Genomic DNA, 72,089 nt, shown 5'->3' on the forward strand with positions numbered 1-72,089 from the left:
TATGACATCTTCAGCTCCTCTAATGACACCTATAAAATGACAGCACTTGTGGTGTCACCGCCAGACACCACACTTGCTAGGTGGTAGCCTTTAAATCGGCCGCGGTCCATTAGTATACGCCGGACCCGCGTGTCGCCACTGTCAGTAATTGCAGACCGAGCGCCACCACACGGCAGGTCTAGAGAGACGTCCTGGCACTCGCCCCAGTTGTACAGCCGACTTTGCAAGGAAAGGTTCACTGACAAATACGCTCTCATTTGCCGAGACGATAGTTAGCATAGCCTTCAGCTACATTTGCTACGACCTAGCAAGGCGCCGTATTCAATTGATAATTAATATTATGAAGCATGTACCGTATCGAGAGATGTTCTACAATTGTGGATTAAAGTTAAGTATTCCAGAAGCTACGTACTTTTCTTTATAGCATTCATTACGTATCCTGTTGCAGACCTCACGCCAGCCTGCGTGAGTTTAAGCGCGTACCTTTCGGCTTCCTCTCATTGTGTCTAGGCTGTCTAGTCTAGACACAACATTTTTGGCGACGAGTAAAATCACGTTTGTACCAATTGATCTTGCCTTAATTTACTTGTGTCATGGCTTCACCACAATCTCCAGATGTACTGTCCGAATTTTATCGCTTGCAGAATCAGCAGACGCAGGCCTTATTGGATGCCCTTGGACAGCTCGTCCAGGGTCAACGTGCAATGCAAGACGATGCGGCAGCCGCCGCTCCACCGCTACCGCAGCCACAACACTCAGTTGCACCACCTTTTCGTCATCTCGATGCGGCACTGGAAAGCTGGACGGAGTGGTCACGCCAATTTGGATTCCATCTCGCCGCCTACAGATTCAAGGTAACGAGCGGCAGCCTCACTTATTGGCGTGTGTAGGGGTGCACACGTACCGTGTGATAGTGAAATTATTTCCCTGCCGCGACGTAGCAACTCTGTCCTACGAAGAAATTTTGTCTGCATTAGATGCATATTTCAAGGAATCAGTCAATGTAGTTGCAAAAAGGTATACGTTCTTTCGTACAAAACGTACGGCCAGTCAAACTAATCGGGAGTGGGTTGCAACTTTGCACGGCCTTACTAGGGATTGTGCTTTTGAGTGTGAATGTGGACTCCCTTATTCAGATACTATGGTGCGTGATGCAATTGCACAGAACGTTTCTGATGTTCGTATACGGGAGCAAATTTTGAAACTAGTCAGTCCCTCCCTTCAACAAGTGATAGACATATTGGATAGGCAAGACACACTTGACTTTGCTCAGGAATCATTTGAAACTTCGCCAGCTGTGTGTCACGTTACCCGGCCCGCCGGGCGAGCTGCAGGGAACAGTAAACAGCCCTCGCGCTCGTCCGCGCAGCTGCCACCAAGCTCTCAACCACGTGTCCCGCGGCAGCAAGCAAATTCAATGCTAAAATCATGCCCGCAGTGTGCAACCAGACATTCGCGTGAGAATTGCCCATCACGCCAAGCTATTTGCTTCTTCTGTAATAAAAAAGGACATGTTCAAAGTGTTTGCCAGAGAAAGCATAGATCGGACACTCACAACCATTCCAGGCCCTTTGCTTCGCGCCGGAATCGAACCAAGAATACTCAGGCTCGTGAACCTTCGCCCATGGAAATTCATGTAGTTCAATCCACTCTGCCCAGTGCCACTCATTCTAACGGTGACTGTGTTCGTCCCACAAAAAGTGTGCGTCGACATCGCCGGAAATCACGTCAATTAGCAAGTGATTCTGTACCAGTGTCTGTTCAAATTGCACGAGACAGTCGCTCTTGTCGTCAGCAGGACCATAAACTTTTTGTAGACTTGGACATTCATGGCAACGTGACCCCATTCCAGCTCGATACCGGAGCTGCAGTTTCATTGATCAATAAAGACACGTACAAACAACTGGGCACACCTCCGTTGCGTTCCGCAAATGTTACTTTAAATAGTTATTCAGGTCAGAATATCCCTGTGTTAGGACAGTGCAGCCTTCTTGCAACATACAAAGGACAAGCAAAACTTGTGTCATTTTACGTCCTTCGTTCTTCTTCTGCAGTGAACTTGTTTGGTTTAGATTTATTTCAGTTGTTTAACTAGTCTGTAGTAAATCAGGTCCTATCAGTGAACCAGACTGTGCCTTCAGACAGTGTTTCTCGTCTATGTGAAGCGTTTGCAGACATTTTTGCACCGGGCCTTGGTTGCGCTAAGAACTATGAAGCACATTTGGAACTGAAAGTCGGCGCGCAACCAAAATTTTTCAGAGCGCGCAATGTTCCCCACGCATTGCGTGATGAGGTCGCACGAACGTTACACGATTTGGATTGAACGTGTACAGGCTTCTCTCTGGGCATCACCCTTAGTAATTTTGCCAAAACCTTTCGGAAAATTGAGACTTTGTGTGGACTTCAAGGCAACAGTGAATCCACAACTAGTGATTGCAACTTTTCCTTTACCCCGCCCGGAAGATCTTTTTGACAAACTGTGCCCGGGTAAATATTTTTCGAAGTTGGACCTGGCAGATGCGCACTTGCAAATACAGGTAGACGAAGAATCCCAGCGCGTCTTGGTAGTTAACACGCATCTTGGTTTGTATGGATTCAGAAGATGTGCATCCGCCCCTGCATTGTTTCAGCAATGTCTGCAAACTGTTTGTGCGTTGGTCCCTACTGCAGCAAACTATCTGGACGATATTGTGATCTCCAGAAAGACGGAAGAAGAACATTTAGCCAATCTCTGAATATTATTTCAGGTCTTGCGACAAAATGGTCTTCGCTTGCGGAAGGACAAATGTGTGTTTTTTGCTCGTGACTTATCATATTTGGGACATGTAATCAATGCCCAAGGCATACATCCCAGTCCCGAGCACCTCCGTGCCATACAAGACTTGCCTTCGCCACAGAATTTGAAGCAGCTACAGAGTGTGCTGGGTAAAATAAATTACTACCATCGCTATGTGCGCAATGCCTCTTCCATTTCAGCTCCGCTTCAGCGCTTACACCGTAAAGGTGTTCCGTTCGTCTGGACGACGGACTGCGAACGCGCCTTTCGACAGTTGAAATCGGCGTTGCTTTTAAATACTTGCCTTACGCCATTCGATCCCCAGAAACCCCTTTTGTTGATGGTGGATGCATCGGATTTCGGGATCGGTGCTGTGCTTGCGCACAAAGATGGATCGCATGATCGCCCTATTGTCTTTGCGTCCAAATTGCTCTCGTCTGTGCAAAGAAATTATTCACAGATCGAGAAAGAAGCCTTGGCTCTCGTATTTGGTGTTACGAAGTTTCATGATTTCTTGTATGGTCGTCAGTCTACCATCATCACAGACCACAAACCTTTGACATCGCTTTTTCATCCGAACAAGCCTGTACCTCCACGTACAGTGCAGAAATTCATTCGCTGATCTATTTTCCTCTCGCAGTACCGCTACGATATCTTGTATAGGTCCACTGCTAAGCACGGAAACGCCGATGCGTTGTCCCGTTTGCCTGTTGCTGAGGATAGAGCATTCGATTCTTCCGAACTTGCTTGCATGTTCATTGATTCGGAAACCGATGACGTGGTCGAATCGTTTCCGATTGATTTTCGTCGTGTAGCTACAGCCACAGCTGCTGACCCTGTCCTTGCTACAGTTTTGCGTTTTGTTGCTACGCAATGGCCCTTGTCAAAGTCACAGATCGAGGATCCGTTGGTTCGCCGATTTTTTGCTCACAAGGAGAGACTTTTTGTTCGACGTGGTGTTCTGCTGTTGCGTTCTGATAATGATCAGTCCCGGGTCGTGGTCCCACGTTCGTTACAGTCCTCTGTCTTACGGCTTCTCCACCAAGGTCATTGGGGTATAGTGCGAACGAAACAACTTGCTCGTCAGCACTGTACTTGGTTCGGAATCGATGCTGCGATTACGAATATGTGCTCTTCTTGCATGGCGTGTGCCGAACAACAATCCGCACCACCGCGGAAATTCTTTGCATGGCCGAAAGCCACTTCCCCTTAGCAACGCTTACACATCGATTTTGCTGGTCCATTCTGGAATGCTCGATGGTTGGTTGTAGTCGATTCTTTCAGTAATTTTCCTTTTGTTGTCAAGATGTCTTCCACGACGTCATCTGCCACCATCCAAGCGTTTTCTGCTGTCTTTTGTATTGAAGGTCTTCCACAGACTATTGTTTCCGACAATGGCCCACAATTCATGTCCACAGAATTTCAGTCATTCTGCAAGGCCAATGGTATTCAACATTTGACATCCGCGCCGTTTTCGCCTCAGTCAAACGGTGCCGCTGAACGATTGGTCCGGACTTTCAAGTCACAGATGTTGAAGTTGAAAGAGTCGCATTCTCGGGAGGACGCGTTATTGCTCTTCTCGTCCTCGTATCGCTCTCAGCCCCGAGATGGTTGCTCGCCGGCTGAGTTGCTCCACGGTCGTCCCCATCGAACCTTGATGTCTTTGCTGCATCCGCCGCATCGGGTTCCTGTGCAGCGGCAGCCACCTGCTTTTGCTCCAGGCGACGTTGTATACTATCGCAACTATCGCGGTTCGCGGCGTTGGCTCGCAGGGCGCGTTCTTCGCTGCCTCGGCCGCGCTATGTATCTGGTTTTGGGGGCCACTGGTGAGGTGCGTCGGCATCTCAATCAGCTGCGCCTCTGTCGTCTCACGGGTTCTGCCGCTCCCCGTCTGGTTTCAGCGACGGTGCCGTCCGGTCAGCGCCCTGGGACCCATCTACTGGCTCGCCTCATCCCCTGGTGTTACCGACGCTGCCTTCCATTTTGCCCCATGGCGACGCGCCGCCACCGCCACCGCCGCCGCCGCCGCTGCCGCCTCCTGTTCTCCCGCCGGCGACGCCCGCAGTGGACGCTTCGCTGCAGTCGCCATGCGCCTCCCTGGGTCACGCGCCGCCGATCGCTTCCCGTGACCAGCTGTCCTCCGACTTGGAACTCTTGCCGGCTCCGGACCAGATGTCGTCTTCGCCCGTCGGCTGCCCCGACCAGATGGAGGTCGACTCTTCGGCCCCTCCTGTCTCTTTACGGGCGCATACACCGCATGTTGGCGTGCACCCTGGACTAGGTTTTCAGGCGTTCCCTAGCTCCCCTCGGACCGAATGGCCGGGTGCGGGTGGCACAGCCTCGCCTGTTGTTAGGCTCCCCACCTCGTCGCATACGACAACATGGGGTCCTCCCCACGGCGGGCGGAAGCCTTATAACACAACCGTTCGCCGATTTGCGGGGGAGGAATGTGGTGTCACCACCAGACACCACACTTGCTAGGTGGTAGCCTTTAAATCGGCCGCGGTCCATTAGTATACGCCGGACCCGCGTGTCGCCACTGTCAGTAATTGCAGACCGAGCGCCACCACACGGCAGGTCTAGAGAGACGTCCTGGCACTCGCCCCAGTTGTACAGCCGACTTTGCAAGGAAAGGTTCACTGACAAATACGCTCTCATTTGCCGAGACGATAGTTAGCATAGCCTTCAGCTACATTTGCTACGACCTAGCAAGGCGCCGTATTCAATTGATAATTAATATTATGAAGCATGTACCGTATCGAGAGATGTTCTACAATTGTGGATTAAAGTTAAGTATTCCAGAGGCTACGTACTTTTCTTTATAGCATTCATTACGTATCCTGTTGCAGACCTCACGCCAGCCTGCGTGAGTTTAAGCGCGTACCTTTCGGCTTCCTCTCATTGTGTCTAGGCTGTCTTGTCTAGACACAACAGCACTTCCACCTGAAATTTCTCCCTGTACAACCAAGTTATTGACCATAAGAGAGGCTATTTATTATGACTTACAGACTTTTAAGCTCGTCCCGATAATCAGGGATTCCAAAAGCATTATGCAGAAATTACGGCTGGCCGGTGTGGCCGTGCGGTTCTAGGCGCTTCAGTCTGGAACCGCGTGACCGCTACAATCGCAGGTTCGAATCCTGCCTCGGGCATGGATGTGTGTGATGTTCTTAGGTTAGTTAGGTTTAAGTAGTTCTAATTTCTAGGGGACTGATGACCACAGATGTTAAGTCCCATAGTGCTCAGAGCCCTTTGAACCACTTTTTTTTTTTTTTTTGCAGAAATTACAAAATCCAAATTTCGACGGGCAGACTAACAGATATATTTTGGATGTGTTAGAGGCCATAAATGAAGCAAGGAAACATGACACAGAGGTCCACTTGCTATGGATAATATGACATCATGGAATTCTACATAATTAAATAGTCAATGACCTGGCAAAGAGGAACATTAGTGAAGAATAATTCCGTCTAACATCAATTTCCCATCCTGATCTCATGCCTACAATCAATTAAGCTGCTTTCCATGAATGGAACTCTGAGTGGTATGTGTCTCAGCAACATGAGGGCAAACACCTATCGGCCATACAACGGGACATATCTCCTCGACCATTCGACAATGTGAAGCTAAATAGACCCCATGTGACTCCCATCATTCGAATGTGACTGGAACACGGATGTTACTCAGCATATTTACACCGATTAAAAATTCTGTATTCTGGACATAGCGATGAGGCTCTATCTGAGGTGGCTGCTTTGAATCACGTAACACTGGTACGCATTAAATACAAAGATGCACGGGAAGTACTGCACACGAAACTGCTTGAAAGGGATTTTCCCTTACCTACAAGTGTAACCTCCGATTCGATGTGAATAAATAAAATTTGACAGCGAAGTATTTAAAAAAGCTGATACACAAATTTGAACTATAAGCTGATTTGGACAAGTACTCTTATGGAATCAGCCCGTTTAGAAAAATACATTGTCACTTATTAAATTAAGGACTTACACTGGTACGCCAGAACATTATGACCACCGGCCTACTATCGATATAAACCCGTCCAGCCGATGCCAGCGTCACCTGGCGATGAATGACTGCTATTCGGACATACACACGGTGCATGTAGTGTCAGGGAGTGTACTGTCCGTGCGTAGAATGGAGATGGCGCGTGATCTATCTAAGTTTGACCGAGGACAAATTGTGATGAACAATTAGGGACAGTACAGCTCTTCTGTACAAAGATTCCCCGTGAAATTTTTGCGATATATGGACCAAATGCAATGGCTCAAAATGGCTCTGAGAACTATGGGACTTAACTGCTACGGTCATCAGTCCCCTAGAACTTAGAACTACTTAAACCTAACTAAACTAAGGACAGCACACAACACCCAGCCATCACGAGGCAGAGAAAATCCCTGACCCCGCCGGGAATCGAACCCGGGCGTGGGAAGCGAGAATGCTACCGCACGACCACGAGATGCGGGCCCAAATGCAATGTCGCGTCCAGTCGCAGTGGAATGGTGCCAACGATTTCATGAAGGCCTCGCAGACATAAGTGATGGTGATCGGGAAGACTTAGTCTTGTACCACGCGATTCCCATCTTTTCGGCAAACTGAAATAACATTTGGGAGTAAAGAGATTTTCCAGCGATGAGGATGTACACTCAGAGGCTCTCAAATAGCTCCGTGACCAAGGAGTGGATTTCTATCGTCGATGAAGTGAACGATTGTTACATTGTCCCAAGAGAGACTCGGTAACTATGTTGAAAAATAGTGTCGCATATCTGCGTCACTTCGAAGTGTAGTGCAACAGTCAATAAAAGTTACTTGACATATCACAATAACGAGTGAGATATTTTTTGAAAACCCCTCGTATCCAATCATGAATTTTTCACGTTTCACGTTACATGCGTTATAATGAATATGTTGTAAGAGATTTTACATTTAGTATGGAATCCAACTTAGAAATGAGCGAAATAGTAAAAACAGTAAGACGTAAATCAGAGAAAAAGGCAATATATACTTATTCTGAAAAGCAAAATAATAAGGATAATTTGCAGGGAAGTAGAAAATGAGCCGGTCCTAGGAGGAATGGATGGGGAACAAGCGCGAGGGAGGAGACGGACGACTGTGGTAGAACACAAGTAACGAAGAGAGAAGGGAAAATGTGACGTGGCTGACTGAAAAACGAATAGAGATGGACGTCTACCCGAGAGAAGAAATGAGCATTTGCGTCACTGTTTCACATGCAGAAACGACCATACACGTTAACTGCCTTAGTTAATAGTGCTCAGCATATATATATATATATATATATATATATATATATATATATATATATATATATATATATATATATACGGATCAGTCTAGTCTATCTCCTTCGATCCACAAAGACTCCACTGTTCATATTTACAAACATCTTTGCCTGTTCAAAAATGGTTCAAATGGCTCTGAGCACTATGGGACTTAACATCTGTGGTCATCAGTCCCCTAGAACGTAGAACTACTGAAACCTAACTAACCTAAGGACATCACACACATCCATACCCGAGGCAGGATTCGAACCTGCGACCGTAGCAGTCGCGCGGTTCCGGACTGAGCGCCTAGAACCGCGGGACCACCTCGGCCGGCTCTTTGCCTGTACGAGACACTTTTTTTTTCATCAACAACCCGTTTTGTCTTCAAGGACAGACATTCGGCTTTCCATCATTCTGTCTTACACAGGAGTGAAAAAGTGTTGCGATAAATGTGCTACGCGAACATGGATGACTCACGACCTTGAACTATGTTCAAATGGCTCTGAGCACTAAGCGACTTAACATCTATGGTCATCAGTCCCCTAGAACTTAGAACTACTTAAACCTAACTAACCTAAGGACAGCACACAACACCCAGCCATCACTAGGCAGAGAAAATCCCTGACCCCACCGGGAATCGAACCCGGGAACCAGGGCGTGGGAAGCGAGAACGCTACCGCACGACCACGAGATACGGGCCCTTGAACTATGTACCGCTTCACTTGCTTTCTTGGACGACATGCATATACAAAAGTGTTATTGCATACTACAGGTATTGATAACGGGCGATTTTTAATTGTAAAGCTACGTTTGCGTTGTGAAATTATAAAGTGAAAGATAGTGTCGGAATATGAAGTACCTACAACCAAGAGATGTTTAAGATTTGCAAACCTTAAACCCTGTCATTTGCGGACAAGTGTCTATGTATAGGGTCATAGGCTCTGGCCTCATTAAACGCTACAGACATTTTTAGTTTAAACTAGTATCAGATTTCGAAATGATTACGTCCGTCTCGATCGCTGTCATGAGTTCGCGGTCTAGCGAATGGCGATGACTGGGCAAGCGACGAGCCATTACATGCAACTGCTGCACTAGCTTAGTTGCACTTGAAGGTCAGAAATTACTATTTTTAAAATTCACACTAAAAATTTAAATGTAAGATTTTAATGACACATGTGCAGGGCGTGTCGCATATGTCACTCCTGTTATTTCATGAAGGGATCAAGATATTGAAACGACGTTACCGGCATATTATAGTCCACAGATGGACACTTTTTAGTTATGCACGGTGCCCCTATGCACCCTTCAATGTCTTCAAAAACCACGGCTTAGATTTTTACATTGTCTCGCTCGCTACATGCAAGCTATTAGTCCTACAGAAAAATGAGCAGGACTTTTTTGTAGGAAATTAATATATTTAAATTTTGTACTGGAATGCGTTTTCGCTGGAGGCCGCAGTTTTCGAGTTATTCAAGAAAAACGTGTTTGAAGGTGACTTTTGTACGTTTGTCATAAATAATTCGATAAATACGGCCTCTAGCGAAAACGTATCCTAGTGGAAACTATAACTACATTAAACTTCCTACAGAAAAAGGCCTGTTCATTTTTTCTGTAGGACTAGTAGCTGCACGTAACGAGCGCCACAATATGAACATCTCGTACGCGGTTTTTGAAGGCATTGCAGGTTGCATAAAACCTGTAGCTGGGGCAGCCGAATAACCCCGTTTTGTCAATCCTTTTAACTTTTGTTACAACTGAGATACTGAAGAAAGCTCCTTTTTTAATTTTTTTATGGAAAGGTGTACTTTATGATGACATTTTAAAGCTCCTGGAAACACGATATAAAGATTGTCAGTGTTGGCGATCATACTTTTCACAGACGTTCCCAAGGAATGTGCTACAATTGAGAGGCAAGACGACTGAAATCGGCTATTGCGGCGCAGACACCGGCATATGGGGCTCCGCCGTTACACGCAACAAGAAGATACGGGTACGCTACTAAGATATAACGTGTGAAACAATACGACTGTTGTAAATGGAACTTATTTACGCCAATTTTGGACACGTACTCGTGTTTCAATGAACAGCTTTTATGTAAACAGTCGAAAGGCTGGCCGGCCGGAGTGGCCGAGCGGTTCTAGGCGCTACAGTCTGGAACCGCGTGACCGCTACTGTCGCAGGTTCGAATCCTGAATCGGGCATGGATGTGTGTGATGTCCTTAGGTTAGTTAGGTTTAAGTAGTTCTAAGTTCTAGGGGACTGATGACCTCAGTAGTTAAGTCCCATAGTGCTCAGAGCCATTTTTTTTCGAAAGGAGCGTGGAGTGAGAGCCCCTCCTGTGTTCACATCTCATTGGCCATTTACAGTTTCCGTGCCTTCCAGTTTTACTACATTTCCGGTATGCTTCTCCGAGAAGTCTAAGTGTCTTTTTAGGGACCTCGAAAGCCGACAAAAAATACAGGGTGTGTAAGGAGCCCCATTTTCACTTCAAAAAATCTTAACTTGGAAACAATTAAATATAGAGCATCGTGGTTTGTTGTAAAACGTTTAGCTGCTTTCAAAGTTATTCTGTGTTATGTCAAAATTCCAATGTGTGTCCCAATCGTTGGGTGTAGGACATCAAGGCGATATTGGAGTCCTGCCCATGTACTGGTCAGCATTCAAGCATCGATAGTTATCGAGCGAGGTGGCGCAGTGTTTAGCCCACTGGACTCGCATTCGGGAGGACGACGGTTCAAACACGCGTCTGGCCATTCCGATTTAGGTTTTCCGTGAGTTCCGGATCACTCCAGGTAAATGTTGGGAACGCTCGATTTCCTTCCCCGTCCTTATGCTCTGTCTCTAATGACCTCGTTGTAGATGGGATGTTAAGGGGACATGCAAGTGAAAAATTTGAAAAAAAAATCTTCGTCTATAGAACAGTGCATTTCGTGCTGATTTCAAAAATGTATAGTCTATGGACATTATCATTTTCCGTTCGTTCTAAAATTGAGGTTGAACGTTATGTTACACAGGGGTCGCGTTCATCTGTCAGTTTGAAGTGCGTCAGATTACGTGGTGCATTATTTTGTCCTTCCGTTTTTTCCGTTGTTAGTTATGGATCGTTAACACAGGTGTATTCTAGAAGGCACTGACTCCCGAAACCAAAGTACAGGAATGTCTAGAAGACTATGGTTCGAATATAAACAAAGATCTGAAAATAGATGATTTTGGAATTTCATACGCGTGTGGTTTTGTAGTTATTGTGTGTTGTTTTGCTCCTATGTGTGTGTTTCCTGTGCTACAAATTCCGAGAGTAAAATAATTTAGCCCCAAACGAAAATTTTCGCGGCAACCAGTTCCAAACACAACCGAATAATACTCATCAGTTGCTTCAAAAGTCGTCCGTGGAAACTGTGTCTACGGGCAGTGCTTCTAGATGTAAGCTTTCGCTTTCTGAATGTAATAAGAACAAGCTTAGTAGTATTGGGAGCAGCAATAACGACGTAAATCTTATTGTGAACCTAAATATGCTGTCAAGACTTTTGAAGAGTGCTGTGAAATGTAAGTACTGCAGTTGTGAAGATAGTATTAATATTTCTGACGACACTTCAGTAAGGAAGGGTGTCCCAAGTCGGTTAGTGATTACCTGTAACTCGTGTAAGATGCGCAGTCATACTATGACATCGCCAGTAACTGATAGTCGACATTACAGTGCAAATATTTAGCTTGCTTATGCAATGCGATGTATTGGAAGGGGAAGGAGAGCTGCCCAGACTTTTTGTGCAGTGATGGATTTGCCTCCACCTCGACTGAGGTTTGACAGATACAATAAATTAATACATAATGCTTTATGTGGTGTAAGTGAACATTCAATGAAAAGAGCAACAGAAGAAGCAGCAGCCTTGTCTGAGAATACAGACATTGTAGCAGGATTTGATGGATCTTAGCAGAATAGAGGTCATATTTCTCTGAATGAGGTTGTAACTGCCACATTTATTGAAACTGGTAAGATACTAGATTATGAATGTCTAACAAAGCACTGCCAGGGTTGTTCAAGTAAATTTATTGGCACCCACGTTTGTGTAAAGGACTTTCATGGACCAAGTGGAAACATGGAAACGAAAGGAGTTCTAAACATTTTTAGGAGATCAGAGGTCAGTCGTGGTGTGAGGTATATAGGCTACCTCGGGGATGGAGACTGTAAAGGACACACTACTGTTGTTAACGACAGACCATATGGGGACACTCTGATAGAAACGCTTGAATGTGTTGGGCATGTACAAAAAAGAATGGGAGTTCGGCTGAGAAAATTATGTAAAGACTTCAGTGTAAAAAAACTGTCAGACAGAAAACTCATAGGTAGTCCAGGTCGTCTTACCAAAAGTAAAATTGATTATTTGACTCAATGTTATGGACTAGCAATAAGGAGAAATGCAGGAGATTTAGAGAACATGAGATGTCTTGGCAACATGGTTTCACAGAGTGTCAACAGATGAAACCCCACAGCATGGTTTGTGTCCAAAAGGAGAAGATTCGTGGTGCAAGTACTGGTTGAGCAATGCTACAGGCATACAATATACCCACAAGCATTCCTTACCACTTGCTGTAATGGAGGCAATTAGGCCTATATAAAGGGATCTGGCAAATAAAAATCTACTTAGGGAATGTATGCATGGTCTCTCTCAGAATGCAAATGAAAGCTTCTTCAGCTGTATTTGAGAGGGAATATCCAAAATTGTATTTGTTGGGCTGACAGTGCTGAAGATTGGTGTAGTGGATGAAATAATAACATTCAAAGATAATGCAATTTCAATGATCAATGTTATGAAGAAATTGAATATCCAGACGGGAAGGAATGTGGCTTCAGCTCTAACTGCTATTGATGAGGGGAGGGTAACCGAAGCAGAGACAGCTGCAGAAGCTCCTACCAAGGAGTCAATGATAGAAAAAATAATGAAGAGAAAGAGTATGGAGGATAAGGAAACAGGAAGACAACTGGAGTTTGCAGCTGGAATGTTCTAAACGAGCATAGTGGTAAGTTACTAAATCTGTATATCTTCATTTGCGATTTACCGAAAACTTGAATTTTCATCATTAGGGTACACTTTTCTCCTAAATAACTGAAGTTAAACACACAAAAATTGGTACAGATACTTTGAATGACCTCCTCTACCTCACTTACCTACTATTTCCTGAAAAATTTATAACATGATGATGTCAGTAATATTTGAGCTGCATTTTAAATATTTTTGTTCTGGTAAAATAAATTACCTGTCTTTTTCACAGATCAGCATCAGGGAAGGAAACTGGAAGCATAAAACACTTGTGTGAATATTGTCTGTACTCTCTTTTTCCAAGCTGTGCAGTCAGTGGTTCCAAAGAAAATGGCACCGCAGTGAAGTAGTGTTCTGTTTTTTATTCTGTTATAAATACTGTTTTCAGTACCGAAATATTATAACTATCTCAATGATTTTTTGGGAAATGCTATTGACCCTAATTGTGTGTTATAATTTTGAGCTATCTCTCATTTAGTGATCAGTTGCACTATGAGGGTGAAGATAAGGCTAAAACTGCAGCCTGTTTACGGGCGTGGCTCCTTAAACCCAATCTTCCTTCATTTCTTTCTTGCATCAATATTTCTGATTGGTTCTTTGATTACGATATTGCAGTGCCTGTGTTATCCCGACTACGATGCAAAGTTCCTTTGGACATACATGCACTGCGGCGGCTACAGCCGTAATGAAACACATTGCGAAATAATTTAATGTGTTTCATAATGGCCGATACCGGGCAAGCAACTTTCAAGTACAACGTATGGGAATATACATAATGAATGTACGAATACAGGTCGTAGACACATGACGGCAAGTATGGGTCTGGTAGTCAGTCGTGCAGAAATAGCGATAAGCGGTATATCCGGGTTCGAGTCTCGGTCTCGCACACATTTTCACTGTTGTCAATCATTCTACAGCTGATGGTTGTCCTTATTGCGAATTAATTTAATGTGCTTCTTTGAGTAGTGCACGAAGGATAGCTATGTCATTGAGTAGTGTTGTGTGCACGCGATCCTTGTTGTAACATCTCGAAAAGAACTCTAACGGTGTGTCATCCCAAGACTACGAGGGCCATGCGCAAGGACCGTCACGACCCACCCACCTCTCAGGAAATGTACCATACAGCGCACCCCACACGTTCAAACCTCATTGTGAGAGTGCGCCGTCATGCTGGTAGAAGATGGACGGCTACGGCCTTTCGATATGCAGTGGTAGTCACTGTTCGCGCATTTCGAGGTTAACATTTACCATTACGGTTTCCTCTGCGGAGAAAAATGGGCCTGTCACCCTACTGTGCTTTAGGTCACACAAGACATTGAGCTTCTGGCTTTTATGGATGTGTTCTCGTGCGTTGTCTTGGTTTTCGGAGCCCTGAAACCTAATGTGGCGATTCACATGTCCAGAAATGTGGAACGCTGCTTCATCTGAAAACGTGCTTCTTGAGCTACTATCATTGTCAGCATGTATGGAGGCCAGTATGAAATACATGAATGCTTACCGTAGAGGGGGATGATTTGGATTTGTACAAAAAAAGCCCTAACTGCTTATGTAACACTTTACGGACAATTGATCTGCTTTCTGTACTTCACGTGTTGCATAACCAGTTGACTTCTGGATGTTGCTTTGAAATGCAGCTTGCTCTCTGTCAACACGTGCTTGAGACAGTGGAGACTTTGACACGGTGTGCGGACATTTGCACGCCGGACATTTGCCACGCCGGACATTGGCCACGATTTTACCTGCTCCGAAAGGTTGGGTCCCTTTCTCCCCCTCCTCCTCCTCATCGCTGTCGCGCAATAAAGGTACTTACTGAGCCTTTCCGCTGGTTTACGTAACATAGGACCAGAATCTCTTTGGATTTTCCGCTACATTTCTAGAGAGACTTTCGTTGTGCAAACTATTAAATGCATCTTTGTTTCTATCGCGATCAGTAAGCGTGAAAGGAAGCTACCGTACAGACAGTATCTATATTTATACTTGGAAGAACTAATTACATACTGACATAATCGTCGGTATTGCTTTCGTTTCCCAAAAGTTATAAATTGTATGGTATCCGGAGTGGTTCACAATCTCACGACGACTACTGCAGTCCACTTCACCCCTCCGCCGCTCCACACCGAACCCAGGGTTATTGTGCAGTTCGGCCCCCTGTGGACTCCCCAGGGACGTCTCACACCAGACGAGTGTAACTCCTATGTTTGCGTGGTAGAGTAATGGTAGTGTACGCGTACGTGGAGAACTTGTTTGCGCAGCAATCGCCGACATATTGTAACTGAGGCGGAATAAAGGGAACCAGCCCGCATTCGCCGAGGCAGATGGAAAACAGCCTAAAAACCATCCACAGACTGGCTGGTTCGCCGGACCTCGACACTAATCTGCCGGGCGGATTCGTGCCGGGGACCAGGAGCTCCTTCCCGCCCGGAAAACCGTGCGTTAGACCGAACGGCTAACCGGGTGGGCATAAAGTTATAAATATTTCGATTTCGAAAAGAAGCTCTGAATTCGCCAAGATGTCAAAGAATAAGGTCCCTTACGTACTGGTTGTATCGAGTAAGCTGTGGAGACAGCGGTCTGAAAGCGGACAGAAGTAGTACCAGGAAGGGCGTCCCTTACCTGAAGGATCGCTACCTGGCGAAGGGGCAAGTGTGGCAAATGTCCGGCGTGGCAAATATCCAGCGTGGCAAATGTCCGGCATTCCTTTGACACTGTCTGTCTCTTTAAAGTATTTCAACTGCCTCATCGAGCTTGTTTTTGTCAGTGGTGCCATCTCATACTGGCGTACCGTTGTTGCAGATATGGGTTCCATATACCAGATGAAACATTGTGCCTTCTTCTGGTCGATATCAGTTTTGATGCACTCCAAATCAAATCTGCAACAAAGAACAAAGGAAAAAGCTTTGAGAGCCGCTAAACATTTTACAACAAACCATGATTCTCTAATGATTTGCGAGTTATGATAGCAGAATTTTATGAACACTGTGTTCATCATTTCACTTTTTAGAAATAACGCTTGCCTCAATATCTCTGTTGTTATAAGAGTTAAGAGGATGAGACATAAAGGAAAATTTAATGGTCTATCGTTTATCAAAAACCTCGTATAGATTTCTTTAACCATTACTGAAATAAAATGGGTGCTGCGTCTCACACCCTGTGAGGCCTGTATAATTATTTTAAAATAGATGACATTATGTGATGAAATATAAAAGAAGGATACGACATTGTTACCAATTTATTCATGATAATAACGTCATTGATTGCCAGCAAAATGTATAAAACTGTCTAAGTCAATATTTATAGCCGTGGTACTACATGTGTAAACGTTTGATGCGCCCATACTCTTCTTTTTTTAGAGTTTGTTGTGTAATTATGTACACATGGGGTTAATTACAGATTTACTGGAAGATAAACGAGGCTATTCAGCCGCGCACATTACACGGCCAAACGCTCGCAGCTGTTTGCATTCCTGCGAGAATTCTGCTCGCTCCAGAAACACCATCTGTGAATTAACTGCTGCAGTTGTAGCGCCCTCGTGTGCCGGAAATACCGTTAATTATGCAATATTTGGCTAACTTAGCATGCATTCTACATTCTAAGTACGGCGTTTATTCTGAAGAAAAAGTAAGCTTTGCCTATTTCTGTCGTTCAACATTTTTTAAGTGAAACGTATGCTGATGGCCGATAATTGAGGTTTTTTGATACTGTAGTCCGCCGTGAGTTTACGAAGCAGTTCTGCACTTTGCTCATTTCATTTTTTTTAAATTTTTTTTTATTTCAGCTCATATTCCTGGATTGGATATTCGTAAACGACTTACATCTTCCTTAAAGGCCAACTTTACGTTGAATTTCACGCAGGCCAAAAGTCTCAGTGGAAAGTGGATATATATTGTTCACTGTGCTATCAATGGGTTGCTTAATATTTTCACGAAGACACCCGTAATTTTTCACGTAATTCTCAAAAATAAAATATAAGCTCGGTGATCGTTAATACATAACCCGAATATAAAATATGTGATACTAAGCGCCGGCCGGTGTGGCCGTGCGGTTCTAGGCGTTTCAGTCTGGAACCGTGTGACCGCTACGGTCGCAGGTTCGAATCCTGCCTCGGGCATGGATGTGTGTGATGTCCTTAGGTTAGTTAGGTTTAAGTACTTCTACGTTCTAGAGGACTGATGACCTCACATGTTAAGTCCCATAGTGCTCAGAGTCATTTGAACCATTTCTTTTTTTTTTTTTTTTTTTTCTTTTTTTTTTTTTTTTTTTTTGCAATAGGCCACACCAAACGGTAAGCCTATCACGGATGTGTTCACGTATGTTGTAAAGGTTCTCGGAGCCGTAAATCCAAATGTCGCTGTTCACAAGTCCTGATATGTAGAAGGTTACTTCATCTGAAAACAGGCACTTTTTCACGTAGTTATTTTCAGCAAGTATGAAGGCCACTATGCAACACATGAATGTATACTGCAAACGACTATCATTTGACTGCAGTGCTTGGAGCACAAAGTTTCTTCGTAAACGATCCACAGTACGAAAAGCCCAGACCGAGCGAGGTGGCGCAGTGGTTAGACACTGGACTCGCATTCGGGAGGACGACAGTTCAATCCCGCGTCCGGCCATCCTGATTTGGGTTTCCCGTGATTTCCCTAAATCACCACAGGCAAATGCCGAGATGGTTCCTCTGAAATGGCACGGCCGACTTCCTTCCCCATCCTTCCCTAATCCGATGACACCGATGACCTCACTGTCTGGTCTCCTTCCCCAAAAACAACAACAACAGCGAAAAGTCCAGCTGAAGTTGCCCCACAAATTCTCGATTGGGTTTAAATCCGGGGAAATTGGTGGCCAGGGTGGTACGTTAAACTCACCTGATGCTCTTCGCTTGTACACTGCGATCTGTGTGACGGTGCATTGTCCTGCTGGAAGATGCCATTGTGTCAAGGAAGAAGACATACCATGTTAGGAGTGGACGTGGTTCCGGATTCACGCTTTTGTTGATCCATTGTAGCTTCCAGAATAACAAGATCATCCAGGGAATGCCACGAAAACATTCCCCAGATCACAACGCCTTCTCTTGCGGCCTGTGCGCTAACGACGATTTTGCTGGGACTTTGCCACCTGTCCGATGGAGCGTAAAACGTAATTCATCTGAAAATGACGTCTGTCACCACTCACTCAGTGGACGCCCAGTTGCGGTACTGGCACGCGAATTCCAGTCTTGAACAGCAGTGAGCATGGGAATACGAAACAGGTGCTTGCTGCAGAGACCTGTACACAGCAATATATGCTGAACAGCCGTTGACTAGACACTGTTGGTAGGCCCTTGGTTCATTTGGGCAGTGAGTCGCTCAACAGTTGCATAGCGTTCTCGCTTCCCGCGCCCGGGTTCCCGGGTTCGATTCCCGGCGGGGTCAGGGATTTTCTCTTCCTTGTGATGACTGGGTGTTGTGTGATGTCCTTAGGTTAGTTAGGTGTAAGTAGTTCTAAGTTCTAGGGGACTGATGACCATAGATATTAAGTCCCATAGTGCTCAGAGCCATTTGAACCATTTGAACAGTTGCAGGTCTTTACGCCCGTACAGATCCCCGCAGCCTTTGCTCACCCCTGTTATCTATGGTCCGTGGTGCACCACAGTTGGCTCAGTGCCTTTTCCGGATTGCGGCATTTTGCCATACTTGAATCAGGATGTCACATGAGCAGTTTACAAACCTAGCCGTTTCAGAAATGCTTCCACCCTTGGCCCAAAAGCTAATGATCATACCGTTTTGGATGTCAGATAAATCACTCCGTTTCCACGTTATCGCACTGTTTTCCGTCACCGCCCCCCTCCCCCCTCCCTCTTTGTATATCCTCCATTGCTAAAGCTACTACCTGTCGTCTGTGTGTGGTTACTGCATATTTACATCGAACATATGCGGCATCACATTAATGTGACGGGACCGTACAGTTCTCCCTCTTTGACCGAGAAGAAGACTTACATTGGTAAAGGCAATATTTGAGAATGAAGATGTGTAGATTGCCGCGATAACACGCTCGCAATTTCTGATTTGCGGTCACGTGAATATTAATTATTACAGTCGCCCCAATTTTATTCGCATTGGCCGTTGGACATCGAAGTGAAACAATAGCTGCAGACTCTGAAAAAGCTTGCTATCATTAGTAGCGATCTGCATACGATGTAGAAATTAGTTCACATTGTTCATCGGCAAACCGTTATTCCGGAAAGTGTTCTTAGTACTTACAGTAACCGGAAATCCTGGTTGTATGTTGGATGTTAACCAGGGACCTAGAAACGACGGAGAGGCTCCGTCCCCGCCGCAACCGCAGTGGTACACAACCCCACGACCACTACCGCAGTCCACTTCACCCCTCCGCCGCCCCACACCGAACCCATGGATATTGTGCGGTTTGGCCCCCGGTAGACCCCACCCCCACCCTAGGGAATGTCTCATACCAGACGAGTGTAACCCCCATGTTTGCGTGGTAGAGTAATGGTGGTGTACGCGTACGTGGAAAACTTGTTTGCGCAGCAATCGCCGACATACTGTAGTTGAGGCGGGATAAGGGTAACCAGCCCGCATTCACCGAGGCAGATGGAAAACCGCCTAAAAACCATCGACAGACTGGCCGGCTCACCGGACCTCGACCCAAGTCCGCCGGGCGGATTCGTGCCGGGGACCAGGCGCTCCTTCTCGCTCCGGAAAGCCGTGCATTAGATCGTTCGGCTAACCTGTCGGGCACACTCTGGTTTGTCGGCTATCAAAATGGTGATTATTACTTTTAAAATAAACTCATATGGTTTCCAATTCATGCAATTGTTATTAACCAAGAATCACAGATGCTTACATATGCAATGGCCAATTCAGGAGAGAGAGAGAGAGAGCTAGCTGAAGATGAAGAAGAAAGAAAAGAGAGTGTATAAAAACAAGTTGGGCACAACTTTCAAAAATTCATAGTTAACATTTTTTTTATTTTACTGCACACTTTGGTGATATAAAAGGTCATTCTGTTACAGATTCCCAAGAGCATTTATAATACAAAATATACACAGCTTTACGAATCATTTGATGTATTGGTTCAGCCATATAATATGAAATTGTGTTGCAGTGCGTCGTAGTTGGTGGTGGTAAAATACCATACCATTGTGATGTGATGGAAATTCACCTTCATTCATCAAAGCGACCACCACTCAATGCTAATCAGTTCTCCCATCAATATACCCTTAATGGAGCTACCTTAGAATATCCAGCATTTATTTGTGTTTTTGTACGTAATACCGCAGATATATCGTCAGAGAGAGTAGCCTTCCAACCCAATCACTAAAGAAATCGAGGAAACACATGCAGAAAGAGTCCTGCGGTGGCTAAATCGTCGTTCGGCATTCATCAAAGCAACATAAAAATTTTGGAGGGTAAAATAGTTGGAAAGAAAACTAAAAGGACGCCAACATGTAAAACAGTCTTAAATCCAATGTAAATAATCAAGTAGCAAAACTATCGATAACCGAAGACGCTAATACTAAATCAGCAAGAATGGTTACGGTGACAAGGGGCGCAGTTTTCATAAGATGACGCTTCTCCAGTGGCGACGAGGAAGCAGAGAGAGGCTGCCAGTGCTAGGGCTGTTCTGTACACGCAGCTGCCACCCTCAGGCCGCCATTCGTCACTCTCCACTCGAGTGGCTCGCGATGTTGGCTCGGGCTCGGTGGTTTCAGCAGCCGGTGCCACAACGTGCGGCACATTGGGTCAGAATCCCGAAAATGTGGACAAAAATTTTTAAAAACGTTCGGCGTTAAGAAATCTTTTTAATAGGTTCGCTAGAATAATACACTACTGGCCATTAAAATTGCTACACCAAGAAGAAATGCAGATGATAAACGGATAATCATTTGACAAATATATTAACTGACATGTGATTACATTTTCATGCAGTTTGGGTGCATAGATCCTGAGAAATCAGTAACCAGAACAACCACCTCTGTCCGTAATAACGGCCTTGATATGCCTGGGTATTGAGTCAAACAGAGCTTGGATGGCGTGTACAGGTACAGCTGCCCATGCAGCTTCAACACGATACCACAGTTCATCAAGAGTAGTGACTGGCGTATTGTGACGAGCCAGTTGCTCGGCCATCATTGACCAGACGTTTTCAAATGGTGAGAGATCTGGATAATGTGCTGGCCAGGGCAGCAGTCGAACATTTTCTGTATCCAGAAAGGCTCGTACAGAACCCACAACATGTGGTCGTGCATTATCCTGCTGAAATGTAGGGTTTCGCATAGATCGAATGAAGGGTAGAGCCACGGGTCGTAACACATCTGAAATGTAACGACCACTGTTCAAACTGCTGTCAATGCGAACAAGAGGTGTAACCAATGGCACTCCATACCATCACGCCGGGTGATACGCCAGTATGGCGATGACGAATGCACGCTTCCAATATGCGTTCATCGCGATGTCGCCAAACACTGATGCGACCATCATGATACTGTAAACAGAACCTGGATTCATCCGAAAAAATGCCGGGTGATACGCCAGTATGGCGATGACGAATGCACGCTTCCAATATGCGTTCATCGCGATGTCGCCAAACACTGATGCGACCATCATGATACTGTAAACAGAACCTGGATTCATCCGAAAAAATGCCGGTTTGCCATTCGTGCACCGAGGTTCGTCGTTGAATACACCATCGCAGGCGCTCCTGTCTGTGATGTAGCGTCAAGGGTAACCGCAGCCATGGTCTCCGAGCTGATAGTCCATGCTGCTGCAAACGTCGTCGAACTGTTCGTGCAGAAGGTTGTTGTCTTGCAAACGTCCCCATCTGTTAACTTAGGGATCGAGATGTGGCTGCACGATCTGTTACAGCCATGCGAAGAAGATGCCTGTCATCTCGACTGCTAGCGATACGAGGCCGTTGGGATCCAGCACGGCGCTCCGTATTACCCTCCTGAACCCACTGATTCCATATTCTGCTAACAGTCATTGAATCTCGACCAACGCGAGTAGCAATGTCGCGATACGATAAACCGCAATCGCGATAGGCTACAATCCAACCTTTGTCAAAGTCGGAAACGTGATGGACGCATTTCTCCTCCTTACACGAGGCATCACAACAACGTTTCATCAGGCAACGCCGGTCAAGTGCTGTTTGTGTATGAGAAATCGGTTGGAAACTTTCCTCATGTCAGCAAGTTGTAGGTGTCGCCACCGGCGCCAACCTTGTGTAAATGCTCTGAAAAGCGAATCATTTGCATATCACAGCATCTTCTTCCGGTCGGTTAAATTTAAGCGACAGTTGCAAAATGCCGTCATTTGTACTGACAAAATAGAAACTGATGTCGAAAAGTTTCGAAGCTACGCCATTGCAACAGCCAGGCATCACGTCAAAGAGTAATAATGGTACAATATCCCAACACGACGCCGTAGACTGTTGATCCAACGGACTGGACATAATTTCTTCTACACTTTTACCAATAGGTCGGCTGTCGGAAGATGCGCAGGAATCAAGGAACAAGTTGAAACTTTATTGCAGATTAAAACTGTGAGCCGGACCGAGACTCGAACTCGAGGCGCACAGTTTTAATCTGCCAGAAAGCTTTATATCAGCACACACTTCGCCACAGAGCGAAAATTTCATTCTGGAAACATCCCCCAGGCTGTGGCTAAGCCATGTCTCCGCAGTATCCTTTCTTCCAGGAGTGCTAGTTCTGTAAGGCTCACAGGCGAGATTCTGTAAGATTTGGAAGGCAAGAGACTATGTACTGGCGGAAGTAAAGCTGTGAAGAGGCGTTGCGAGCCGTGGTTGAGTATCTCAGTTTGTAAAGCACTTCCCCAAAAAAGTCAACCTCGATTTAGAGTTTCTGAACGACACATAGTTTTAATCTGCCAGGAAGTTTCATATCAGCGCACACCTCCCTGCAGCGTGGAAATTTCATTCAAGGAACAAGTTAATAACGCAATTTCTCCTAAGCTTTGCCCGAACGCCATCTCTCGTGAAAAATATGGAAGATTCGTCCCGGAGACATCTGGTGACAACCAGTCCAGTTATTTCTTCTTTGCGGAATCTGCCTCCGGGGAAAGGAGAACTGTCGTCGGAAGCTGTTGGCCTCTTCCTGCGTGCTACAGAGGGTTACGAGGAGTCAGATGCTGTGAATGATAAAGAGGATACAGATGTTGATGAGGGAGAATATGAAGAAGGGAATGAAGATGAAGAACTAAAGGAAAAAGATTAAGAATTATAAAACATTCACTTTCGGTTACTAATACATATTTTACATATACATATTTTCTTAATACATATTTTCTACTTATAGCCTTGGGAGAGCCAGCCCTGACAGAACTCTACCATCTGGTGAGCAACATGTATGAGACAGGCGAAATGCCCTCAGACTTCAAGAAGAATATAATAATTCCAATCCCAAAGAAAACAGGTGTTGACAGATGTGAAAATTACCGAACTATCAGTTTTATAAGCCTCGGCTGCAAAATACTAACTCGAATTCTTTACAGACGAATGGAAAAGCTGGTAGAAGCCGACCTTGGGAAAGATCAGTTTGGATTCCGTAGATACATTGGAACACAGGAGGTAATACTGACCATTCGACTGATCTTAGAAGATAGACTAAGGAAAGGCAAACCTACGTTTCTAGCATTTGTAGACGTAGAGAAAGCTTTTGACAATGTTGACTGGAATACTCTCTTTCAAATTCTCAAGACGGCAGGGGTAAAATACAGGCAGCGAAAGGTTATTTACAATTTGTACAGAAACCAGATGGCAGTTATAAGAGTCGAGGGGCATGAAAGGGAAGCAGTGGTTGGCAAGAAGTAAAGGAAGCAAAAGAAAAATTCGGAGTAGGAATTAAAATTCATGGAGAAGAAATAAAAACTTTGAGGATCGCCGATGACATTGTAATTCTGTCATAGACAGCAAAGGACCTGGAAAAGCAGCTGAACGGAATGGACAGTGTCTTGAAAGGAGGATATAAGATGAACATCAACAAAAGCAGAACGAGGATAATGGAATGTAGTCGAATTAAATCGGGTGATGCTGAGGGAATTAGATTAGGAAATGAGATGCTTAAAGTAGTAAATGAGTTTTGCTATTTGGGAAGCAAAATAACTGATGATGGTCGAAGTAGAGAGGATACAAAATGTAGACTGTATAGATTTAAATGTCAGGAAGTCGTTTCTGAAAGTATTTGTATGGAGGGTAGCCATGTATGGACGTGAAACATGGACGATAAATAGTTTAGACAAGAAGAGAATAGAAGCTTCCGAAATGTGGTGCTACAGAGGAATGCTGAAGATTAGATGTGTAGATCACATAACTAATGAGGAGGTATAGAACAGAATTGGGAAGAAGAGAAATTTGTGGCACAACTTCACTAGGAGAAGGGAATGTTTGGTAGGACATATTCTGAGGCATCAATGGATCACCAATTTAGTATTGGAGGGCAGCGTGGAGTGTAAATATTGTATAGGGAGACCAAGAGATGAATGCTCTAAACAGATTCAGAAGGATATAGGTTGAAGTAGGTACTGGGAGATGAAGAAACTTGCACAGGATAGAGTAGCATAGAGAGCTGCATCAAACCAGTCTCTGAACTGAAGACCACAACAACAACAACACATATTTTCTGTAAGAAAGACAGTAACAGGGGCATTTTTTATAGTAAAGGTTACAATTTAAATTATAAACTTTCAGAGAAAAAACTTTGGCCACTTCATTAATTTTTTCCACATTATTTTAGGCTTATTGGATCTACCATTTTGAAGTTTTAATTTTTGATATAAAATGGTTATCAGAAGTATCAGAATCCCCATTACATCCATTTTTGCCATTCTGGAGCAGTTTTGAAGTTTTGGCCAGGTTTTCCAGGATTCTGACCCGCTGTGTGCCGCAGACGTGTCCCGTTTACTTGACCTGGCCCATGAAGACCAGTCATTTCATGCTGTTTCTACAATCTCTCAAATAAGATTCCCATTTTGAACTGATTTTCGAACTACAGACATCTGGAGGAAAACATGAATGTGCCACAGGCAAAAACACTAGGAAGTCGCTAATAACTCAGTAAGGATACTCCTATAATCAGTTACAATCCTTAACAGACGATCGTGTTGCTTGTAGTCAGTAGACGCCGTACGGGTTGTTAGCTGTCGCAAGACTCCCCAGCAGTCGCGGCAGCAGTGCGTGTAGCGGTCCAAAGCACATTACGCTTTGACAAGGGACCGCACCTACTAGTCATCTATGATTTCCTCCAAAATTGTTGTTAAGCAGACCTTAGCCAGAAATGAAAGTGATAGAAACAAATATCATTTTTGTCACGCATTGGGCGAAGCATGAGCCATTTATTTATTTATTTATTTATTTATTTATTTATTGTTCCGTGGGACCACATTTAGGAGAAGTCTCCATGGTCATGGAACGAGTCAATACATGAAATTATAACACGATTGTAGAAACAGATAAAATGAAATATAAGAAACATATTCAGGCGACAAGTCGTTAGTTTAAATAAAGAAAATCAAAAATGTACACTGGAATTTGCTTAATTTTGTATCTCTTCCAGGAGCTCCTCGACAGAATAGAAGGAGTGAACCATGAGGAAACTCTTCAGTTTAGACTTAAAAGTGTTTGGGCTACTGCTAAGATTTTTGAGTTCTTGTGGTAGCTTATTGAAAATGGATGCAGCAGAATACTGCACTCCTTTCTGCACAAGAGTCAAGGAAGTGCATTCCACATGCAGATTTGATTTCTGCCGAGTATTAACTGAGTGAAAGCTGCTAACTCTTGGGAATAAGCTAATATTGCTAACAACAAACGACATTAAAGAAAATACATACTGTGAGGGCAATGTCAAAATTCCCAGACTATTGAATAGGGGTCGACAAGAGGTTTTCGAACTTACACCATACATAGCTCGAACAGCCCGTTTTTGAGCCAAAAATACCCTTTTTGAATCAGAAGAATTACCCCAAAAAATAATACCATATGACATAAGCGTATGAAAATATGCGAAGTATACTACTTTTCGTGTTGAAATGTCACTTATTTCAGATACTGTTCTAATGGTAAATAAAGCGGCATTTAGTTTCTGAACAAGATCCTGAACATGGGCTTTCCACAACAGCTTACTATCTATCTGTACGCCTAGGAACTTGAACTGTTCCGTCTCGCTTATAACATGCCCATCCTGTCTGATTAAAATGTCAGTTCTTGTTGAATTGTGGGTTAGAAACTGTAAAAACTGAGTCTTACTGTGATTTAGCATCAAATTATTTTCCACAAGCCACGAACTTATATCATGAACTACATTATTTGATAATGTTTCAATATTACACACAAGATCCTTCACTACCAAGGTGGTGTCATCAGCAAACAGAAATATTTTTGAATCACCTGTAATACTAGAAGGCATATCATTTACATAAATAAGGAACAGCAGTGGCCCCAGCACCGACCCTTGGGGAACGCCCCATTTAACAGTGCCCCATTGGGACTGAACATCATTACCACTCTCAATATTGCGGAGGATTACCTTCTGCTTTCTGTTCTTAAAGTAGGAGGCGAACCAATTGTAAGCTACTCCCCTTACTCCATAATGTTCCAACTTCTGCAGTAATATTTTGTGGTCAACACAGTCAAAAGCCTTCGTTAAATCAAAGAAAACACCTAACGTTCGCAACCTTTTATTTAATCCGTCCAAAACCTCACAGAGAAAAGAGACTATAGCATTTTCAGTTGTTAAACCGTTTCTAAAACCAAACTGTACATTTGACAGCAAATTATGTGAATTTAAATGCTGCAGTAACCTTGTATATACAACCCTCTCAATAACTTTAGCAAACACTGATGGCATAGAAATAGGTCTATAATTGTCAACATTATCCCTGTCTCCCTTTTTATAAAGTGGCTTCACTACCGAGTACTTTAATCGGTCAGGAAACCGACCACTCCTAAAGGAAAAGTTACAGATATGGCTAAGTACTGAGCTAACATACGTGGAACAATACTTCAGTATTCTGCTAGATACCCCGTCATATCCATGAGAGTTCTTGGTCTTTAGTGATTTAATTATTAACTCAATCTCCCTCTTGTCAGTATCATGGAGGAGCATTTCAGGTAACAGTCTCGGAACACTTTTTTCTAAGAGCGCTATATGATTCCCTGTTGGGACTAGGTTTCTATTTAGTTCACCTGCTATATTCAGAAAGTGGTTATTAAGTACTGTACATATATGCGACTTATCAGTAACACGGACATCCCCACTACGCACTGATTCTATATTCTCGACCTGTCTCTGCAGACCAGCCACTTCCTTTACGACTGACCATATGGTTTTAATTTTATCCTGAGACTTAGCTATTCTATCTGCATACCACATACTTTTTGCCTTCCTAATAACTTTTTTAAGCACCTTACAATACTGTTTGTAATGGGCTGCTGCATTTAGATTTTGACTGATTCTAACGTTTTGATATAATTGCCACTTTGTTCTACAAGATATTCTTATCCCTTTAGTCAGCCACCCAGGCTGCCTGTTTGTGCTAGTACCCTGTTTTGAACGTTCTAACGGAAAGCAACTTTCAAAGAGCACGAGAAAAGTCTTGAGGAAAGCATTATATTTATCGTCTACTGTATCAGCACTATAAACATCTTGCCACTCTTGTTCCTTGATAAGGTTTACAAAAGTCTGTACAGCAACTGGATCAGCTTTCCTAAAACGTTGGTAACTATATTTAACATGTGTTGCAGCACAAAAAACTTTTAGACTTAAAATTTGTGCATCATGATCTGAAAGGCCATTCACCTTTTTGCTAACAGAATGCCCTTCTAATAATGACGAATGAACAAAAATATTGTCTATGGTTGTTCTACTGTTCCCTTGCACTCTCGTTGGAAAGAATACGGTTTGCATAAGATTATATGAATTAAGGAGGTCTACCAGCATCCTTTTCCTTGCACAATCACTTATACAATTAATATTGAAGTCACCACATATAACTAACTTTTTGTATTTCCTATAAAGTGAACCAAGAACCTCCTCTAGCTTTAGCAAAAATGTTGTGAAATCGGAGTCTGGGGATCTATAAATAACAACAGTAAGAAGTTTAGCTCCACTAAATTTAACCACACCTGCACAACATTCAAACACCTTTTCAGTGCAGTACTTTGAAACATCAATTGACTCAAATGGGATACCGTTTTTCACATACATGGCTACTCCCCCACACCGCAAAGAGCTCCTAGAAAAGCTGCCAGCCAACCTGTATCCTGGTAAAGGAAGCCTCTGAATTATCTCCTTATTTAAGAAGTGTTCAGATATACCAATAATTTCAGAGTCAACATCTATAAGCAGTTCACTAACTTTATCTCTAATACCTTGTATATTTTGATGAAATATACTAATTCCCTCATTAATCGGATACCCAAGCTTTGTAGAGAGTGGTTTCTTTGTTAGAGAGACTTCCCTTAAGCAGGAATACCTATCAGCTGACTACCTATCGGCTACCTGCTGCCTCGCTCAGCGGCTAAGTCCCACTCAAGGTCACGCGTTCTACTGTGGAGCCGTCTATTGAGCTCCCAGAGAAACACCCAGGGAGCATCCCAGAGTGCCCCAGAGAGCTACAACACCAAGAAGAATCGCTTCTCGGCTTTTGGCAAGATCAATGTGTAGTATTGTGGCCCTTAAAAGGGCCTTTTTTTGGGAACTGCTTCAATGGTTATATAGAGTGCAGTCACCCACAATGCGACAATCTTCCAAAGAGGAAGAACCATGAGCCTTAACCCATAAGTGAATATTAGAATCAGAATTTATCTTCAGACGTCTACGACAAGTCAATGTTAAACTACCATGTGGCATAAGATAAGAACCTTCACCGGAGATAATAATCTCAGATACAGGTATAGTACGGTAAGCCAAAATTTCACGAGTTTCAAATGACTCCAAACCAGGTCTACCTGCATTATTACATGCAACGAAAGCAACAGTAACCCAACCATTACCAAGGCTGGAAGAAGTGGTACTTTTCATTAGAGAAAAATTAAATTTCGCGCCACAAAACAAGGTAGGCCCATTTAAAAGTAAAAATTGAGCAGTTTTACCTACTCCCCTAAGTGTTTACAAAACACTTGTAAATGTGGACGGCACACTTGGTGCTGCTGCATCTACAGCTAAGGGCAAGAATGTTCTTAGGGGAGTAGGTAAAACTGCTCAATTTTTACTTTTAAATGGGCCTACCTTGTTTTGTGGCGCGAAATTTAATTTTTCTCTAATGAAAAGTACCACTTCTTCCAGCCTTGGTAATGGTTGGGTTACTGTTGCTTTCGTTGCATGTAATAATGCAGGTAGACCTGGTTTGGAGTCATTTGAAACTCGTGAAATTTTGGCTTACCGTACTATACCTGTATCTGAGATTATTATCTCCGGTGAAGGTTCTTATCTTATGCCACATGGTAGTTTAACATTGACTTGTCGTATGTTAGTATAGTTTCCAAACAGCGGTAAGTCAAAAAAGAATGACTCAACACGAAGAGATTATCAGAATGAGACGGAAATCGGTAGATGTGATGTACATGTACAGACATATACATCATTAAACTTCAAGAAAACTAGATGATTTATTCTAGAGAAACAGCATCACAACCTGAACAAGTCAATAACGCGTTGGTCCACCCCTGGCCCTAATGAAAGCAGTTATTCGGTTTGGTATTGATTGACAAACTTGTTGGATGTCCTCCTGAGTGATATCGTGCTAAATTCTGCCCAACTGGTGTGTCAGATCGTCAAAATCCAAAGCCGGTTGGAGGGCCGTGCCCATAATTTTCCAAACGTTCTCAATTATGGGAAGACCCGGCGATCTTGCTAGCCAATGTATGGTTTGGCATGCACGAATACAACCTGTAGAAACTTTCGGTGTGTGCGGGCGGTCATTATCTTGCTGAAATGGAAGCCCGGGGTGGGTTGCCATGGATGGCAACAAAACGAGGCAAATAATTTCGTGGACGTTTCGGTGCGCTGTAAGGATGAAGCGGATGACAAATGAAAGCGTCCTGCTACACTAGTCAACAGCCATTTTACACCTTGGATGTGATACATCACCTAGTATGTATATTGGTTTGTAGAATCCGAATATATCTTTCAAAATGTTCTAGCACGTACCATTTTTTAGTTGTTAAAGGTTTTTTTACTTTTCGTTTTCAGTATTTCGCTTTTTGCTGTTTTTCTGATTTCATGTTTAATTGTTCCTTTTTGATTTGCAGAGAGCTAGAAGATCTACAAATCGTCAGTAAACGATTGGTGTGGTAATCCAGTGATGTAAAGAGATCCTCAGTGAGTGTTTCCTGTGAAAGATAGTGCAAAATTTTTGTGTTTAAAAATTACACTAAGGAAAATGCCAACTAGTAAATCTCGTTGCTGTCTAAACCACCCCGACAAGTCTTGTTATGTGTGTGGGAAATTCACTCCAAAAGCCCAAAGAAAACCAATCACTGATTTGGTGAAGAAGGCATATAAATTGCATTTTGATTGTCCTGTTCAAGATAAAAATTTTGCACCTCATATTGCCTGCATAACCTGTACTACAATCTTAACAGAGTGGTTGAAAGGAAAACGCCGAGCCATGCCAAACGTTGTTCCGATGGTGTGGTGAAAGCCTAGTGACCATTATTCAGACTGTTTCTTCTCTCTTACAAATATTTCGGGACATTCAAGCAAGACTAGGCTAAAATAAAGTATCCAAATGTATAATAATTTTTAGCCTGTCAGAAACTCTGATAAATTAATATATCAAAAATCCGCCTCAGCTGCGAAATGTTACTGGTCTTTACCCAGGTTTCAGCTAGAGTAATCTAGCCGTCTTCAGAAGCATAAAATAACCTAATACATGCCAGAATAAGGCATAGTCAAACATAGGAAGCTGAAGTACCGTGGTACCATGTCAAGCTACGTTACTTAGCTGAGGAACAGCCCCGGCCCCACTTCGTGGAAAGCGGTCGGTTAACCGCGGACGCTACGTTGGAACTTATTAGTTTATTGTATGTTTCTGAAGAAGGCTAGATTACTCTAGCTGCAACTTAGGTAAAGACCAGTAACATTTCGCAAGTCGGCGGATTTTTGATATATTTTTCCAAATGTATCTTCAGTGCATTTGACTGTGCCCCATGATGGGAAGTTGCCTGTTCCTGTCCGTAACTTGAAAGCCACGGAACCAGACACCATGTCAAGTGAATCAGAAAGTATTGAACATATAGAAGAGTACTGCCCTCAATATTATGAAACTTCAAAAGGGACTGAACGGTTTGATTCGCGATCTAAAACTTTCTTAACAGCAAGCTGAACTCTTGGGGTCGAGACTACAACAACGGAGCCTTCTAGCTCCAGGGACAAAAATTTCCAGTTTCAAATCAAGAGGTGCTTCCTTCGCTCAATATTCCAATATGCAGAATTCAATGTGTGTATGTAGAGATGTCAATGGTCTGATGATGCAGATAGGTGTACAACATAATCCACAGGAGTGGCGACTATTTATTGACTCCAGTAAAATCAGCTTGAGAGCAGTACTACTACATAATGGCAATGCATTTCCATCGGTACCTTTGGCTTACACAGTAGACACGAAAAAACTTATGAAACCATGGCTTAGCTGCTAGAGGCAATCAAATATAAGTATTATGAATGGCAGCTTTGCTGTGATTTAAAATTTGTTGCACTCCTCACAGGAAATAGTGCTGCTTTTTGTGCCTTTTGGTCAGCCGTGACAGCAAGAACCACTATACAATCAAAAAAATGGCTCTGAGAACTATAGGACTCAACTTCGGAGGTCATCAGTCCCCTTGAACTTAGAACTACTTAAACCTAACTAACCTAAGGACATCAAACACATCCATGCCCTAGGCAGGATTCGAACCTGCGACTCGTAGCGGTCACGCGGTTCCAGACTGTAGCGCCTGGAACCGTTCGACCACCCCGCCTGCTATACAATCAAGGATTGGCCTATGAGGAAGCCATATGTTCCTGGAAATGGAAATGTGAACAATACCCCATTCGTTGAGCCCGATAAAATTATTTTGCCTCCGCTTCAAATCAAATTGGACCTTATCAAGAACTTTGTAAAAGCTCTGGATAAAGAATGTGAGGTCTTCAATCACTTAAAAGAAAAGTTTCCCAAATTAAGTGAGACAAAGCTGAAAGAGGGTATATTTGTTGGACCACAAATAAGAAAATTACTGAAAGATCCAACCTTTGATACTAAACTCACAGATATCCTATTAGCCTTCTTTTAAAGCAATTGTGAAGGGCTTTTTGGGTAACAGAAAAGACAAAAACTATGTTACCGTTGTGAATGATCTGTTGGACAACTATAAGAACATGGGTTGTAGATTGTCGCTTAAAATTCACTTTTTACATTCCCACCTTGATTTCTTCCCAGAAAATTTGGGAGTCGTAAGCGATGAGCATGGTGAACACTTTCACCAAGACATTCTTACCATGGAACACAGTTACCAAGGCCATTGGAACCCTTCGGTGATGGGTGACTACTGCTGGGTTCGTCTTAGGGAGAGCGACGAAACGGCAAACAAAAGAAGAGCTCCGTAGTCGCATTTTTCAAAAACCAAAGACGATTAAAGGTAAAAATATCTTCTTAACTAATTTGGACCTTTTATTGGCGTCATGCCGATATGTGCATACAAAATAGTATTGATTTCAAACATTCTGAATGTGTAGTTTTGTTTGACTTAAATGCGTCAATTTTCGCTGTTACCATTTTTTATTCTGCTGCGTATCTATGAAATGTGACGTCATAGAGAAAAACTGATTTTATCAGTGTATTCAGCACCTCAAAATTAGGTACATCCACCCATTTACAAACCAGATGCAGAAAAAAGTTTAAATTTGTTAACTAGTGCTATTAAAAGAAATGGGACCCAAGACCATCTCTACTGGTTGTCGGGTCGTATGCCGAGTGGAAATCAGGTTGACATGTCACAGTTAGGAGTGATGTTCTGGGGTGTCGTTTCTTTGTATAGGGTGTCATCCACGGTATCCTTACAACACACCGGTGTGTCCATTATATTCTATGCCCCGTTTTCTTACCGTTCATGGTAAGCCATCCCGGACTTACATTTCACGGTGAGAGTTCTACTGCTTGTATGCGTCCTTGCCAAACCTTACCTTGGCTAGCATTGTCGCCTGATCTCTCCCAGCTGAGAACGTCTGAAGCATTATGGGGATCGGCCCCCCAAATAGTTTGGTATCCTGACGATCTAACGCTCCAGTCGGACATAATTTTGCACGATATCCCTCAGGAGGACAGCTAAAACATCTATCAATCAATGTCATGCTGAATAACTGGTCGCATAAGGACTACTGTTGGACTAATGCGTTATTCACCTGCTCAGTTTGTGTAGCTCTTTTTCTTGAACAAAACATCCAGTTTTTCTGAAGCTGTAATCATTTTTTGACTGTGTATGTACATTACATGTACCGATTTCCGTCCCATTCGGATAACTCCTACGTGGTGCGTAGTGACTTTTGTCTTAGAGAGTATTTTCATGAAAGGTATGAAAAGGAAAGGCAAAGAAAAATTTTGAATTTCAAATGATTTTTCGCGAAGAGACTGTAAGGCGTACAGGAGAACTTCGTGCATAAAATTAGATAATTTTAAGGTTCATGAGTGACACGTCCTATGGTGATTCGGTAAAAATAAGGGTCACAGTGTTTACCTCAGCATCTTGCACGCGTTATAAATGCCACAAATTTACAATTACGTGGTTTACATTCATAAAAAGGTTCTATCTCATCAGGAAGTTGGCAGTAAATCACGTGCTGCGAAGTTGAATACGCTTGAATGAGAAGTCCTTCTTGGAATGTGTTCGCAAATTCCTTGTGGAAGCTGTGAATTTAATGCCTTCCTAGAAATTTCTTTGCAATCCCAAATTTCCTTTTGCCCTCCCTTTACAACTTTTTTACAGAAATATTAATAATACATTGTGCACTATTTCGGTTTATATGCAGTTATAGTGAAGTAAAAAACTGAAACGAAAAAAGAAAAAAATGTTTCCGCATAGCGATTCTATCTCGCTATCCTCAGATTCTATACTTTTCACGCCGTTCCAAAACGTTGTTTGGAAACTACGCTAAAGTAAATGACTTATAGCTCGCTTGATTCGTGCAAAAAAAAAAAAATCTTTTTAAACGCTTCGCTATCTGGCGCTTCCACTTCTGCCACTTTCACTTACGGTCAAATTCTGCATACACCATAAATTTGGACGAAGTCGCTGTTGACGAGCGGTCGCGTTTTCCTGGTGAGCGGTCTCGGTTATCAACGGCTACTGTGGGAGCAGATCACTACGTCACCTTTGTAGGTTTGCCCCTCATACGCCTGTATCAACTGATACCAATAAAATGAAAACTACTACACTGGCTGAAAAAAAGTGATGGCTTCCCACACTTTGACACCACGAGCAACATCGCTGTAGCTCTCCACAACATTGGAACAATGGTGTAGTGACCAAATCATGTAGATATTGCCAACAGAAAATAATAAGTCATCTTGTCAAGAATTTTAAGAAGTAGAGCCTGGGAACCTAGATGGAAACGTACGGTGCTTGACTCTTTGGCACACCAATACCAGGTCGCGAGCATTAAGAAACCGCTGATTTTAAGCATCCTGACTGCGAATTGTGAGTAAATTTGCGACGCGGTCACGTACCATCTATAAGCAGACAGCTCCAACACAGTATAAAGAGGCCACCTGTTGACTAGCATGGCAGAGTTCAACAGTTTGGAGTTCCTCTCAGCCGACGAGCTTCAGGTGTTCGTCAGCCGTCAGCAGATAATTATGTAAGTGAAAGAATAACTTCAATTAAGCTCATACTCTAAGAAGGACTTGCATTCCTGTCTGTAATAACCTCTAGCTGTGGGTAATTAGTCTATCATGGCTTACTTGCACCTATGACGAGCAGGACAGAGTTCAACAGTTCGAGAGTTCCTGCCAATCGTCAGCCGACAGCAGATAATTATGAAAATGAAAGAGTCACTTCAGTTAAGCTTGTACACTAAGAAGGACTTGCGTTCTTGCCTGTAACAACCTCTAGACTGTGGGTAATTAGTCTATCATGGCTTACTTGTACCTAAGACTGATTTTCACACACAGTATGACGTGTAACGGAACCTGAGGTTTCGATTTGAGCAATAAGAAATTGCCTCCTTTTCATGATGCGAGTCGAAGTGATAGGTCAGATAAGTTATATCTTTTAATAATTTGAGTATCTAGTAAGCCTCATCTACGTTCTACCCTTGAAAATTATGACCCCCTGTCTGTGCTCTTCGACATGTTCATGTAATCTCGGGAAGAAGCAATAAAATCAGACCGAGATACCAACCTAGAAGCTCGTTTTTTCATTTATACCTCCCTAAACTGACACCCGAGTCTTTCGTTCTGTGCTGTCTCCACCACAGAGACTAGACTTCAGCTAGACCTTGTCGCCGACTTACTCCCTTGGACGAAGCAGCTAGCGTTCCCGAAGAGTCAGCAGACCTGAAAAATGCCTCATCGACTACTATTCGACTGAGAAATTCACGTAAGAATAAGGCGAACCTCCCAGGTCGCCGCCATCGACGCCATTCACCCCCACTACTTGCGTCTCGTTCACGACACAACTCCGAACGCAGCCTTCTGTAACGTGGTGTTAAGGGCAGCCCATGCACGGGACAGTTATTCCCTTGCATGACTGCTGCTGGTCTCTGACTAATTCTGTAGGACGACAATGAATGTTGCAAGAAGTGCATTACTTGTGCTCGGATTGTAGGAGCAGATGTGAAAGGGCCTCAATATTGTGATCCTCCATTGTGCTGATCTTGCTTGGTAGACCGAAACCTTGACGACTGTACTTGACCTCACAGTCCTATGCAGCCCAACATCTGGACGCTATGGCATCTGAATGTTCCACATATCTGGAGACTGCACAATTCCATCAGTCGGCCAAATGGTGGCCCACAATGAAGACACTTTAGAACATGTATCATCTCCGAGTTCTTCACAGTCACCACTCATTACCTGATGCAGTTCATGCCCCTTATGTACCATACCAGACCTGCTAACAACACCAAATACGAATAACACTAATGCAATTGGGTGGTCATTCTACCTCTCTGAGAACTGCTAGTGTAATCATTTACACGCCTGCCAAGTGTGTACATATATGAAACGACAATGACATCCTATATTGTCTTCTGAGTGCTTAGCTTTCTTGTCAGGCGGTATACAAACAGAAGGTGTCAGTCCTCACTTCCTGTCCTTGCTATCCAAGCAAAATAAGAGTTTAAAGATATTCCTGACCGACCGACTTTAGGAACAGGATAAAATTAAATGTTTTTTATCCCAATCTCTGATCACAATATCAATTCATTTGACGGGTGACCGGTTTCAGTCCGTAATTACCACCCTCAGATCTACAATATACAAATATATACACCCAGTGAGCAGTGTGTCTTGGTGCAAATGGCTCTGAGCACTATGGGACTTAATATCTGAGGTCATCAGTCCCCTAGAACTTAGAACTACTTAAACCTAATTAACCTAAGGACATCACACATATCCACGCCTGAGGCAGGATTTGAACCTGCGACCTTAGCGGTCTGATTTCCCTAAATCGCTCCAGGTAAATGCCGGGATGGTTCCTCTGAAAGGACACGGCCGACTTCCTTCCCTAATCCGATGAGACCGATGACCTCGCTGTCTGGTCGCCTCCCCCAAACAACCCAACCTCCTTAGCGGTCTCGCGGTTCCAGACTGAAGCGCCTAGAACCGTTCGGCCACAACGGCCGGATGAGCAGTGTGTCTTTCAACACAATACAGCAATGTGTATCACAATATACTATCATATGTGTTTAGTACATTGTGATACGTATTGCTGTATTATGTTGAAAGACACACTGCTCACTAGGTGTATATATTTGTATATTGTAGATCTGAGGATGGCCATTACCGGCTGAAACCGGTCATCATCAAAAGAATTGATATTGTGATCAAAGACTGGAATAAAAAAACATTTGACAGTATTGGATCACTGTTCATATACGCGACTGTCACTCCTGGTGAGGATAAAATTACACTATGTAATACAGCAACAGTGGCCGAGACGCTGGTTTTATGAAGTATAAGACGATCCAGTCACATTCACAGAAACTATTTATTGATAATGACAACGGCCCCGGTACCCTACACTTGCCCATCTATTTCTTTTTCTAAATCTCACTGCACAATCGCTTGCTCTGCCGCGCCATTCGTGTTCGTATGTTCTTGTGACTCGTATGCCCTGTCGAAATCCCCGGAGTCAGCAGTCTGTTGTGGAAACAACCAAAACTGCAGCATACCAAAGTAAGAAGTACCCGTCACAGCCTGTGAGTAGACACGCAAAACTCTTGCTTTGTCGCCATTTCGTCAAAGCACTGCGCACGTAACACCAACTGGTGACGCAATGCAAATTTGATTCCATTCACACATCAATCTTAACTGTGCAATTATACTTTCGAAAACGTAGACCTTGGAAACGAATGAATTATTTCTAGGAACCTCGTATTACTAGAATTTTCTCATAGACTGATTCATCCATTTTACAAGTTCTTGACAGCAGCATTCGGAATTTTACTGTTTGTCCGCTGTTCATCGTTTTTACGAAACACATATAGACGAAATCTGAGCTTTCATTGTTCAGTTTGAAGCCCCATACCACCTATTAGTCTATAGTTAAACCTGAATGCAAAGCAAATTATGACTGTAGCGTTTATCCTCTGAAATTACTCTCATTTGTTTGAAATTTGACCCATGAATAAACAACAACGTGATATGACTACTGTTAACAAAATATGAGGTAGTAAACGAACTGTCAAAGCACAACAGAGCAAAGAAAGAGGCCTTTAATATAAATTAAAGGAAGATGCATTGCTACCAAGATTTTTGACCGCCTTGATACATCCCACCAGTTTAAATGCCTATCTCCTAGTGCAAGAGAAGCGCAGTATGCAGATGTAACTGCACACGGTATTTCCTAAGACAGAATGATAAGAAAACGGTTCATAAATATGTAGACTCTCGAAGCATTCATTGCTGCAGCACGTGTCTTGAAGTTCTCTGTACCTCGTGCTTACCTTGTTTGGCTGAAAAATTGTAAGTAAAATAGAAATACACTGTGTCTTCTGAAGGAAGTTTAACCCATTATTAATTCTGCTGAAGACAGTTCTTTTTAAATATTTGGTTCTTGCAGGTGGTACCAGCATGAACGAAGACAAGTAATCACATGTCCATATGAACCTAAAAGATCGTAGGATTCTAAAATGACTTCGAGAGACAAATAATTCGAGAGAGATTTTAAATTAACTTCAGTTATTGTTCATAAAGCTGACACGAAAATTCATGGAAAGCATATGCAAATGTTCTCTAACGGACAACGTGGATGTACATACCACACAATCACAAAAAACACATAATACTTCCGTATGTTTTACAACCCCTGAAGAGAAAGTTATCTATATATGGGTCATTTGCTTTTTAAAACGTAATTCTAGTTCTATCGAAAATGAATTAAAGAATGTAGAATGTAACAGTATTTTGAAGTGTCCTGCTATAAACCATTATGGTGAAAAGTAACATACACTCGCCATTTTTTCTTATTTTCGATTTAAAAAAATATTGACACGTAGATACAACTTGGAAGTGTGCTCTAACTTTAGACTAGTCCTAAAAATATTCAAGTATCAATGAAAAAACTGATTAAAATTAGTGAAAAACATTTATTTAAAGAATACAATATTAGTAACATGTTATAAAATAGCAGTAAATAATGTGGCATATTTTTATTTTTGAATCACTGTGGTTTATCAAACCATGCTGTCACGTAATTAATGTAAACGATTCAAATCCGCTGGCAAATATCAATGTCTTTATCAGCCCCTGCACATTCGCTCTGTGACCATCTACTACACATCTTGCACATAACCCATAGTTCTCCTTGCGCGGCATCATAAAAATTTCCTTCACAAAAAACCCATTCTGCAGTGTCTGGCTTGTTTTTTTTCCAGCAGGGGAGTCTAAATCACTCAAATCGTCATCAACGATTGCCGTGACCGGATCATCATTGTGAGTCATCTGAATTTTTCAACCCTCACTTTTTTGAATGAGGTTTCACACCGTTTTTTCAAATTTAAGCTTCTTTTTTACAGCGTTTCGTTTGGGAAATTTAGTAGCATCTTTACGTAACATTGTTTTGTAAGAAGCTCCAGTCGTCAGGAGAGATCTTAGTACTTTACGTCCTTTGTTGGTTTTTACTTAGTTTGACGTAGGAACAGAAACACTGTCGTAAGCACTAACTGCCAATTAGATAGACCTGTCCGGCTGAGGTTCATGAATTAAAGGAGCCGACTGTCAGCTGTTCCCGGCGTAGGATTATGCGAAGTGGATGGAAGGTCTTGAGAAGGTTGTTCTTGGTTTTTTTGCTATGGTATGGACAGTAAGCCATAACTTTCTGGTGCTTCATTCTGGAACTCCAAGTAGTCCGCTTCAGTAAAGATATTTTTTTAAGAGGATATATCCGTGTGACTCTGAAACCTTTCACAGCAATTTCTCCTGTTTGTACTTTCTGAACCAAAGCGGCACAGGTTAACTATATTTACAAAATGGACCAAAATCTGCCTACAGCCCGAATTTAGGCCACACGCTATAGCCCTAATTAAGACCATAACTAAACGTAACGTTTAGGTTTATCAAATCAAAAGAAATTCTCGAAATTAAGATTACCACTTAAAGCGACTTACTAGCGAGAAGACTATTCGTAAACATAGAAACTGTGAGAAAAAACACAATAATGAACTAACGTGGCTGTTTTACAGAACAACTGACGTGATCTGAAACGCTGTTTAGCATTGTTTCTGTTAGGCTGTAGCACTTCCAAGTACCAAATATCAAGCTAGTCCAAGTTTAGCCCTTGCCGAAATTTGGACGACTTTCTCTAATGGTGCTTGGAGAGTGATGTGAAAGACGACCTATATCTATGGATGACAAACTGAAAAACTGTATATTGATTCTTTTACATGAAATCAAAGATTCGATCAGAACAAAGAGCTAACCATGCTCACATGGACACATAATTGAAAAGCTTTTTCCTTAGTAGCAATTGAAAAATCATCTAATATGAATGATGCCAATCCAGCGCAAGCGAGCAACGGTCTTGCCAATAATCTTAGGCGCAGCGGCATAATAATGCGAATTTCAAATAATACACGGTATAAAATTCTGGAAGGGTAAAGGCACCAGAGAGGTAATTCTGACGTTACGTTCGATAATTGAAGTAAAATTAAAGAAAAATCAAGGCACGTTCATAGGATTTGTCAACCTGGAAAAATCGTTCGACAATGTAAAATGGTGCAAGATGTTCGAAATTCTTAGAAAAATAGGGGCAAGCTATAGGCAGACAAGGGTAATGTACAATATGTACAAGAGCCAACAGGGGATAACAAGAGTGGACGACCAAGAACGAAGTTCTCGGATTAAAAATGGTGTAAGAAAAGGTTGTAGTCTTTCGCCCCTACTGTTCCACCTGTACATCGAAGAAGCAACGATGAAAATAAAAGAAAGGATCAGGAGTGGAATTAAAGTTCAAGGTGAAATGATATCAGTTACATGATTCACTTATGACTGTGCCATTCTGAGTGAAAGTGAAGAAGAATTACATTATATGCTGAATGGAATAAACAGTCAAATGAGTACAGAATATGGACTGAGAGTAAATCGAAGAAAGACGAAAGTAATGAGAAGTAGCAGAAATGAGAACAGCGAGAAACTTGACACCAGAATTGGTCGTGACGATGTTGATAAAGTTAAGGAATTCTACCTTGCCATCAAAATAACGAGTGTCGGACTGTGCAAGGAGGACATGAAAAGCAGACTAGCACTGGCAAAAAAGGTATTCCTGGCTAAGAGAAGTCTGCTGGTATCAAACATAATGTGATCAAAAGTATCCGGAAACCCCAAAAAACATACGTTTTTCATATTACGTGCATTGTGTTGCCACATACTGCCAGGTACTCCATATCAGCGACCTCAGTAGTCATTAGAATCGTGAGAGAGCAGAAAAGGGCGCTCCGCGGAACTCACGGACTTCGAACATGGTCAGGTGATTGGGTGTCACTTGTGTCATACGTCTGTACGCCAGATTTCCACACTCATAAACATCCCTAGGTCCACTGTTTAGGGTGTGGTAGTGAAGTGGAAACGTAAAGGGACAGCGACCGCCGACAGTTGAAGAGGATCGTAATGTGTAATAGGTAGACATCTATCCACACCATCACACAGGACTTCCAAACTGCATCAGGATCCACTGCAAGTACTACGACAGTTAGGCGGGAGGTGAGACAACTTGGATTTCATGGTCGAGAGGCTGCTCATAAGCCACACATCACGCCGGTAAATGCCAAACAAGGCCTCGCATGGTGAAAGGGGCGTACGCATTGGACGACTGAAAAGTGAAAAAACGTTGTGTGGAGTGACGAATCACACTACACAATGTAGCGAACCGATGGCAGGGTGTAGGTATGGCGAATGCCCGGTGAACGTCGTCTGCCAGCGTGTGTAGTGCCAACAGTAAAATTGGATGCGATGGTGTAATGGTGTGGTCGTGTTCTTCACTGAGGTTGTTTTGCGTGGCACTATGACAGCACAGGCCTACATTGATGTTTGAAGCACCTTCTTCCTTCCCACTATTGGAGAGCAATACGAGGATGACGATTGCATCTTTCAACACGATCCTGTTCATAATACACAGCCTGTGGCGGAATGGTTACACGACAGTAACTTCCCTGTAATTGACTGGTCTGCACAGGGTCCTGACCTGCATCCTATAGAACATCTTTGGGATGTTTTGGAACGCCGACGTCGTGCCAGTGCTCACCGGCCGACATCGATACCTCTCCTCAGTGCAGCACTCAGTGAAGAATGGGCTGCCATTCCCCAAGAAACCTTCCAGCACCTGATTGAACGTATACCTGCGAGAGTGGAAGCTGTCATCGAGGCTAAGGGTGTTCAAATGGTTCAAATGGCTCTGAACACTATGGGACTTAACATCTGAGGTCATCAGTCCCCTAGAACTTAGAACTACTTAAACCTGACTAACCTAAGGATATCACACACATCCATTCCCGGGGCAGGATTAGAACCTGCGACCGTAGCGGTCTCGCGGTTCCAAACTGAAGCGCCTAGATCCGCTTGGCCATACCGGCCGGCGCTAAGGGTGTGCCAACACCATATTGAATTTCAGCATTACAGATGGAGGGCGCCACGAATTTGTAAGTAATTTTCAACCAGGTGTCCAGATACTTTTGATCACATAATGTACACTCCTGGAAATTGAAATAAGAACACCGTGAATTCATTGTTCCAGGAAGGGGAAACTTTATTGACACATTCCTGGGGTCAGATACATCACATGATCACACTGACAGAACCACAGGCACATAGACACAGGCAACAGAGCATGCACAATGTCGGCACTAGTACAGTGTATATCCACCTTTCGCAGCAATGCAGGCTGCTATTCTCCCATGGAGATGATCGTAGAGATGCTGGATGTAGTCCTGTGGAACGGCTTGCCATGCCATTTCCACCTGGCGCCTCAGTTGGACCAGCGTTCGTGCTGGACGTGCAGACCGCGTGAGACGACGCTTCATCCAGTCCCAAACATGCTCAATGGGGGACAGATCCGGAGATCTTGCTGGCCAGGGTAGTTGACTTACACCTTCTAGAGCACGTTGGGTGGCACGGGATACATGCGGACGTGCATTGTCCTGTTGGAACAGCAAGTTCCCTTGCCGGTCTAGGAATGGTAGAACGATGGGTTCGATGACGGTTTGGATGTACCGTGCACTATTCAGTGTCCCCTCGACGATCACCAGTGGTGTACGGCCAGTGTAGGAGATCGCTCCCCACACCATGACGCCGGGTGTTGGCCCTGTGTGCCTCGGTCGTATGCAGTCCTGATTGTGGCGCTCACCTGCACGGCACCAAACACCCATACGACCATCATTGGCACCAAGGCAGAAGCGACTCTCATCGCTGAAGACGACACGTCTCCATTCGTCCCTCCATTCACGCCTGTCGCGACACCACTGGAGGCGGGCTGCACGATGTTGGGGCGTGAGCGGAAGACGGCCTAACGGTGTGCGGGACCGTAGCCCAGCTTCATGGAGACGGTTGCGAATGGTCCTCGCCGATACCCCAGGAGCAACAGTGTCCCTAATTTGCTGGGAAGTGGCGGTGGGGTCCCCTACGGCACTGCGTAGGATCCTACGGTCTTGGCGTGCATCCGTGCGTCGCTGCGGTCCGGTCCCAGGTCGACGGGCACGTGCACCTTCCGCCGACCACTGGCGACAACATCGATGTACTGTGGAGACCTCACGCCCCACGTGTTGAGCAATTCGGCGGTACGTCCACCCGGCCTCCCGCATGCCCACTATACGCCCTCGCTCAAAGTCCGTCAACTGCACATACGGTTCACGTCCACGCTGTCGCGGCATGCTACCAGTGTTAAAGACTGCGATGGAGCTTCGTATGCCACGGCAAACTGGCTGACACTGACGGCGGCGGTGCACAAATGCTGCGCAGCTAGCGCCATTCGACGGCCAACACCGCGGTTCCTGGTGTGTCCGCTGTGCCGTGCGTGTGATCATTGCTTGTACAGCCCTCTCGCAGTGTCCGCAGCAAGTATGGTGGGTCTGACACACCGGTGTCAATGTGTTCTTTTTTCCATTTCCAGGAGTGTATGTCTTAATTTGAAGAAAAAATACCTGGGAATGTACGTTTGGAGCACAGCATTGTATGGTAGTGAAACATGAACAGTGGTAAAACCGGAACAGAAGACAATCGAAGCGTTTGATATGTGGTGTTACAGGCGAGTGTTGAAAATTACGTGGATTGATAGGGTAAGGAATGAGGAGGTTCTGCGCAGAATCGGAGAGGAAAGGAATATATGGAAAACACTGACAAGGAGAAGGGACAGGATGATAGGACATCTGTTAGGGAGTCAGGGAATGATTTCCATGGCACTAGAGGGAGTTGTAGAGGGAAAAACTGTAGACGAAGACAGAGATCGAAATACATCCAGCAAATAGTTGAGGATGTGGGTTACAAGTGCTACAAGAGGTTGGCACAGGAGGGGAATTCGTGGCGGGCAGCATCAAACCAGTTAGATAACTGACGGCTCAAAAAAAAAAGCATAAAAAAAATCCGAACTGTGCAAATCGTTGTCAGGCAATGCGATGGGATTACGATGCAAGCAGCGTCCGGAGCAGTCCAAACGAAACGGAAGCGACGAGTGGAATGTCCAGCAGGCCGGACTGCAGACTGTGCGTCAAACAACCAGATCGGCTGACAAGGCTCCGCTCTCAAAGTAGGCCTACTGCATGAAGTTTTAATATTTTCAACATTTCGCAGCTCTGTCAGCAACTGTATAAATATTAATTTTAAATTAGCAACAGCCTCAGTTGCAATATTTACGCCGGCTTGAGTAGCCGTGCGGTTCTAGGCGCTACATTCTGGAGCCGAGCGACCGCTACTGTCGCAGATTCGAATCCTGCCTCGGGCATGGATGTGTATGATGTCCTTAGTTTAGTTAGGTTTAATTAGTTCTAAGTTCTAGGCGACTGATGACCTCAGAAGTTAAGTCGCATAGTGCTTAGAGCCATTTGAACCATTTTTGCAATGTTTACCTATATTTACGTAGGCTTCAGTTGGGATAACCCAACCTTCTTCAGAATAAAAGGAACTACGATTTGTCCGTAATGGGCAATGTCAAAAACTAAAAACTATAATACAGTAATACATCGTCATATTGCAATAACTTATCTGGGAAACAGCCTCGGCCCCACTTGTCGACCACAGTACGGCAGCAACGGATGTTGTACTGGAATTGGCTGTAGCCTCGAGAGCGCATGCACGATAGTGTGTCATGCGTACTTGTTAACACTGGTACCAACATGTACTCCTAAACCTAAAATTTTATGGATAACCAGGTGCAAATAACAAAATTGACGTATACATTATCCTGTAAGGAACAAAGATATATCGACTGTCATAACATTTGTAACAATTTTTGGACGTCAAAAGTGAAGGGAGCAAAGCTTTTACTATTTTAAGCCAACCTAGCATATTAGGTCAAATCGTCGAACTTGACCGCATGAGGATAACTACGGGTTTGAAATACCAGATAATCCCGGCTATTCTGCAAACGGGAGTGCTAAAAACTTGTTGGCAAGGCCCGAGGCTGTTCCCAGATAAGTTTTTGCAACATGACGATGTATTACTATATTATAGTTTTTAGTTTTTGACATTGTCAATTATGGACAAATCGTACTCCCTTTTATTCTGAAGAAGGTTGGGTTATCCCAACTGAAACCTAGGTAAATCTAGGTAAGCATTGCAACTGAGGCTGTTGTTAATTTAAAATTAATATTGCATGAAAACTTGCTTCTGCGTTTTAACCAAAGATAAGACTTCTCTAGCAGAGGAAAACATAGACTGTCAGGTCTTCGAGCCATTCGAGTGGTTCACGTCTCACGCATTGATGCTAACAGAAGACGTTTACGACAGCTGGCTTCCTCTTGTTTAGGTTGGATACACGCTACGACCACCCGCGAAGCCTCACGTACTACTGATCTCATGGACTGAAGGGAGAAAAAGACAAAAGTACAGCTTAAATGCGCCAGTAAGGTGACGGGCGCTCCACGAGGTTGCAGTATAAACGTACCTTTGTAATTGACAGGTCGTGGTTTACTTTCCAGGGAAAGGGGTCTCCAATGAGCTGAGTAACACAGTACAGTGTCAACTTCCGTCTTAAATTTACGATGAACAGTGTTCAGCTGTCAGTCTCTAAAGCGTCTAAAATCTCAGTCTCAGTCACCAAAAAAAGAAACCAATGATTTGGAAAGTCTTACGGTTCTCTCGATTTTCCAACAAACGTGTCATTTTATTCGATGTAAGTACTTCATATTGAAAATACGCCTTTGTTTTAGGTTATGAGGTTTGTAGCTCCGTTTCTTGCTTTGATGCGTTAACAGTATTGTGGAAATGGTTTCTTCCGTTTCGGGAAACAATTTCATTGCAGTGAGTACTGTACCCCGTAAATCCGAACAGGGAACAGGGAGGGGAGCCGGGGGGACTTGTGTAAACGAGGAAACCGATCCTGACGTAAACAACAGCAAAAATTTAGAATTCTTTATGTTCTTTATCGCACTAGAGACGAACTGCTTCAAGCTCCAGATCATCGCGTATTCTCTACTGGAAGCTTTCCAATTTTCCCATCCTGATTATTTCTCAAAGTGACTGGTGCTCCATGGTGCTCCATCAGCACACACAAATTAACAAATTCCGTGACAAACCTATGGTTTTCACAGTTTCTTCAACTCTGTCAAGCAAATCGCATCCAGCAGTGCGCCTGTGGTATTTATGGTTTCATAGAGGGCTGTAGAATATGCAACAACTTTTTTACAACTATTCTACAAGCTGACTCTGAACGTCATCTGTCATAACAAATCTTGAACGCATGATTGTCGTGTTTGATAACGACACTACATGAAGGTGTTTTACCTCAAGTTGACGTAACTGTTCAGCTGCAACTATCAAGTATTCTTCATTAAATCACCATCCGTGAAAGGACGACAAGACTTCGCTAAAACTAGTGCAATTTTGTAGCTCTTCTGAACAGCACACTCACTTGATTTTTTTTTTCTTCAGAGATTTTCTTTTTCAGTTTTAAAATGTTTTGTACTTGGTTAGGTCCCTCTCATTTTCCGTTTCCTATTCTTTGAGGTGGTAAGACATGGAGAAAGTTCGAAAACTGAGACGGAATACAGTGTTTTATACGGCACAAAAGAATTTGCGTTACGATACCAATCCTTTTTGTGTAAACAGATAAGATTCCTCGCACTGCAGATCGAAATGCGAAGACATTGTCGGTGTTACACAGTATCGACCTGCCACTGCTCCTATTAGATGGCACTGCTCGTAACCTCCCACTTACTAATCGGCCTATCCTGCTTGCGATATAAAATATGACCGTGGATCGCATGAATCCATAATAGATTTTTACTAATTGGATAAGGCTATCTTTCCCGAATAAATAATACCGATAACTAGGAGGAAAGTGTACAACAGACCTTTCTGATGGAAAAGTCTACTAAAATAAAAAGTAATTAAACCGAACAGGGTTATAATTTGGAAAAATGAAAGTTATATTGTGCATTCACTCACGAACAATATTGGACAGAAAAGGGGTACCACTGATCATGAATCCAAAAGTTACACTGATGAACGAAAAGAAAGTAATTAATGGTCGCCAGCCCACTAGGGCCATTTATATCCAAAATCCCGTACAAGATGATGGGAAAGAAAAACGTGTATTGTTAAACACTGACGAGGCAACTGAAGGTTGACTCGTTCCTTTTTTTTTTCTTTATTTTTCTTATTTTTGACACTAATTCTAAGTGAGTATGTAATCATAAAGAAAACTGAGAAAACACTCTTACCTTATGTTTGCCATTAAATTTTGAAAAAAAAAAAACCAATCGAGTAATGGTTTGAAAATATGTAATTAAACTGTATGTTAGTATTGAACTTTGTTACATGAACAATGACTTTCAGTGACCTCAACGTAACGTCATCAAAGAAATTAAGAAAAAAACGCAAGCACTTTTTAATTTGCAGTTACTTATTTTGCAAATTGGATTTCATATTATTGTCTGAACAACTGAGCATTTTTAATGACTTGAACATAAATAAATAATAGAATACGTACCAAACCAAACAGCCATGTGCTCCAAGCTATATGTAAAATAAATAAAACTTCTGCACTCTTAATTTGTGCATTTCCTTAGATTTGGATTTTTTCCAGTGTGATTCTCAAATTTGAAAAATGAAATTGCTTTACTTTACTCATATACTGAAACCTCCGTTGTACAACAGTTAATTGGAAGTAGACTGAGGCTAAAATTCTTAAAAGTGAAATTATTCATTAATAAACTGGCTGTAACTATTCAGTTTGTTTCTTATGACACTCGGTTAGCATATAAGGAAAAAAAAAAGGAACAAGGGCCCTGCTTGGTAACAATGTCTGAGGACAATGAGAACACAATCGCCCTGAGTTTAATTGATCATTATTTAAATAAATTTTATCAATCAAATCACATTCAGTTGTGCTGCTGGGTTAGCCTTTAATACTTTCTACCAATGAACAGTCTTACTTCAGTGCTGTGAATTGCCCGCATCTCGTGGTCGTGCGGTAGCGTTCTCGCTTCCCACGCACGGGTTCCCGGGTTCGATTCCCGGCGGGGTCAGGGATTTTCTCTGCCTCGTGATGGCTGGGTGTTGTGTGCTGTCCTTAGGTTAGTTAGGTTTAAGTAGTTCTAAGTTCTCGGGGACTGATGACCGTAGATGTTAAGTCCCATAGTGCTCAGAGCCATTTGAACCATTTTTTTGCTGTGAATACGACGAAACTCGGAGCCGACGACGAATCTGTGTTGCTGGAACTGCTGCTGTTGTTGAAGACGGTAGCATCTTGTGGAGCATGGCAATTTATAGGAACGGGCAATCGTAATTAATACAGACTCTTCCGCCCGTCCACTGTCCATACACCTGTTACTATTCATCTGGCTGGCGCGCGTACATGATTCCATCGAAATGATACTCTCTACTGCGAGAGCGTTAGCACCACGCTTCCGCACACTACAAGCACTGGAACCCATCTCGCTATCTCCGCGAGCTCTGTGCAACAGCTCCGTACCCAAAGATTTTAAAATGCACAAGCACTGCTATTGCCATTGCTAGTCGATGCAAATAACAATTCTTTTGGCGTCTCCCCAGAGCTTGTTTCACAGTAAGACACAGATAAATACAATGAAGTGTCAACAGACTTCTTCCTAAATTTACACATACAGTGAAGCAATGTCCTTACTTATTAAAAGAAAGCATTTAAATTATAAATATTTAGATACAAATCAGCAAAAAAAATTTATATATCGGTAGCAGGTGCCATGCATCCTGCGTTTTCGGTGTTACACGATGTCAGAGCGTTGTTCAGCCCAGTTTTAAATTACATCTGTGTGACATTCTGTACCAGTTTCTTTTCTTCAGTTTCATTGTTTTGACGAAGAAACATCCATGTTACTGTGGAGGCTTAAGGCACCTCCCTGTGAAAGATCTTTCCTTCATCTAATTACTAATTATTTCTTGCCTTTAAAACGAAACATTAATTTATAGCACATGTCCGTCGGTTACAAGAGTACCGTATCCAAACATTATCTGCCGAGGGATTACTGCTAGTCAGACACATGCACGGTGAATGTAGTATCACTGAGCGTGCCGTCTGTCTGTAGAATGGGGAAGGCGCGCGGTCTATCTGAGTTTGTTCGAGGTCAGACTGTGACGGCCCAGAGGCTTGGCACTTGCATTTCGGAAACTGCACTGCTTGTCTGGTGTTCAAGAAGTGCTGAGGTGAGTGTCTTCAACACGTGGCGAAACCAAGGTGAAATTACGTCCACACGTCGAGGTGTTGGACGGCCACCCTTCATTACAGATGTCGGACGTCCTAAACTGGGCAGACAGGTTAAACAGGATAGGCGGCGAACTCTGGCGGAACTAACATTAGGCTTTAACGCTGGCTAGAGTACAAGTGTGTCTGAACACATAGTGCACCGAACATTCCTAACGACGGGTCTCCGCAACCGACGACCCTTGCATGTGCCAATGTTAACACCACGACATCGGCAACTACGACTGAAATGGGCACGTGACCATCGGCTCTGGACGTTGGCGCTGTGGCAGAGCGTTGCACGGTCTGCTGAATCCCAGCACCTTCTTTATCATGCCGATGGGAGGGTGTCTTCCAGGGCAGCAGCTCCTTGACACCTGTCCTGAGGGACGGAGACAAGTTGGCGGCGGCGCAACTATGGTCTATGGAACATTCTCGTGGGCATCCATGGGTCCAGTGGAGCTCGTGCAAGGCACCACTACGGCCAAGGCTGCAAATGCTTCCCAACGGTAGCGGAATTTTTCAACGAGATAATGCGCCACCTCACAAGTCCAGGAGACTTAGAGTCGTAGAGTCGCCAGCCCACTAGGGCCACCTCAGATGATGTTGCCCGCAGCTGGCAACGAAACGTCAGGGAGAAGTATTTCTACTATTGGACCACGGCCTCTTAGCCCGGAAGTTTTAATTACTGAAGAAGCCGGCCGTGAAAGCCTACATGCTATGATTAGACTTAGAGTGGTTCGAGGAACGCAGCGGGGAGTTCCAGTTGATGAGCTGGCCCTTAACTCGGCAGATCTGAGCAGGAGACTTAGAGTCGTAGAGTCGCCAACCCACTAGGGCCACCTCAGATGATGTTGCCCAGAGCTGGCAACGAAACGTCAGGGAGAAGTATTTCTACTATTGGACCACGGCCTCTTAGCCCGGAAGTTTTAATTACTGAAGAAGCCGGCCGTGAAAGCCTACACGCTATGATTAGACTTAGAGTGGTTCGAGGAACGCAGTGGGGAGTTCCAGTTGATGAGCTGGCCCTTAACTCGGCAGATCTGAGCCCAGTCGAACACATCTGGGATGTAATTGAACGCGGAGTCGGAGCTCATCGCCCCCCTCCCCGGAATTTACGTGGATTGGGTGCCTTGTGTGTACAGATGTGGTGCCAATTCTCTTCAGTGACCTACCAAGCCCTCATTGCTTCCATACCACGACGCGTCGCCGCTGTTATCCGTGCCAAAAGGAGACATACCAGCCATTAGTTAGGGGTTCATAAAGTTCTGCTGGCTGATCAGTGTTGCCTACATACATCTCTATGTAACGCGAAATTGACCATTAGACTAGATGTCACGAGAGATAGACCCGCCAATAGAAAAGGAGGTGGATATTATTGTGTGTCAGTAGCGAAAGTCGACTAATCATTGGATGTCACCCGAGGAACAAATGGTTCAAATGGCTCTGAGCACTATGGGACTCAACTTCTGAGGTCATTAGTCCCCTAGAACTTAGAACTAGTTAAACCTAACTAACCTAAGGACATCACACACATCCATGCCCGAGGCAGGATTCGAACCTGCGACGGTAGCGGTCGCGCAGTTCCAGACTGCAGCGCCCAGAACCGCACGGCCACTTCGGCCGGCCCCGAGGAACAAATTCACTTGATTTCATCTCTTCTAGATTCATCCATGTCGTCTGTTGCTGATGTGTGTGTAAAGTGGATACGCGAAGGAACAACCACAGTTAAACCAAAACAAGGCAGACCTCGCGTACAGCCGCCATCGAGCATTGCGAAGGATCGTTGTAAAAATTCGGATGAAATCGAAGAACTGAATCGTTCGTGAGTTCTAAGGCGTCCAGTAACAAAATTGGTGTACGTAGTGAGTTAAAAAAGATGAGGTATAATTTGATAAAGTGGAGCTTCTCTTACGCCACACATATCTGTAGTTGATGTTAAGCAGCGCTTGCTGTGATGTAAAGAGCTACGCCACTGGATGATGAATGACTGGAAACGAGTGATTTGGAGTGATGAATTACGCTGTACCTTGTGGCAGTCAAACTGAAGTATTTGGAATTGGCGAGTACCTGAGGAACGCTACCTGTCATCATGTGTAGCGCTAGCAGTGAAGTACGAAGAAGATTGTGTTACGGTATGAGCCTGCTCTTTGCGATCATGATGTGGTCCCCTTATTGCGCTTAAGAACATGCTAAATACGGAAGTATACGAATACATTATACAGCACAGTGTACTGCGTACAGTGGAGGTACTGTTCGTAGATTGTATCAGCATGACAATGCACCCAGTCTGGCAGCAACTGTGAGGAAATTGTTTGTGAGCAATAACAGTCCTGAAATGGACTAACCTGCCCAGAGTACAGATCTGAACGCAATGGCACGCCTTTGGCATGAGTTGAACTGTCGACTTCACTCCAGACCTCAGGGTCCAACATCACTACCTTCTCTGGTAGAGGTTCTTGAGGAAGAACGGGCTGCCATTCCTCCACAGACATTCGCTCACTAAAAGCATCCCCAGGGGAGTTTAAGCCACGATAGACGAGAGGTTGACACATTCCTTATTAATCTCCATTAATACACTACGTGATCAAAAGTAGCCGGACACCTGGCTGAAAATGACTTACGGCGTCCGCTGTGGCCGAGCGGTTGTAGGCGCTTCAGCCTGGAAAAGCGCTGCTGCTACGGTCGCAGAATCGAATCATGCCTCGGGCATGGATGTATGTGGTCGCCTTAGGTTAGTTAGGTTTAAGTAGTTCTAAGTCTAGGGAACTGATGACATCAGATGTTAAGTCCCATAGTGCTCAGAGACATTTTTAAAAAAATGACTTACAGGTTCGTGGCGCCGTCCATCGGTAATGCTGGAATTCAGTATGGTGTTGGCCCACCCTTAGCCTTGACTACAGCTTCTACTCAAGCAGGAATATGTTCAATCAGGTGCTGGAAGGTTTCTTGGGGAATGGCCGCCCGTCCTTCACGGAGTCCTGCACTCGGCAGACGTATTGATGTCGAACGGGGAGGCCTGGCACGACGTTGGCGTTCCAAAACATCCCAGAGGTGTTCTACAGGATTCTGGTCAGGATTCTGTGCATTCCAGTCCAGTACAGGGATGTTATTGTTGTGTAACCATTCCGCCACAGGCTGTGCATTATGAGCAGGTGCTCGATCGTGTTGAAAGATGCAATCGCCATCTCCGAATTGCTCTTCAACAGTGGGAAGCAAGAATGTGCTTAAAACATCAAAGTAGACCTGTGGTGTGATAATGCCACGCAAAACAACGAGGGGTGCAAACCCCATCCATGGAAAACACGACCACACCATAACACCACTGCCTCCGAATTTTACTGTTGGCACTACACACGCTGACGGATGACATTCACCGGGCATTCACCATACCCTCACCCTACCATCGGATCGTCACATTGTGTACCGTGATCCGTCATTCCACACGACGTTTTTGCACTGTTCAATCGTCCAGTGTTTATGCTTCTTACACCAAGAGAGGCGTCGTTTGGCATTTGCCAGAGTGATGTGTGGCTGTGAGCAGCCGCTCGATCATGAAATCCAAGATTCCACACCTCCCATCTAACTGTCATAGTACTTGCAGTGGATCCTGATGTAGTTTGGAATTCCTGTGTGATGGTGTGGATAGATGTCTGCCTATTACACATTACAACCATCTACAACTGTCGGCGGTCTCTGTCAGTCAACAGACGAGGTCGGCCTGTACGCTTTTGTGCTGTGCGTCTCCCTTCATGTTTCCACTTCACTATCACATCGGAAACAGTGGACCTAGGGATGTTTAGGAGTATGGAAATCTCGCGTGCAGACGTATGACACAAGTGACACCCAAACAACTGACCACGTTCTAAGTCCGTTAGTTCCTCGGAGCGCCCCATTCTGCTCTCTCACGATGTCTAATGACTACTGAATTCGCTGATATGGAGTACCTGGCAGTAGGTGGCAGCACAACGCACCTAATATGAAAAACGTATGTTTTTGGGGGTGTCCGGATACTTTTGATCACATAGTGTATTTACCCGGATATTTTTGATCAGATAGTGTTTTTTATTGCAACTTTCAGATTAGAATTTCATCTTTCAATGTAGACGTTAATTGATTTAAATAATGAAGTGCTGTAACAGTTACGTTTTTTCAAGCGCAGTACTACACATTTCAGAAATTTATTTCCATTTTCAAGTGGTATTTTATATCAGTGTGAAATGTGATGTATACATCGGCTATAGTAATTTTTTGCGCCCTGTAATTATTGCAATATCTTTGTATATTTTGTTATTTAACGTAAACAAACGGTGTGAATGAAATTCTGCGTGTGTTCAAAATGCTCAAATGTGTGTGAATTCCTAAGGGACCAAACTGCTGAGGTCATCGGTCCGTAGACCTTACACACTTAATGTCACGAGGGAGGACTTGAACCAATGGTGGGAGGGGCCTCTACATGTGTGTCAATTTCTGATTGGCGAAGGAGGTATAGTACATGTACTATATACATGAATTATATAAAAAATTGGCTGGAGGAAAAGAGAGGTGAAACAACACACCAGAAGACATCACAGTATAATACTAATGTAAACTCCCAGACCACTTGAAAATGGAAATCAATCCCTGAAGTGCGTCGTGTTACGTACGAAGAAAACGTGACTAGTGATGTTAAAATTATTGTTGGCACGATTGCAGGCGTTTAATAATCGTCGTTTATGATCGCTTTAAGCAACAAGTGGATTGTGCAGACAGGCTCTTAGAGGATTCGAATGGCTGTTCCCCTAAACTGTACGACTCAACTATTTTAAAAATAAAAAATTACTCAAAAAAGTCTACTTTAAACATTAGAAGTTTGCCGAGCACTGTGAAGTACAAAATACGTCGAGCAAATTACCGCAGTCGCTGGTAGCTGTTTGCTTAGTGTGCAAGTCTTGTAGCGGTGAATTCGCTGGTTAGTTCTCGTTAGAAGTTTTTTCTTTCGTTTAAATTCAATATTTATTACAAAATAGGAATACTTATTTATATTTTCAATAAAACAACGTGTTTTTATTTTTAATCGCTGGTTGTATGAAAATTAATAATCATTTGAAACAAATATGCGGAAAGCGTTACTGTCAAATGAAAGAAACATGTAAATTAGTGATACTGTTCAAGCTCTAGGAAAGAACTATGTATTTTCCATTTAATATTTAGCATTTTTGAACCAGATCCTAATGCTCGCGTTTTCAAGCGGTTAGTACTTACAAATAAAAAGTTGCTATTTTTATTAAAAACTAGCTTCTTGCCCGGGACTCACTCGTGTATATGTATGTTGTAATTACTAAAGGAAACCTAATAGTACATTTTCAAACATTTTTAGTTGTCATGCTATCTTCCCCACCCCCACCTCAAGGGATAGCAGAGGTATCTTAGTCCAATAGTATTTTTGTACAAATAACGAATAATTTGGTTGAAATTGCTCCAGATGTTTCTGAGTTATACATTTATGGCAGCCTTTTCCTCCGTACCCTCACCTATAGGGGTGTAACAGGTGCGCAGTAATTTTTTTTCCAGCTTTCACATGGTATGTGTGCCAAGTTTTGTAGCACTTGATTTAGACGTTGCAGAGATATGCTGTTTTCGACCCAGCACACTCCCCCTCCCACCAGCAGGCGTGAAACCTCATCGGGACTGTCACCAATGAGCCTAGCGACTCCAAAAACTAAAGATTCGCTGCTAATATCAGTCGTTACCGAATATATTTACATCGCACAGTTTTTCACCCCAATCCCCATCCCTAGAGGCTAAAGTATTTCTACACAAATAATTATAGAAATAATAAAAATTATGAGTCATGTACCTGCAAAATTAGCAACCCTACAGAAGTTCTTTCCAGAGAGTAAGTCCTATGTGTACAAAGTTTTGTTGAAATCGGTAGATTGGTTTGATAGACGATGTGGTACGTACATACGTACATAAATTTATATGATAACTAAGTTCTTACCAACAGTTCACCCACGCACACATATTTACTCCCCAGTCCTCTCCGTGTCCATCTCATCCTTTTCCTGCTCCCCCTCTCTCTACCCATTTCCCCCCTCCTCTCCCTCTCCCTCCCCCTCTCTCTATCCATTTCCCCTCTCCTCTCCCTCTCTCTATCCATTTCCCCCCTCCTCTCCCTCTCCCTCTCTCTATCCATTTCCCCCATCCTCTCCCTCTCCCTCTCTCTATCTATTTCCCCCCTCCTCTCCCTCTCCCTCTCTATCCATTTCCCCCATCCTCTCCCTCTCCCTCTCTCTATCCATTTCCCCCCTCCTCTCCCTCTCCCTCTCCCTCTCTCTATCCACTTCCCCCCTCCTCTCCCTCTCCCTCACTCTATCCATTTCCCCCCTCCTCTCCCCCTCCCTCTCCCTCTCCCTCTTCCTCTCCCTCTGTCCACCTCCTCTTCCCCCTCTCCCCATCCATCTCCTTTCCTCCATACTTCTGTCCATCTTCACCCTCCTTCCTCGCTTGTCAGTCTGTTCCTTCTGCCTTCCACTCTCCATCTCCTCCTCCTACTCTATGTCTACCTCCTATGTCAAATTCAGCACAATGGAAGGAAGGTGATTCGTACTCACACAGTATTTATTTCAGGATAATAAGTATTATGTATACCAAGGTTAGTTTGAAATAGGCCAATCTCTCATAGCTTGTCCACTCCCATTTTATTTCTTTTTTTCCCTTGATTCAACTTTTTCTTGATAAGTTCCCCTGTGGTGATGCCCAAGTAAGGTCATAGGAGTAATGAAGTCTGGAATGAGAGCTTTGGTTTTCCTTAGATAGCCATTAGGTAACAGGTCTGTCGCACTTTATTAGGCATGCGACGATGTGTGTCGGCAGTGCTACCAGAGTGACAATACCAGCGTACGGCTCGCTGTCGCACCACAGGGGTGCCCGGCGTTTTCGCCTTCTGTAGCAAAGCGAGCAGGGTGTCTGGGACGTGGGCATCGTTGGGACCGGCGCCTCGCAAATTGTTTCAGTGCACTGGGCCCGCCGCTCGCCCACCAGACGCCAGATGGCTGTATTTTCTGCACCGTTCAGAAAATTTTAATGTCTGCGTCCATGGGGGTCGACAGTGCGAGGCCCACGTAGACCACTGCAATCCAACGCCAGAGGCAGTTACCTGCATATAGACTGGAACACGCCATCTGACTGGTGAACCGGTTTGACATGTGATGACGCAGAAGAGCACGCTCCGAATTTGGTGGGACAGCCAGTGATAGGACGAAAATTTGTTGTAATGGTTTGGAGAGGAAAGGAGCAGCACAATCTAAGAGTATGATTGGCTGCTCTTCCTATGTGCTTCTACAATTGGAGGTTTTCCTGCGCGGTCGGGACAATCCGCTAATCTTTCGGTGTGGAGGTGAAGTGAGGAGTTCTGAGATTCACTTCTGGATAGCAAGATCAGTCGTGTTTCTCTTCTGGACTGCCAGAGCGAAGGTTAGATTTCTTCTCTTCTGGTCGGGCAGAGTGAATGTGATCACAAGAGTCAGAAGTATTACTGTCACGGTAGTATGGGCAGAGCCTGTCTGTTGCCACTTGGTTACAACAACCATAATTGATTATCGTTTCTCACTCGTACTGTTTCGGTCGGGTCTTTATCCATGGGCGCGGACCGCCACTGAAAGCACCTGGCCAGTCTTACAGGTGGTAATGTATTCGCATCACTGGGCCAACAGTCTGGCTATATTGACCCCTACCAGCTTACGCTGTCGCCTTGTCGCCATACGCAGCCACGGCTTGCATGTGTTATCTGTATCAAGGGCTCTCATTCCCGATCAATATTGTTCGTAATAGTCAGGGGTAACGTGTTAAGACATACTCTCATTCACAAAGTTTGTAGAACTCTATAACGTGGTAGTTGATCCTACTCCTGTATGCAAATTCAGCCAACACCTCATTACCCAAGTTACATTGTTATTGTTTACATTCCATTCAGTATTTGTCTCTGATGATAGTTTAGGAATTCTAACAATAAATCACTCTGTGATACCATAATCTTTGTATTATTTAGTAGTCGAATTTCACCTTTAGTATCAGGGCTCTTTGGAAGATGTGAGTGATCAGCTATTAAATTATCATAAATAGAATTATGTCGAAGGCGCAACTCAAACTGACCACAATCAGGGGCATATTATAATTTTCTCCATAAATTGTCTGTTGTGTGATAGTAACTGTGGTAGTTAAAAGGGATTGATTGTGACTAATAAGCATTTCTTTAATGAATTTGGGTGACATGCGCACCTGTCAGTTACGGCACCTCACAGATTCAGATCGATTCAGGAGTTTAGGACGACATGCGAAAAATACATACACGCACACACATGCATGAATACACACACACTGGTGTGCAAAAGTTCAGGATGAAAGTAGCTTCTGAATGATGTGTCACTACCAAGTAACAGCGCTCGAAGATACTTTGGACGACACAGAGAAAGAACTGCTACGGAATAGTACAGAAGGTAATTGAAGGAAATACCCAGTGAGACGAACAGAAATTACGCTTTTATTTAAAGATAATAACTACACTGAGCCAATGCTTGCCTGGACGTTACAAAAGGCGGGACATGCAGTGTGTTCCTGGGTTCGCCACAAGGTTGGTAATCATATCTTGTGGTAGGGCATTCCATTCTTCCACCAGTGAGCTTAACAACTGCAGGATGGCCTTTGGTGGATCTGGACGTGCAGCGTTATGTCTCCCCACAGCATCCCACACATGCTCGATGCGATTTAAGTCGTCCATTAACGGAATATCCTCTCGTTTCAAGCACTGCTTCACTTGTGCAGTTTGTTGTGGTGGCGCAGTGTCACCCATAAAAATGAAGTCAGGGCCGAGTGGACCCCTGCGAAGACGCACATGTGGAAGGAGCACACCGTCAAAATAAGGCTGCCCTGTAAGTGTACCGTGTTCAAAGATTTGGAGGTCAGTAAGTCCACGCAGCATTATAACTCTCCAGACCACAATAATTCGACCACTATAAGGGGGTTCTTTGTGTTGTCGCCTCGCATGATATACGAAATATTTGTCAGCATTTGCAAGCGGTGGGTCCTTGAGGTACGGCAATACGCGAACACCGAGAAGTAAGTTTAAACAGTTTCATTAACAAAGGCTGATTATAAAACACGCACGCTATGTCTGCACTGTGTCTGACATCCTAATTAGGGTCGTATCGAAAGGCTCCATGGTGAGCTAAAAAAAAGAGACATATTCGCGCCTGAGGTCACGCTAGTTAATACGGCATGCCGCGGACGGCAGCCAGTCGCTTACTCCCTGCGTCCCACTGCAGCCGGACGCACGTGTACTGACCAAGCAAATTGTCAGCGTTCCAGATAGGTCCGCTGGCAAGCGCGTGTTACGTACTGTGCGGCTGTGTGCAACCTGTAGACCCTTACACCACCAAAACAATCACGTTCGACAATGTTCTTCGGTATATTACTTATTCCCACCTCTCGCCATATGAGGGTACATGCAGAATCACTGTTTAGCCCCAGTCTGCTCTCATCAGAGAAGAGGACACGAATCCAGCCCTCACTGGTCCAGCACCTGTGCTCTTGGCGCCATCGCAAACGGTGCCAGTGTCAGCAGCAGACAACGTGCCGGTCGTCTGTCCATGCAGTCCCCGTGCTACTGTGCACTGTGAGAGTGCGAGCCTTGCAGTCCTGTTAAATTTGGTTGCAATTACAGCCATGGTTTGACGTGGGTCCTCTCTTACCCGTAGCATAATGTAGCAGTCATTTACTGTTATAGTTGACAGCGGACCATCTCTCCTATGAGAGGCAGTGCCTTTGGTTCGGAATGCTCTCCACCCATGTGAAGCAATGCTGTGACCAATTCCAAACTCTTGGGCTGCACTCGTCACAATTCTTCCTTTTTCCAGTCCCACTATCATTCCTCTCCATGTGAAGTCACCTAGGTATTGTGTCGGGGCCATGTTGTAATGAAGAACACCACCACAGTGCTTCGTAGCTCCTCGCTGACTGACACGCTGTCTTTTCCTGTTCCTGCAACTGCCTCATGTTGTGGGGCCAGTCATATCTGCCGCCATAGTCACGCTGACCTCACGGCATGTAGTGTGCAACTTTCTTGGCCCGACTGGGAGACATCTGGCAACACACTCTCGCATTTTCATTCACTTTTACTGATAACTTACTATGTTACATTACCTTATGAGTAAGGGGCAAACAAACAGTTGATGTCTAAGGGCCACACTAATCCTCTGCCTACATATCGGTATTTTTTTTTTAATCCTCATCGGAGTCGCGCTAGGTTGCAAATATGCTGCAGCAACGCCCTAAAACAGAAACTTTTTGATCGCACCATGCATCTTGCCCTTAAGTTTTGCAGTGGAATGTATATGATATAGGTTAGATATTGTCCAGTTACATTAACGTGACCGCCGCCTACGTTCGACGTCATCGTGCAATAACCTTTCACAGACGACAGGTGGCATCACTAGCAGTGATCGATATATAAAGGATGTTCGAGAGACGTGGAAGACAGTGCAGTAATTGTCGTTATGAGGAAACAGAGCGATTTACCTGATGTCCAAAAGGGCATGATCACTGGCTTTTGCGTCAAAGGTGGAAGCATTTCCGGAACGGCTAAGTTCCTAAACTCTTCGTGTGCCTCAGTGGTTAAAGTGTACCGTGCATCGTAAAATGGTACTACCCAAAACCAGTGGTATCTGCGGTGCACAACGGGCCATAGGTGACAAAGGTGAGTGACAGGAGTGGAAGCGTGGTCTCAGGGGCATGCATGTGTGTGTTGTTCTTAGCATAAGTTACATTAAGTAGCGTGTAGGTCTAGGGACTGATGACCTCAGCAGTTTGGTCCCTTAGGAATTCACACACATTTGAACATTTTTTGGTGAATGACAGCTGCGGACATCGGTACAAGCGAACAGACGTTCAACTGTTGAGCAACTGATTATCCACGTGAACCAAGGGCCTATCAACTGTGTCTCTTCAATGAGCTTCCAGCGACATTTGGTTCAGAAAGGCCTCAGTAGCAGGTGCCTGGGTCATACACTCGCGCTAACTGCAATTCATTGGCGATGAAGGTTAGAATTTGCACACTAGTATCGCTGTTGGAAGTCCACTGAGTGGTGACAGATGGCCTTCTCAGATGAATCACATTTTATGGTACATCGGGCGTGAAATGCCAGAAAGCAAACAAGCTGCTGAAAAACGTTGCGGATGTACGCGTCATTTTTCACATTCTAATTCATTTAAAACTACCTTTTTGAGTAATTTACAGAGAGTTGAATCGAGAGATTATGCAAATTTGTTATGTTGCTAGTATGAGTAGTCAATGAGAGTGCATACATTTTCTCTTTTTTACTCTCTTTATTTTTTAATTCAATAATACCCGCCAGGGTACCGGAGAGCGCTAATGCGCTGCTTCCTGAACTCGGGTAGGCGCGCCAGCCCTGGATCGAAACCGCCTGGCGGATTAACGACGAGGGCCGATTTGCCGGCCAGCCTGGATGTGGTTTTTAGGCGGTTTTCCACATCCCGCTAGGTGAATACCGGGCTGGTCCCCATGTTCCGCCTCAGTTCCACGGCTCGCAGACATCTGCACACTTTCGCACTATTCCATGGATTACACTCGACGCAGACAGTCGGGTTACACTAATTCCGTCCCAGGGGCGGCAGGAAGGGCATTCGGCCACCCCTTAACCATTAAAATACCAAATCCGATTAACGATGGCTGACCCTGTGTAACTGCGGGACAAGGCTCAAGCGATAGATAGATAGATAGATAGATAGATAGAGATAGATAGAATTCTTTAATTCAATAATTTTCTTTCTACTTCTCCCGACAACTGTAGTTCAGCTGTTAGTTGCAACGAGTTGGCTCATAGCAGAGCAGACTCAGGAGGGCTGACCAAAGAGGCCTTGGCTTCCAGATATGTGCGTTTGCAATGACAGTGACGCGAAAACGCCTCTAGGACATCACCATCCGCTGAGACCGACACTATGGTCTCACAAAGGGCCACAGCCCCTGGGCGTCCGCATCTAAAAGGCAGTTTTTTGTCCCTGAAACATATAATAGGCTTCAGGTTCGGCGAAAACTCAGGATCAGCTTTCTACTCACCGTTTCACTGCACTGCAGGGGGAACGAGCCTTCTGCACTCCACACTGGTGAGGTAGCGCTCTTGGAAGTCAAAATCTTAAGAATTTCAGCAAGTGGAGGGTGAAATTCCTGGCCTGACCGCTGCTGTTTAGTTTTGCTCTTTTTAGAGAAATCCCGAACGCTCTAGAACGTTGTGACCTTAGAAAAAAAGGAGAAAGAGAAATGCTGATTGGGTTAGATGCTACATCAGAGGGGCAGCAGGAGATCTTCCGTTGCAAGCTCAAAATGTAACAACATGCGGGATTGGACAGAATTTTTTTTTTCGTTCTGTAATACAAATTCTAAGCACTGTCCTGTATGCTGTGATTGGAAGAGGCATGCAATATGTGATAGAAAGTGATGGAATGAGAAACTTCGTTCTTTCCAATGCGAGAGTCTGGTGTCATTCATCAGTTTCAATCTAATTCTATTTTCCGAGTCAGGTGGACTGTTTCACAAAATTAATAGGCATTTCTATGTCCAACTGCCCTTGAAACTTCTTTATTTAAATGTGTTTGTCTGTACTTAAATAGCTGAATGACTGAGAAGATGAAACCTTATTTGATTCTGAAACAGCTGAGTAAACCCAAACCTACTGAGCCTACTTTCTCTTTACTTTTTCTTATCATGTCAGCACTGACCCACAATATTCTAGCGCAATGCAAACTGACTACTCAAAAAATTTACAACCAGACTTCAAATAATTAATACAAAAGAATGGCCTGACTAAAAAGAAATCTTAACAATAACCTATACATTTCATTAAGCACTTACCTCACAAAAATCTTCGTTACGCTAACTAGTGCAATACAGCGAGCGTCATTATTGCCAGCTAAATAAAGGATTCTAACTACTAAAGCCACTAACTACTAATAGGCATGTGGTTAGCAAAGGAAAGAGTTTGTTACAAACCAAATAATGTATTTTTTACCTTAATAATGTGACATTCAGTTCAAACACGAATATGAGTTGTCATTGACATCCAGTACAAAGATATATAATCATGAATAATTTTAAATCTCCAAGTCGTATGCATCCAGGTCGTTAGCCTACACTAACACTTCAGACCTCTACCCTCCATTAATGCTAACTTCTCACATTTAACATCCATCACTGCTCGCTGTTCACCTCCAGTTGCCCAACAGTACTTCCATCACTGCTGGCGACTAACTTCCAACTGCCGAACACTACTGGCTATTAACTTCCAACAACGAGTCCAACCAGCCACAGAGTCTCTTACAAAGAAAGCACAGTCAGAGATCCAATGCAAAGCGAAACACAGCGCTGCCACTTACACTCTGACAATGGACAGGAAGTACTTCTGCTTTGTAATTAATAAGTGCAGATCGCACGTTTGACTTAGCACACAGCCAATTAGACGTTTTTCGGTTTTACCTTCAGTTGTGACGCACTAAGCTCTGTTCAAATTGCAAGTTTGGCGGGCTGCTGCTTATGATCATGGAAAGTGGAAAGGAGTTAAAAGGATTTCATTTGCTAATCAGTATTAGGGAAGTTTTGGCTTTAAATGCGGGTCTATTCAGAATCTTCTCTCAGAATCATATATTTCATTCTTCAGTTAGAAGTTTTTCTTAACAAATTCAAAGACAGATTTTCATTGGCTCTGGACGCATACTGTCATCCACTTTAACTTAAATTGGGAAGGTTTTTTTTCAGCGAATTATTTCAACATAAGGTAGGTTTAGTCGTGATTCAACCACCACCACCACCACAAGAGCCTGTAAGCATAAATGCAATACTCAGAACGCACACCGACCAGCGCCAGACGTCGCGGCCACGACGCCACGGTACAGTCACTCACTATGGTAAAGTACAGCTCAGCTCCAGCAGGGTAGGGAAGACAGGTAGTAAGAGTCAGAACAATTTCTTTCAGTTCAATAGTTTCTCTTTTCTATTCAAGGCATGCACAATTTCGTTGACTTCTGTAATGCACATTCATTCTTATTCGGGTAGCTCAACTTGTGTTGTGAACTAAACGTAGGAAATGTGTCAGTTTCTACTTTCTCTTTTTCCATATCCAAACACACGTCAACTAATTCAATTAAATTCATTCTTGTCGTTCTAATAGAGCTTATGGTTCATGTTTAAGGTGATCAGCAGTGTTGAAATCATGTTCAATGTTTATTTTTATGTGGTAAAAATAAACTGTATTTATTGATTTAAAATGTCGTTTCAAGTAGTAGCACCGTTCACACTTGAAATTTGCATTTTATGAATCCGGGGTCAAAGAAGTACCAATTTCAATTCAATGCAAGTTAGATGAATTATGATGAAGTACCAAATTTAAATTGATGCAAGTCACATACATTATTAAGAAGTACCAATTTCAATTCATGTAAGTTGGATGCATTATTACAAATAGTTGCTACAGGAGTAATTTGTGCTAAATGTCATAAGCTGAAAGTCACAGGGTCAAATTCATTTCTTTAGATGCGGTTTTCCGATCCTTGCATGGATTTATGAGACATTCAACTTGAGAGAAGTAGTGTGGCTTTTCACATATGCACACTTGAATCAGATGACAGTAAAATAACCACTCCAACCAATATTTCACATAAAAATGGCAACCATGCCAGGATGCAATATTTTGTGGTTCTCCTGTTTAGCAGCCATTAAATACCTTCAACTTTGCATGTACTTGTAAAATTCGAAATATTTTTTTTCTTTCTAAGACAGTAAAAGCATGATATCAGTAATGTAGCGCTGGTGCATTTTGTAATCACTTCTGTTATTTTCAGTTTGGTTCTGTAGGTTTTGTCCTACATCTTAACATTTTACATCATTGAGAACATAGAGATGTTTACCCAATAGGCAAATTTATTTGTCTCAGGATTACTTATTGCTCAAATTTTTATTGTCTTTGCATACTGTTGTTAAAGAAAATATCAACTAGGAGCAGAGCTCGTAGTCAAAAGGAAAATCAAGTCGATAGTGCAGCTGATAACATGGAACAAGTGCAGAATAATTTCCAGATTTAAATATCAGAAGTAGGATCCTTTGTACTAGCAGAACAGCCAAATCTTGTCGGTTTTGAAAATGAAAAACCTGGTGGTGAACTTTTGACTCCAGATAACTCAAATTCTTTGGACAACTCCTGATCGGAAATTACAATTCCACAGCACTTAGAAGCAGTTGTAAGAATTCAGAACTTCGGTGATAATGACGATGAGAGGCAGTCTCTCCATCAACCACCATGAAAATGTTTGGAGGAATTTTCGTGGGTCGTTATCCAACATAAAGATTGATAACATAACAAGGGAGAAATATAAACCCAATATGTTGTTTGTCAAAGAACTCACTGATCATATTGATCACATGAACGAGAAAACGATAAAGGAGAGATAATAAAAAGTGTTGATAACAAGCGCAGTAAAATCGACGAAATAAATGCAACTCAGGAGCAAATGCGTAAGAAATATATAAGAAAAAAGTACGTGGCATTTCTGCCACATGCAAGTAGTATGAGAGGTTCTAAGAGGCGTTTTTGGATAGCTACTGGTCCGAGGCTACGCAGGAAAAGAAAAATAAGAAATTATGATGTGTAAGGATTTCGAATAACCCGGTTGCAAGAGCGCTGTCAAACATTTGACGCGATGATTAAGAAAAATCAGTTCCTGGGTACACCTTGAAGTACTAGTGAAATTATCCGCCTGTGCAACATGAAGCTACAGTTACAGTATCAGCAGTACGTAATAGTGCGGTTGTGATGTGGAAGGATTCAAAAACTTATTACGGGAATTAGAATTTAAATTTGAAGAAGACAGTGCGAAGGAAAGTTGAAAAGGATAAGGATAGAATAGTAACAACGCTAATAATCATTAGTAATATCAATGAAAGATACAAAAATATTGCCCCGGGAGGAGGAGATTTCAGACCACAGCTGTACAACAGGGACAACTGAAACCGTTGTGAGGACAACAGGCGTAACTGGGTCCACCACTAAATAAAAAAAGACAATGGAACCAGCCTCGTTATGAAAATGAGCCGGCCGGTGTGACCGTGCGGTTCTAGGCGCTTCAGTCTGGAAGCGCAGGTTCGAATCCTGCCTCGGGCATGGATGTGTGTGATGTCCTTAGGTTAGTTAGGTTTAAGTAGATCTAAGTTCTAGGGGACTGATGACCTCAGAAGTTAAGTCCCATAGTGCTCAGAGCCATTTGAACCATTTTTTATGAAAATGAGCGGAGAATTGTTGGCGAGATGAGAGAAGGGAATGCCAGCCAGTATGTTGAAGCTAGGCATCAAAACCGAGATTGCAAGTCCTAAATCCCCGTCCTTCTCAGCAATGACATAAAACATATGCAGGAACTGCTCTTCCAATACCCACGAAAACGTTCAGATCGAGTCAATTTAACTTACAAAATTATGACAACGTCATACAGGACCTGCTTTACTAAAAGAAGGAGAAGGTCAATGAGGATCTCCGTCTGATTATCGGGAATGTCACTTTCGAAGGAATTGTGGACAGCGGTAGTCAGCTTTTGGCTATTTCCGAAGTAGCATATGCAAAATGTTCAAATTATCACGACCATCCCATTTTTAAGGCGAAGAAATTGAAAATAAGAAAAGCCATTGGAGGCAAATGCGTGGAGGTGTTGCAACAAACCACCTAGATTTTGTCTGTTAACGCATCCGACTTACAGGCAACATCTTAATTATTCCGAATCTTGGAATAGAGTTCTTCATGAGCATGAACTTTCTAAATGGAATATGGGCCAAGGTATAATGTTACTACACAAGGGAAACCTGACACATATAAGATTTGAGAAACAGGGTGTCTCTGCCCAACTTCCAACAACTTGTTTGAAACTGTGGGTAGAGGAGAAAGAAGCAGGATCGGTGAAGAGGGTGAGTACAGAAAACGAGTACACAGGTGGAGAGATGAAGAACAGAAAGTAAGAATGGGAATTTAACAGAAAATCCAAAAGAAGGTAGAGGCATGTAAATATATACGAGAGAAAAAGGGTAATGCCTGGCTAAAATTCTGCGGGATAGTTCTCAAGCGTTTTCGTCAAAACTTAGGGAAATTAAAAATTTGCAACACGAATTTAAAGAGAAAGAACATCAGAAATACAAGGTATCTTCATAAGACATTCCGTAATCTATGAGATGCGAGGTATTTGAGGAAATTCATAACTGAATATTTCTCGTCGTCTTATAGCGACCCACTTCATCTGGTACAGTAAAAGAATGGTTCTCGATTCATGCCAAATCAATGCCATAACTGCTCCAGAAACTAACTGGGAAAACTTGGAGAGCTTCTGTAGAAATTTCAACGGATATCTGTTTCCTCTTCAATCTATCTACGCTCTAGCTCTTATCAAGTGGAACTCTACCCCTCCTGTCGCCAGTATACTGCATTTTTGACCTTTGACCAGTGTTTTTAGTATAAACGGTTACCCTTAAGGTTAAATATCTCTTCACCAGAGTTTATTCGCAGTCTGGATGTCATTTTAGATGACAACCTACGTCAGCGGATGACGAGGTATGTCGATGATATTTTAGTTGCGAAGATAATTAGGAAGAGCATAATACTGTCTTGGCTGGTTTATTACGTACGTTCAGGTAGTACAGGGTAACTGTAAGCATATGGAAGTCAGATTTCGGCAGACAAAAGGTGAATTTTCTGGGGCATGTAAGCTCTGGAGTTTCTCCCAACACGGAAAGATTAGACACAATCAAACATTTGGCTATGCCAAATACATGAAAGTAATTAAGAGGATTTTTGGGTCTAAATATTTTTTACAAAAAGTTTATTTACATCGACCGTCTTGCCTCCTCATGCCCATGTTCACTTACTGCCGAGAAAACGCCGTTGGTATGGGACGAGGTTGCTGAGAGAGAGAGTTTTCGGCGTCGAAAACAGCATTGGTGTCTGCACCAATTCTTTCACATCCTGACTGGAACAAGGAATTTTGTATGGCCACAGAATCTGCAGAAACTGGATGAAGCGTTGTGCTTTTCCAGAAATTTGAAATGGCATCGATGGCATGACGACAGCATTTGGGAGTCGGATTCTGTCCAAATGTGAGAGAAATTACTCCGTCGCGGAACTGGAGGCAGTCGCGGTAGTCTGGGCATTCCAAAAATTCAGATGTTTACTTTTTGGACACAAGACAAAGGTGTATACGGACCATAAAGCTCTTCATTTCCTGTTGACGTCAAAGCTGTCCTCAGCAGAACTAGGGTGCTGTACCTATAACAGTACAACTTCACCACTTTACATTTACCGGGATCAACAATCATCATTGCAGATGCCTTGTCCAGGTTCCCTATAGAATTACGCTGTGCAGTGCAGGAGGACCTAGAAGAGAACTAATGTTAGTACCTTTTATTTACGAAAAGTTGCCTTCGAACATTACATCACTGCCTCCATGCAATATACTGCAAGAGCACAACCCGGTATGTCGAACACCCGCCGACGAACGCCTATTGTTGCGGCTGCGACGCCTCAGGACAATCACTCAGCATGATAAAGTGCCTATCAGCTCCGACAGGTTAGGGAAATCAGGAGGCACGATTCAGCTTAATTTCTTTCGGTTCAATATTTTTTATTTCGTCATCAAGGCATGCACGATTTGCTTAACTTCTGTAATGCACATTCATTGTTATTCGGGAAAGCCAATCTGTCTCGTGAACGAGAAGTTGGAAATCTATTGGTTTCTGTTTCCTCCTTTTCCTATATACGAACACACGTCAACTAGCTCCATTAAATTCATTCTTGGTTTTCTAATGGAGCTTGTGGTTCATGTTTAATGTGACCAGCAGTGTTGAAATTATGTCCAGTGTACATTTCTGTGTGGTGGAAATAAGTGGTATTCATCGAACGTAACGTCTTTTTTCTAACAATAGCACCATTCCTTCTTGAAATTTGTACGTAAGTCAGTTGCGCTATGAATAAATGCTAAATTTAGATTTATATAGATCACACACATTTTAAGAAGTACCAGATTCAATTCATGTAAGTCAGATACGTTATTCGAAGCAGTTAGGGGCAATTTGTACTAAATGTCGAACCTTAAACTGAGTGCCACAGGATCAAATTTATTCCTTTAGATGCGGTTTTCAGATCCTTGCGAGGGTTGGCGTGGGCAAGGAGACCAAACAGCGAGGCCGTGCTCTTTGAAAAGAACCATCGCGACATTTGATTGAGGCGATTTAGGAAAATCACGGAAAACCTAAATCAGGATGGCCTCCAGAATGTGAGTCCAGTGTGCCAACCACTGTGACACCTCGATCGGTGGTTTATTAGAGGGAGTAGTGTGGCATTTCACATATGCACACAGGAAAATAAAATAATCACTCCAACACGTATTTCGAACTGCAACAATCGTTAGAAGTGTCCAGGCTGGGCGAGGGAGCATTTTGGTCTGGGGAATGTTTTAGTTGCATTCTCTTGGTGATCTTGTCAATCTGGAACACAGAATGGATCAGTATAAATATGCTTCTATCCTGAGATGACCTGCTAAACCCGCAGGACAGGACAAGTAGTAGGAATTGTGGAAGGGGGCCAGAATGAGCGGCTGTCAGTTACACTCCAAACATATCACTTTATTTAGTTGTCCAAACATTACAACGCAACTTCTAAGCTTGACTATCGACTGGTAATTTCTTTATTTTTTAGAGGCAGAAGGCTTTAGGCTTTAACCTAAACTAGTATTCAAGCCCAAGCGATGTAAACTTGTCTAATCAGATAGATTAAGTTTTTAAAAGCAGCTGAAGGGCAATAAATTTAAAACATCATAACTACAATAACTTTTCAACAGGCAGAAGGCCCAAGCTTTATAAAGTTTCCAGGGGGCTCGGTCTCCCCTTGAAATCTTAACGTTCGCTTAGGTGAAACAAGAAGTCGGCCAAACTATACTCGATCCGCCGGCAACACAAGCAAGAGACAGTCAGGGACCCACCGGTAAGACGATTTGCTAACCACCGACTGCCGGCCGGAGTGCCCAAGCGGTTCTATGCGCTACAGTCTGGAACCGCGCGGCCGCTACGGTCACAGGTTCGAAACCTGCCTCGGGCATGGATGTGTATGATGTCCTTAGGTTAGTTAGGTTTAAGTAGTTCTAGGTTCTAGGGGACTGATGACCTCAGAAGTTAAGTTCCATAGTGCTCAGAGCCATTTGAACCATTTTATTTAACCACCGACTATGATACGGGGATTCCAAAGCCACAGCCGCCCACAACCAAGTATACATTAAGCTGTCAAAACCACACACCATGTTGGACAGTGACAACATGTGAGGAAATGACAGTGCCTGAATTTACGTCAGCGACCAAGGCAGGTAACAGGAACACCAACGGCCACAAGGCAGAAAATTCCTGAATTACAAATCGACAAATATAGTTAATTCCACCACACGGCAGATAAATCTTAACCAACTCGAACACTCGCTGTTGCTCCCAGGAATACCACCAACAGCGAACCACCAACCAACGGGACAACATGAACATACGTGGATTCGGTACTTAAATCACCACTCAACTTACGATGAGTCACGAACCTCGCAGCAGTAGAGACCACCAGCGGGCCTGGCCGACTGCGCCACACAGAGACTTATTTGCTGATACGCTTCAACCGACCGACTCGCTGCACACCGCCAAACCGGAACTATAGGCACCAGACCAAAAATGGTATACGGTGGAAATATCGATACACACCACTGCTGCCACACGTAGAAAGAGGGGCAACGATGGCATGACCGCAATAACTGCGGGAAACCAAACACAGAGTAACAGCCAAGTTTTAAAGCAACGCATAAGCCGCGGTCAGCTCGGCTCAGGGACCATGTCCACCCCTACACGAAGTTTGTTTTTCCTCTGTACGAAGGCATCTCCCATCAGGATAATATACCGTATTACACAGTTCAGAGTGTGCGTGCATTGCCCGAAGAGCACCAGAACGAGTTTGCCGGCCTCCTCTAGCCAACAAAGACCCCGGATTTAAACCCAATCGAGTATCTGTGGGAGCACCTGGATCGTGCTTTTCGCGCCACGGATCCTCAACCGAAAAATTAGCCTGAAGTGGTATCGACTCTGGAGTCGGCGCGGTTTCACATCCGTATCAGTACCTTCCAGAATCTCACTGACTCTCTTTCCACACGTCCGTACTGCCAAAGGTTATTATTCAGGGTTCTGACAGTTGATTAACTAATATGACTGAACAGGGTTCTTCAACATCAGTAAATCAAAAAACGTTTTAGCGACGTTCAAAACAACGACTTGGCGTGGAGCGGCCCACGAACAACAACACAACGGGAGAGGACGGACACAACCAACAAAGGACAGAACGAGCAACAAGAAGATCGAAGAATGGAGTCACGAGGAAACCTAACACGTCCACTCGTACACAGAACAAGATAGTAAGTAAGCTGTCTAACGCGAGGCGATGTGTCCACAGACGTACGCGAGTTCAGACTGGCTCGCCGAGCTTTTTTTTTTCCTTTATTGTGATTTTGATCACCTTACACAAGGCGGGCTGTCAGCAGCAGAGTACGCCGCTCTTCAGCCTTTAGTTTTACAATAAGTATGAAACGTCCCCTTAGAACAATTAGACGTGACTGTGCTTAAACTGACACACAATATTTTGTTAGCGCAACGCAATCTGACTTTCAAAATTCCCTACAAAAGAATGGCCCTGACTAACATTAAACTATACCTTTCACAAATCACTTACCTCACAAAAATCTTCGCTGCTCAAGCTACTGCAATACAGCGAGCGCCACTACTGCCAGCTAAATAAAAGATTCAAACTATGGAAGGCACTAACTACTGATAGGGATAGTTAGCAAATGAAAGATATTAATAGAGAACAAACAATGTATTTACCTTGATATCATCATATATAAATATAGCAGTTCATGACAAATTTCAAAACTCCGCCATCTCTCTCCCCACATCCGCCACTGCTGGCGGCTCACCTCTAACTGCGCAACGCTACGCGCTGTTCACATCCAGCTGCCGCTGCCCAACACTACAATGGCAGACAACAATGCAAACTACCCACAGACTGCACACAGCACAGCCAGTGATTTTTCATACAGAGGTGGCGTTACCAATAAAAAAACCTAAACAGCCTACTTACAAGTAAAACATAGAGGTGGCACAGAGAAGACAAAAACGGCGGGCAAAAAATGTAGACACTAAAAAACAAAAAACATAGAGCCGTTCACGCTGGACGAGAAACATCACTAGCACTAGTTGACACGGTGCACATAACATGGATGATGGCTATGGTACACGTGAACAGTGGTGGCATG

This window comes from Schistocerca serialis, chromosome 4, assembly GCF_023864345.2.
Source record: "Schistocerca serialis cubense isolate TAMUIC-IGC-003099 chromosome 4, iqSchSeri2.2, whole genome shotgun sequence".
Lineage (NCBI taxonomy): Eukaryota > Metazoa > Arthropoda > Insecta > Orthoptera > Acrididae > Schistocerca > Schistocerca serialis.